At 35.3% G+C, this 60,948-nt stretch overlaps 1 pseudogene; it reads right to left on the bottom strand.

Moving 5' to 3' along the window:
• Window positions 1-1,651: 1,651 nt before the first annotated feature.
• Window positions 1,652-26,936, bottom strand: LOC109449909 (large ribosomal subunit protein bL20m; annotated as a pseudogene).
• Window positions 26,937-60,948: the final 34,012 nt, after the last annotated feature.

Genomic DNA, 60,948 nt, shown 5'->3' with positions numbered 1-60,948 from the left:
AGCTGTTACATTTCCACTCTCTATTCCTTATGATGTACTCTACTTCCTGTGAATATATATATGTACATGTATATATGTAGATATACATATGCATGTATGTATATATGTATTATATATATATATGTATTTATATATATATATAATTATTGACATTCATTATTATTCAGCTTCAGCTTCAGGTGGACACTGCAGTGGTCAGGCACCTACACTGTCCATGAAGGTCTCCCTAATGAGACAAGTGTCCATCAGATACCCTACAAACTCTTTACAACATTACTGATTATATTCCCCAAGCTGTCTTTCGTATCCCCATGGCAATCTTGTGGCTACTGATTGTGCTTTCTAATCCCCTCACCTTCTCCCTCATCCCCACCCCCCTCCCATCTAGCAACCCTCAGTTTTCCGTCTGTGTCTCTAAGACTGTTTCTGATTAGTTTGCTCATTTATTCTATTCTTTAGATTCCACATATAAGTGAGATCATATGCTATTTGTCTTTCTCCGTTTGACTTATTTCACTTAGCATAATATTCTCTACATCCATCCATATTGTTGCAAATGGTAAGATTTCATTCTTCTTTATGGCCAAGTAATACTCCATTATATAAATGTACCACAGTTTCTTAACTCCAGGCATCACTGATTTACATTACTTTTTAATATTCCCCTTCCATCTGATCACACCTACATACACCCAAGTCCACCCCACTGCCACCATACACATAAATACCTTCCTATACACAAACACACAACAGTGTTCTTGACAGTGAGTAGGAGGTATCCAAGAAGTCCCAAGTGTAGGCCACCTACATTGGCTTCTTCTCAAAAAACCAAATTAAATCTCTTTATTAGGTACGCATATAGAGCAAAACCAATTTGCTGCTACTCATTTTGATAAATGAAATAGTTCAGTGCAAGGTCTGAAGGGCTAAAGGTAATTATATGTGGATAAAGTATAGCAATGTTGGCTACCTATGTTTCTTTGCCTCTGCCAAGATTACCATGACTCTATCAGGGACCTCTGAGGCCAGGTAATGATTGTGGGTCACAAAGACAGTTGGAGTTGGTGTCTGTGCTGGACAGCAGAGTAACAACTGCAGACTCTGTGTCTCCCAAAATTTAACTGCTAATAGCTTACTGTTGATAGTCTTACTGATAACATAAATAGCTAATTAACACATATTTTGTATACATATTATATACTGTGTTCTTATAGTAAAGTAAGCCAGAGACAAGAAAATGTTATTAAGAAAATCATAAGGAGAAAATACATTTATAGGATTTATTGGAAAAAGTGGACCCAAGCAATTCAAACCCATGTTGTTCAAGGGTCAACTGTATATATATGTCAAATGCCTGACTTTTAGTAGGCTTTCAATTAGTGATAATTGCCATTGTTATTATTTCTTTTTCTTTTTTCTTTCTTTTTTTTTTGACCACGACAGGAGCTTTATTTGCATAATCTATATTAGGTATTGCTGGAAGGGGGAAAAAAAAAAGGCCTTTTCTCTCAGACCTGTTACTGAAATGTAAATTAGCACAAGTGCAAATCAAACAACACTCTTGGCAAATGACTTTTAGCCCCTATTTTAGTTATGGTCATCAGGGGGCTGAAACCTTTTCCCAAGTCCCTCAGCTGGCGGTGTCAGTGTGCCCCTCAATGGTACTGTGCCACTCTGGAAAATATGCCTTCAGGTTCCTTCCCGTCCCCTAAGGCAGCAGCAAATCCTTCTTGTCGCCTTCTTTTGGCCCAGGCAGCCAAAGATTTAAAAGTCTTTGGTGCTCAGATGGCTAGATCGGCAAGCACTTTCCTGTTGAGCTCCACCTGACACCTAACTAGGTTGACAATGAACGCTGGGTACTTCAGGCCGTGTTCTTGGGAGGCAGCTGTCATTCGATCAATCCAGAGCGTCTTCCTGTTCCTCTTCTTCAGCCTCCGGGCTTCCGTGCATTTCACAAACGCCCTGTCACCGCTCTAACGGCCAGCCTGTAGCACCGGTCCTTCCCTCCCCGGAAGCGCCGCGCGTGCTGCAGCACCTGCTGGACCCGCCAAGAGTGGGTGAGGCGCCCCCGCAGCCAGAGCTGCGCCGTGGGGAAGCCGGTGGCGCCCGGGCCGGCGTCCCCGCTGAACGACACACGCCTGTTGTTATTTCTAATAGTGTTGCTGCTGTTGCTGTTATAGCAGGAAGCATAATATGGAAAATCACGTGTTGAATTTCATCAGTGTGGCCATTCAAAATAGATAATTCGTGAGGGGGGTAAAGAGGGTTTTTATTCCACAACACAAATTTCTTTCTGTTTTTAAAAGCATAAAGTATTACTGTGTTTTTATGTTTTTCTTTACTCCTAATGATACAGCCCGAATGGCAGAACTTTTTCTTCCCTATCGCACTGGGATGTGATGAAATGTACATTTTAATTTAACGGCACCTACTTCATGCCTAGAAAACTCAATTTTCTGTTACAGAAATCGTACAATTAATTTTGTCCTCAAATAGACAACACTTGCTCTGTGGCATATTCTGTACTGAGCTACATTTTTCACTCAGTCTCAACTTCTACAAAGCACAAGAATTTTCCTTCAAATGCTGTACAATATTTTTCATTCTGATAGATTTCACATTACTAGTAAGAAAAATTACTAATGAACATTGAACACACTGAAAATAAAGGTAGCATTAATGAGTTTTCTCTTTAATTTCTCACGTATCTGAGTTCAGGCTTGTCAAATCATAATCACATGTATTGGTTTGTGATGTAGTTTTATTAGCTTAATATATCCTGTAGCTAATACCTTGGAACATGGCAAAGAAATAAAATCAATCAGCAAGTAAGTTTTCATCATCACAGCAATATTCAATAAGAAGCTGTTCACATTTGATGAATTTAGAATCAAATAGTCAGCATTCCAGAATACTGATTTTAAAATCCAGCAATCACTCAGGCAGTTTAGAAATGTGACTTTCTGGTTAATTTAATATTTTTATGAACTATTTATGTGCATATAGATTGATTATTTAAAAACAAAATATATTCCATACCGAAACCACATTGGACATAAACAAAGCTTTCCAGTATGAGACTTGGTTTTTCTAAAGAATTTAGAGTCAATCAACATGTACCGCATTAACAGATATACACACACATACATATACATGTACATAATATACATATATATCTTCATACATGTAATTAAGTCAAATAGTTATAAATTATATCAACTAATGCATAAGAAGCATTTGACAAATGCAACACCTTTTCACAATAAAAACAATTCAACAAACTAGGAATATAAAAACCTCAGCATAATAAAAGTCGTATATGAAAAACTCATAGCTAACATTATACTCAATAGTGGAAGACTGAAAGCTTTTCCTCTAAGATAAGGAAGAGGGCAAGGATGCCCACTTTTGCCATTTCTATTTGACATAGTACTTTCAGTTCTAGCCAGAGTAATTAGGCAAGGAAAAGAAAAAAAAGCACCCAAATTGAAAAGGAAGAAATTCGCAAATGACATGATCTTATACTTAGAAAACCTGAACAACTTTATAAAAAATAAAAAGTTAGATCTAAGCAATGGACTTAGCAAAGTTTCAAAAAACAAAATCAACATACAAAAATGAGTTGTTTCTATACACTAACAATGAACAATTTGAGAAGGGAATTAAGAAAACAATTTCATTTGTAATATCATCAAAAATAACAAAATACTTAGGAATAAACTTAACCAAGGATGTGAAAGACTTGTACACTAAAAACTAGAAAACATTGCTGAAAGAAAAAACACACAATTAAATGGAAATACATCTCATGTTTATGGATCAAAATCCCAACTGCTTTTTTTTTTTTCCAGAAAAAGAAAAATGCATCTGAAAATTCATATAGACCAACAGAATAGAATAGACAGCCCAGAAATAAACCCTCACAATATATGGTCAAGTGATTTTCTACAGGGTTCCAAGACCATTTAATGGGGAAGAGGCAGACTATTCAGCAAACAGTGTTGTGAAAACTAGACATTCACATGCAAAAAAATGAAATAGGACACTTACTTGTACTGTATAGAAAATTAACTCGAAATGGATCAAAGACCTAAATATAAGAGTTACTACTATAAAACTTTCAGAAGAAAATATAGAAGAAAAGTTGATGGCATTGGATTTGGCAATGATTTTTTTGGATGTAACACTAAAAACACACAGAACAAGGAGAACAAAAATAGGTCTCTTGAACTTCATCAAAGTTAAAAACTTTTGTGCAACAAAGAACATTATCAACAGAATGAAAAGGCAACTCACAGAATGGGAGAAAATATTTGCAAATCATATATCTGACAAGGGATTAATATCCAGAAGATATAAAGTACTCATACAACTCAACAACAACAATTACCTAAGAGAAAAAGATGGGCAAAGAACTTGAATAGCTATTTCCAAAGAAGATCTACAAATGGCCAAAAAGCACATGAAAGATGCTCAACATCACTAATCAGCAGAGAAAAGCAAATCATACCACAGTGAGTTGTAACTTCACACCCATTAGAATGGCAATTATAAAACCAAAACAAAAGAAAAATCCCAGGAAATAACAACTGTGTCAAGATTGTGGAGACATTGGAATCTTTGTGCATTGCTGACAGGAATATAAAACATTGCCAGCAGTTGTGAAGAACAGTATGGTGGTTCTTCAAAAAATTAAACATTTAATTATCATATGATTGAAAAAGAAACTCTGCCTGACCAAACTTTAATTAGGCTTCCCAGAGCCCTATTCTGACTAGGCCTTGCCCTGGACCCTGTCTTCAGTTGGTTTAGTCTGGTTATAGAAAGAATCCTGACAAGTCAGTTCAGAGGAAATCCCTCACCCATGATATCTGTTCAAGTTCCTAATCCCTAACGCTTGATATTAGGATGGTGCAAAAGTAATTGCAGTTTTTGCAATTTTTAACCTTTTAAACCACAATTATTTTTGCATCAACCTAGTTGATCACCTAGTTCTGCCTTCAGCAAGAATCCTGTTAAATCATTTTAGAGTGAATTCCTTTGCCCTTGATGGTTCCTTTTGGTAATTTTCCATCCACTGACCCCTAATCAGCTAATCTGCCGATTAGCTATAAATAAATTCCTAAATTTCTTTGCCCAGTCTCTCTCCCTTATTGTGGTAGTCTTGATATCTATCAAAATAGTCTTGAATAAACTCTTCCTTATTGGTGAGAATTGTCAGAATATTCTTTCTTTAACATGATCCAGAAATTATATACCCAAAATAATCAAAAGTGGGAATTCAAACGATATTTGAACACTTATGTTCATAGCAGCATTATTCACTATAACCAAAAGGTGGAAGCCACCCAAGTGACCATTGATGGATAGATGGATAAACAAAATATGATATAAAAAACTATACTAAAATTGTAATACTCAATATATACCAATAGCAAACGATGAATACAAGTCATGTGTATACATTTTTTGGCACCACATAAATATATATATATATATATATATATATATATATATATATATATATTCACAATGGAATCTTATTTAATCTTAAAAGGAAAGGAAATTCTGACATATGCTATAACATGAATGAACCTTGAGGACATTGTGCTAAGTGAAATAAGTCAGTCACAAAAGGACAAATACTGTATGATTCCACTTATATGAGGTACCCATAGTAGTCAAATTCATAGAGACACAAGCAGAATGGCAATTTCCAGGGACTGAGGGCAGGTGAAAGAATGGAAAATTACTGTTTAGTACTTAATACCACTGAACTGTATACTTAAAAATGGTTAAAATGCTAAATATTATGATATATATATATTTTTTGCCACAATAAAAAATGTATGACTGAAATTCTCAAGTGAAAAATTATAATTCTTAACATGTGGGCTTCTTTTTCAGTTCATAGTATCATAATATGGTTCCAACTTATTTAGTATGTGTTCCTCATTTATACTGATGCCATGGTATAAATTTAAAAAATGAATGTGTGGTCAAAATTCACTTCCAAGCATTGCCTCATCTTTTTTTTTTTTTTTTTTTAAAGTTTACTTCTTTATTCATGTATTACTTCTAAACATTTCAGAATTGAGTAAGCTGGGATTCCTTTTTTGCCCTCTATTTTAATGCTGCAATTGTTTGAATATTTGAAATTTTCTTAAATAAATATAAAAGCCACTCTTTCTTTATAAAATAATTTTAAAGAATACTTGACTCCCAAGAGTAATTACTGTAACTGTATTAATAGGTCTGGATTTGACAAGGAGAACAAAAATAGGAAATTACAGTGAATCCATTTAGAGGGCTGGAAACAAGCTCAAAAAGGTATCTTATCGTCTGTTCTAAGAAGGACCCATCCATTCCAGGAAGATGGCCCTTTATTATTTTATTCACTTTTCTAAGACTCTCAGTAGAAATAGTCTATTCTATTTCTTAATAATACTATTCCTGGTTCAAATTGCCCATGTTTAACAATATGCTCTTTATTAAATTCATTCTCTCTTCCTTTTCCTACTAAGGAAATAATACTGTCCCTATAGTGCATGTTTCTCTAAAAGAAATGTACTCGAATCTGTTTAGGGGAATTGTGCAATTTTAAAGAGGAAGCCATGTTTATTCAATCTGTGATTCCCCCTAGGATATTAATGTTTTGAAGTAAGCAGGGCCAAACTTTCTCTGAAAGAGAACCATTATCAATATGTGAAGAATGAAGGGGGAGGTGAAGAACTTAAATCCTGTTCCTTGATGGCTTTGCACACATTTAGCTATTTGTAAAACTAAGTGTGCAAATGGAAATTTTTCAAAAACATTTACTCTTGTGGTTTAAAAACTAAAGAGTGGTTGGCTAAAGAGTCTAAACCCTAGATTATTATTATTTTTTTTTTTATGAAACTGGTCTTAAAAAGTAAAGACCCTCTTTAATCCACCTCCCTGAGGAAAAACTCTGAACTGAGAATAAAAGGCTGCAAAGGGTGGAGTTGCCAATGGTGATGTAATGTGTTGAGATTTTATTAGGATTTTAATCATTTTTGTTAGTGTTCTGGTTGCAAATAAGAATGCCTGTAAGCGGTCGACCTCTAAACCCTATTTTTCCAATAAGCCCTATTGGTGTCCCAGGGCTTTCTGGACAGAAATCCAGGTATTTCTGGAACAGACATGTTATAGCAGAAACATCTATTACCTAACATTTTTTGAGGATTATTCAAATCTTTGTACAAATGTTCTCATTTAATCCCTAATATGAGTTTTTTGAGTTCAGTATAATTATGTCCATTTTTAAGGACATTTTACTGTGGTTCAATGGTGGGTTTTTTTGCAAGAATAGTACAAAGAACTCCCATATATCTTTAAGTTACCAAAAGGTAACATTTATCACCTTAGTTTTATCATTCGCTTTCTCTCAGCTTTTACAAATAAGTTTCAGATATGACTGATCCCCTTTACCTCTGAATATTTCAGAGTAGATTTCTTAAAAGCAAACATAGTCTCTTACATAATGACAGTATAATTAAAGTCAGGAAATCAACATTGATACAGTAATACTATCTCATTCAAATCGCCCAATAATGTTATTTCTAGCATAAGAAAAATAAATTACGTTTAGTTGTCATGTTGCTATACACTCCTTGTTGCAGTTTTCCTTTGTCTCACAGAATTGTTGCAGTTTTCCTTTGTCTCACAATTTTCACACTTTAGACAAATATAGGCTAACTCTTTGTTCAAATGTCCTTAGATATGAATTTGTCTGATGTTTCCTCACAATTATGTTCAGATTATGATATTTTGCCAGAAATTTCCAATGATAGTTTATGTTTCTATCAAAGTTACACAGCTAATTAACATGTCTGTAACTAACAAAGTTATACAAAGTTACACAAACCAGTATTTGAACATGAGTGAGAATCCAAAGCCTCTGTTCTCAACCTCCATTCATAACATCATGGATAATTATGAAATTTTTCATACAGTAGCTTTAACAAAGCTTCAGGATTTCTATAAATATCACTGAAGATTTGCTCTAGACTCTGTCACGTAATAGATGTAAGAGCAGGGAAGTCGAATGACATCATGATATCGACCTCTTATAGGAAGTGCATGCTCATTATCTATTATGTGGGAAATGCAATTCAAAAATTTGGATCAATAGAAAACTCTATCAAAGTCTATTTTCTTTGTCTTGGATTATCAGTTTTATGACTCCTTACTTTAATTGCTTATTTGGTGCCTGCATTGTGTCCTTGCCATAAAAATTTGTTGCACAGTATGAAAGGGGCAATTTGATTCTACAATATTTCAATTTACACTGGTCATTTTCTAGAGAACATAATATCAACATTATAATCAAACTCCCCTGCATCCGAGAAATTAAACTCCTAAAAGCTTTGCATAAAGGTAGTGATTTCCATGCAATATCCTGCTCTTCTAATTATTTCAAAATTCAAAAATTAGCAAAGTGATTGAAAAAAATAGTTGTATCAGTCAATATTAATAAGCAAACCTCAATATTTTCAAAACTCTACACATCTTGGGCTAATTTTTCAAATGTCACTATTACAATGTAAATTGAAACTTAAAGCAACCATCAATCGATATAAATTATCACTGATGTATTGTTCATGAATATATTTCAATGCAAAAATAAGTTCTACAAATAGAAACTTAAATTTATCCTGGATACCCTTTATTTTAAAATTTCAGTCTGTATAATTTTTCAAAATCATAATTGACTTGATTTTGACTGATTAAAGTAAAAAGTCCCTGAAATAAGCGTAGCTTTTCAGTATAAATTGGTATTGCACATAAATGAATAAATATATATATTTGACTTAAATATGATTTAAATATGTCTAAATCTATTACTGTACTAGTATAAGAATTGTACCATATTTCAGATATCACCACCATTCATTTTCAATACCAAAGTCCTGAAAAATACATGGCCCATGGAGAAGAACTATGGACTATTTTATTTAATACAATGGTTTCAAAGATGTGAGGTTAGCTCATTAGTAGGTCATGATCAGTGAAACTATTGTTTTAGTGTGCGTGCGTGTATGTGTGTGTGAAGACATATCAAAGTGTGTGTCTCTTTTGTGTGCTGTGTGGAAAGGGAAAATAACTTTTTTAACTGTGACACCGTCAAAGAAAGTTTGAAAGCCACTGGTTTACTCAGTATTTTGTCCAAACTTATTCTTCACTGTTTTTTCCTACATGTAACAAATGCAATGTATTTTATTTTTCATTAACTTTCTTTTTTCCTGCCCATACTACCAGCTGCTTCTAGGGCCCTTTCCACAGTCTCTACCCGCCCTCCGCCAGGTATACACGTAGGAATATTCACCTAGGAATAGCACCTCCCCTTCACCCCAGCTTTCTCGTAAAATTAAAGCAGTTTCGGCCAGTATGACAAGGTGTTCTTTATTTCAGCTATTAGAGTTCTTCCTTCCATTAGTAATGATCCTAAGTTCTTTTCTATCTGTTGAAATTTGCCTGAACAAAAGGTAAATTTGTCTAATTCGCTGTCATTATATATTGAGTTCCTAACCCATAGTATATGAATTCTATAAGTATTTGTTAAATAAATAAACGGCTACTACAGACCTGCTAACAAGAGTGATTGGTCCTATCTTCTGTTACAAAATGGCCTTCCTAAAATATCCCTCTCACACAAATTGTTTAATCTGATTCTCAAGTGACTAAACGTATCCTCCACTGAGATGGTACAATTTAGGGGTAAAGGAGGTAGAGGGAATCTCTTCCTGATTGAGATTACAACAGGGTTGGCTGCAAATGAAATCCAGCTAGCAAAAATATTTTGGTTGTTTCACACATTTTAATCAGTGTCCTATATTTAGGCATTGGAAATTCCCACATAAAAACTCAGCTTGTCTTGAAAGATCCTAAGATCTGGCAACACCAGACTCATAGTTAGATGGAGCTGGGGTGGCAGATTCATTTGTGGGTGGGTTGTGTGTGTAAATCTGTTCTTGGTTGTCTCCCTTCATAGTCTGTGAGTTCCCCAGAATCCTCGTATCATGTTTTTGTTTTCGTTTTCGTTTTAGATATATATAGAATGAGTGCATAAATTATACATAGAATGAGTATAGATATATATAGAATGAGTGCATAAATTGTACATAGAATGGGTATAGATATATATAGAATGTGTGCATAAATTATCAATGGGCCACAGTGCTTAAGGTCATTTTTGAAGACGGCTTCAATAACCATAAGGTTCAGTTCTCTGTTCTCTCCCTCCCTGCATCTAGAGTTTGTTCCACAGAAATCTCATCTAAGCTCATGTTTCAGATAGCATCTCTATCATAAAGCTAAATTTTCAAGGCTGGCCTGTCTCCTGGATTCTAATCAGAAATCTCTAAGTGTCCCTCAACAACTCAGACTGTGTCAAGAGCTTACTCTGTTATCTAGCCAAAACATACTTTCCGACTGACTGCCCAATATTTTTAATGCCACCATTATCCTCCCATGCACATAATCTTGAAGCCTCAGCAATTTTAGATTCCTCTTCCTCCCTCACCAGCCACATTCAGTGAGTTATTAAATCTAGCTTATTCATTCTTCAAAATATTAAATGTCTCTATTTTTCTCTTTTCCTGCCTCTATTCAAGGCCAAGTTTTATCATCATGATAAACACTTAATTGCTCTCTTTGCCTCAAGCCTTTCAGTATAGATTTATTTATAATACTAACAAATATTTATCAAATGTTCACCGCTATCTTAGGAGTTAGGGAGCACAGCAATGAACAGAAGCGACAGAGTCCCTCTTCTCATGAAATTTGTAGCCAGTGAGGAACACAGCAAACACAGATATAATCGTATAATGTCAGATAGTAATAAATTATAGGGGGAAAAAACAGAGTAAGATAATAGGGAATGATGAATTAGAGGTACAACTTTTTTTTTAAATAATTGTAATTCTTTTAACATTTAAATTCATATGCAATTAAAGGGAATTTATTGCTTATAGTTTCTTAGATTAAACTTCCTAAAACATTTCACATTATGCCATTTCTCTGTTCAAACACATTCAACAATTATTCATCTATAAAACAAGTGAAATATAATCCAAAGTAGTTAGCTCAGGGTTGCTTAATCTGGCCCCAGCTATTTTTTCTAGCCTTTAGTCTGTGAACACAAAACTCTAGACATTTTATTAACTTTCTGGCCTTATGTTTTTCTACTGTATTGGCTGATTGCCATTCTACATCTTTCTGAAGCACCCCTGTCCTTCAGATCCCATTGCAAAAGCCCCTCTCATTTCTCCCTGCTCTAGGTCATCCAGTATGACACAATCTACCACCTTGTAATTAACCTTGTGGTAATATTTTATCTTCCCAGGTGGATAGCACACTTTTGAAAGACAACTGTCTTATGTTACTTTGCACTCTTTTTAGTACCTTACAAAGTAGTTGGCATGCAAACGTGTTTGTTGAATAAGAGTTGACCAACTAATTACCTCTATTGACCCCAGTCAGTCTCTGTGGCTCCATCTGGGCACATGCCCACATCATCTGCTCTTTTCTCTTGGTGATATTAAGTCTATACCTGAGACAGAATCATCACTTGAATTGTCCCCTTGAATAAGTCTTTCATTGCCCACCTTGAAAGCAGTATGTCACTATAATCCAAATAGATCTGATACCATTTTATGTCTAGGATGAAATGTTTTATTCGGATGTTAACTTTCCACACTTGCCACAAGGGCGCGCAGCAATTCTTTTCCAGGAAACAGAATGACTCCACACTTTCATTCTTCTACATTTGCCACCCCAATATTTTGCTCTCCCCCATACTTGTTCCCATTAATTTTTCTACTTTCGTTTTTTCTTTTGCATGTGTTTCCCACAACTAATGGGAATTTTCTTCTTTACCTTAAAAAGGAAATATTATTTTAATTTGTTTGATTCTATTTCTCTAGTCACGAATAGTTTAATTTCTACTCAGATTCTTAATTCCCTGTTTTAAGGAGGTGGGCATCTAAAATAGCACCAGTACTTTGGGAAAATACTTTTTATTGGAAACAACAATGCAAGGGGAAACCAGAAATTATCTTTCAATCAATATTTGACATGGACAGCAGGTAACATATAGTTTTGTTCCTCAGTTTACCTAAAGTATTGAGAGAAGATAAGTATTTAATACTTACTAAATGTGAAAAGTTTTTAACTAAAACTGAGTATGCCAATATTGTACACACACGTGTGTGTGTATATATACATATATGAAATATATGAACTATATCTATTTCATAAAAATATATATGAAATAGAGCTTCTATTTTATATATATATATATATATATATATATATATATATATATATATATATTCCTGCTTAGCTCTAATATTCAGGAATATTAGGAATATTCTGGATCAAAATCTTTTAGCTAAGGACATTAAATCACAGAGGGGTTAAATGATAAACTGATCTAGTTCAACAGCTCAGTCAGGTTCAATGCTCTTTCTGTGAAGTTCTATTGTATCTCTTGCGATCATAATGTAAAACCTGGCCTATAGTATAAAAATAGAGCTAAAATAGTTTTTTCACAAGTTGGACAATATTACACTAGGATCATTATAAAAATGTTGTTTTGGGTTCTGAATACTATGAAACACCTTATGCCCACACATAATACTAAATGTTACCTTGCCATTGTTAAAGTTATTCAGGTAGATTTATCTGTGCTGATTTGGAGGCTCAGATTAAGTGAGAAAACAAGTTACATAATAATAACAACAGAAACAAGAACAATAATACTTTGTAGCATCATTTCTATTTATGTAAAGAAAACTATATATGTAAATGCATGGATAAATTCTGTAAGTGTATACAGTCAAAATTGTTAACCATGATACATTGGGAAGAGAGGGAGAAAGGAGCAGGTAAAATGCTTTCTAAGGATGCTTTCACTTTACTTTGCATATATTTCCATAATATGTGAGTTTTTACAGCAAACATGCATAACTTCTGAATTTATGAACATTTAAAAGGCAAAAATTTCAATTATAAAAGGAATCACCACCTTAACTATGGGAAGAAAAAGTCATTTTTATGAAGAGCCATTGAACTTAATGATAAAAAGAAAAAAAAAAACAAGAACAAAGAAATCCATTATTTTCCCACTGAAAATATAGTTAGTCAGTGATTAACCAGCATAATAATAAGAACTCAAAATTCATTCCTACTGGTGTGTCTGTATTGAATTATGGCTAACAAAGAATGGACTTGTTTTGCAGGAGTGATTAAAAATTCTCATGAGCTACTTCCTAATACTTCAACTACATTAAATCCACTCTTCACTACAGTGAATATCTTGAAGAGATAAAGATATTTAAGTTTTATTATTACTCAGTGTTCAGACTCAGAAGTTTTCTCCCCTCCACTAATAGTTCACCCATGGGAATGGTCAAGCCTGGGGAAGCTATTTCTAGGCAGCCCTCTATATCTAGACTTCTTACTAGAGTCTCCATATGTTACACTAAACCCCTTGTCAGCTTTGCTTATTAAAATGTAATTATATTAATACATTTCTTTTACTTAAATTGAGTGCCATAGTTTCTCCTTGCCTAAAATTAGAACATAGGAAAATAATTCTGAACCCTTTATAGGTTTCTTGTCTTTTCTATGACTTTGATATCTTTTATTAAAGGGGAACATTTATTCACTCCCCTCCTCAACTCCTCACATTTCCATAAAGGAAATGGTAGTCAGTCTCAACTCTCTGACTTAAAGCAATATGAGACAAACACTTCTCATCCCTCTTTCTGCCTGGCCAATTCTCCCTTGCATGAAGGAGTAGCTTATCTCATTGGTGAATTTGGTGAGAATCTGGCCTTCATCAGCGCCAGGTTTCTCCATTGGATGAAATGATTGCTGTTGAAGTCCTTGTTCATGAATGGCCCCATCCTGTGTCCAACTGTTCTTTTTCTCCTGGAGTGGTTTATCCTCAAGCGAAACGTGTTTTCCTCCTCCAGGTTTTCTGTGTCCATTTGGTAGCTGCCTATAGGGAGTGTCTGCCAATCCCTAGTTTCTCCAACTTAGATAGGAGAGATCAAATCCCAGTGAAAGGAAGCCCTGTGATGTACTTAAATCCAGTATTTTCAGAATGATCCTGATTCTGGACTTTGATCCTCATTTATCTCCTTGGGTTGCTTTAAAATTGTTTATGACCCATAGGGGAAGATGTGCATGTAACTGGCATTCTTTTTTGAACTCTGGAACTTTTTTGAAACTCTTTTGAACTCTTTTTTAATGTCTCCCAAATACATCCAAGTGTCTAATATTTATCCTCTCTTAGGCATCTTAAAGTGACTTTAAAATTGATACATCCAAATAGCTCGTAATTGCTTCTGTTGGGTAAAAATCAATAAGCAAAATGTTGGTCGTCTACCTTAGTAAATGACATTGCCTTCTCTCTAGTTCTACAAGCCAGAAACCAGAAGTCTTTCCAGACTTCTCTTCTCTCTCATTTCACATATACAATTGACCACACTTCTCTCCATTTCCACCACCATCATCTTGTTCTAAAAGACCTTCATTTGCCATTGCTGCATAGCTGGTCTACCCACAGTTCACAGGACTCTGTTCAATGAGCTCACCAGGGTCTCTCCAGAAGGTACCTTTTCCAGGCCATTGATGGCATTCTATTCTCTTTCAATAAAGACAAAACTCCTAGCATAGCCTATAACAGGGGTCAGCAAACTTTTCCTCTAAGAAGATAGATAATAAATATTTTAGGATCTGTGGGCCATACAATCTCTGTTGCAACTTTTCGAACTGTTATTGTAATGAAAAAGCAGCCATGGACAGTATGTAAACATATTATGCTGGGTTCCAATAAAAGTTCATATGTAAACACAAGTGATGGCTGGGTTTGGCCCATGGACCTCTGTCCTATAGTATTCTACATATCGTAACCTTATTTGCTGCTCGATTCTCTTGGGATATCCCCACTGCCACTGTCATTCCAATGACTCGTACTTCATACTTTTTATACTTATCATATTTTTTCCCACCATAGAGCATTCACAAATGTCCTTCTCTATGCCTGGCATATTTTTCTATAAACTTTTCACCTGGTTAGTTATTACTCATTCTTTAGACCTTGGCTCAAACCCACTCATGGAAGCCATCTCTGGCCTCCCCACCTTTGTATAGTCTCTCATAGACTCGTAGACCCTTCCTCCAGAGCACCTGTCACCAGTCAAGTGACAATTCTTGTCCTGCAATTATCAAGTAATGCTAGTTCCCTCCACTTCTTCACCAAACTATGGTAATATCTACTTTTGCTTATCATTACATCCCCAGGACCCGGAGCCCAGCACATTGTTGGCACTCAGTAAATTTTTTTGACTGACTGACTAAATTAATGAATGCCTAGGTGAAATATTCCCATTCCCACCACCACCAGCCTCCAACATCATATTGTGACCTGTGCCTATTTTCTCAAGTCCTCCCTTCATAAATTGTTTCTAACAATATTTCTTTCTCCCTTTTCCCATATCAATCTCTCTTCTTCTGTGTACTTGCTGCTAACTTACATCTTTGTCCTTTGCACATGCCTGTCTTTTCTGGTGGGTGTTCTTCTAGCCTTCCTTTGGTCTCCAAATGCTTATGTCACAGATTTTTTAAATATGTCCAGCCAAAAACCTCCTGGAACACACTAGTAGTGGAAGACAGTTGCTTTTATTGACTTGTTACAATGAGCAAGACCATGCACTCTGGGAAACCACAAGGGCATGTCAGTAGAAGGAGGTGAAAAAGGACTTAGAAGATTTGAACATATGTTTGGTAATTTGGGGAGAATTCAAGGAAGCAGAGCTTTTGCTTTGGATTGGTGGCTGCTATTAGGATATGAGGATAATTCCTTGATTGGGCATCTTAATAAATCTTTTCTAGGAGGTAGGGAGGAATGGGGTATAGCTAACCTTGTAGTTGGTCAAAAGACAGTGGTTACTCATTGTAGTCAGAATAGGGTAATCGTTGGTTTTTTTGGTTTTGTTTTTATCATTTGGACAATGTTCTTATTTCTGTCTGTTGAGACATGATTACAGAAGATTCTTGTTTTGGCCTTGATCTCACAAATTTACGGGGCCTTGTCTGGTTTTGACATTCTTTGAAATTATTTATGCTCAACAGAGAATACCACAGCTTACCTCTGAGTGGCAGGTCAGCTCCTCACAGTACCAGGGGCTTATGCAGTGCCAGGTAGCTCCTGGATTTCAGAAGCTGCTGTTCTTTTTTTCACAGTGAGTCTTCCCAGGAAAGAGTAGGTGCACATGAAGGGTGCCCCACACACAAAGGCTCTCTGTACCCAGTTCTATGCCTGGTAGTCTGTATCTGAGCAGACTGACCTTGGCCAGCATGTAATAGAATTTCAAGAGTGAATACTTTTGTTTATCTTTTTTTCATTTTGTCCTAGTTGAAAAGTCACATTAACTTATGAAATTAGATAAATAAAATTCCTCACTTATTGAAAAATGCATGGCATCCCTTGGCCTGCGCTCACTATCATAATCACAGATAAGAAGAAATTGAAAGCACAACATCCCTCAATAATGTCTCCCAAATATATCTTAAAAAAGAAAAAAATCTCTTGAGTAATTTTGCCAAAATCACCTATACGCTATCAACTGAGAAGACAAACAACTGGATTTTGGAAAAGAGCCAATCCACTAGCATTAATTATTGGCTGTAGGTATCACCTCTGGGCATGACATGCAAAAGGATTTAGAAGAAGGAGCCAAGTGTAAGGTGCAGCATGAGGACTGTAATAAGCACAGGTCTGTGTCCTGTATGTAGTCTGAGGTTTTGTGGTAATATTAGATGGTTCCATGATACAAGAGTTGAATAAGCTTGTATTGGCAAATAGGAGCATAAAACACCTGGTTCACCCAAATCCCTTTGGCTGAAGCACAGGTTATGGAGCTTTCTGGAAGTCTTTGTTCCATACATATTTCTGGGAGAAGAATTTTGATTCTATCTGAGGCTATGCAAAGGCAGTGATTGGTCACCAGGTCAAAGCTGGCCAGAAGCAAAATGCTAAGCCATTGATTGGACACACAACTTCTTGCTTGGGGCAACTGGTGTCAAATTTGAAATAACTTTGGAAATTTCAAGTGCCACACACATATAATAAATTTGTATTAATATCATTATTGTTTATAATTGAATTATATAAAATAACCTAGAGGTGTGTAAATATTAGCATGTGTGTAATTATCTGGAAGAGAGAACATTGGAAATATCCTGAGGATACTCAGAAATAAAAAGATTTCAAATGAGACCTCAGAAATATATAGAAATATATGGGATCCTGAGCCTTTATTAAACTTTTTAATCATTTTACCTCACCATAGCACGTTTCATATCCCAGTCCCCCAAATATTTACCACCTTTCTTGAGTTCTTTTACTTTCTTTCTGTTTACAGAGATGCTGACCTTGAATTTCACAGAGAAAATAGAATCATCAGGGAGGACTACTTGATTCACCTATAACAAAGAGATCTGTAGCTGGTAACATTTGACCTCACTGGGTGAGGAATCCCTGTATGCATTCCTCTGTGCTTCTGCTTCTACTTCATGTTTCTACTGTGTCACAGACTCTTCATCTTCTTGGGGGACTTCTTCCATGAATTCTCTCTCTCTCTCTCTCTCTCTCTCTCTCTCTCTCTCTCTCTCTCTCACACACACACACACACACACACACACACGAACCCTCAACATTCCCCCATCTCTACTAGCTCTTTTATTTCAACATGCAACACGATCAAGTCTCTCCTATTAAAAAGAAACGCTTTTCAGGACCTATATTTCTTCCTAGCTGTTCTCTATTTAGGAAGTGAGAAGTAGCGATATCTTGTCTCTCTAGCTGATAATTTTCTTGAAAGAGTTACCTAAAGTCACTGCTCCTCCCGTCTAAGTGCTCCTTTACTTGTCATCCCTCGAGAGGTTTTCATCTCTTCCCACTCTACCTAGGAAACTGTATCACCCAGATTGCTGGCATGTTAAGATCTCAACCCAAGTCTGGGTTACAAGTCGCATAGCAAATTATTTCAAAACTCAGCAGCTTAGAACAACAATAATTGATTATCTCTTTTGGTTTCTGTTTGTCAGGAAGTTAGTTGGTCAGGGCACTACTGGGACAGCTGGTCTCTGTTCCTCAATGTCTGGAATACTCTATTGCTGGGAGCAGAAATCATCTGAAGTCTTGTTTATGCAGCTATCTAGAGGTTGATGGTGGCTAAGACTGAGACTTTAGCTGGGGTTCTCAACTGGAATACTTATATGTGGCCTCTCCATGTGATCTGGGTTTATTCACAAGATAATGGCTGGGTTCCAAAGGGAAGCATCCTGAGAGAGAGAGCCAAGTGGAAATTTTTTATAGCCTAGCCTTGGAAGTCACATGGTATCACTTCTGCCATATCCCATTGGTTGGACAGTCACAAGTCCCCTCTTAGGTTCACTTCTATCACCCTGTTTCCTATGCATCATGTCTTATACACCAGGACATGGGAAAACTTGGTGATATCAAATTTTTGGAAAGCCCAGTATATTTTTTTCATAGAAGTATTGTAAGACCCTTTGGAAAAGATTAGAATCAAATCTTAAATTAACTTGATGTTAATTACTAGCCTGTGTCTATCATAAATACAGTTCCAAACCTATTCATGGTTTTTTTCCAGTTAGTGTTCGAGTAACAAGTTATATATGCTTACCACCGATACATGAATAGATCTTTCTTTATATGTACTTCTAGATTAATACTTAATACTAATACTTAATACTTCATCTGAAACCTGGTAAACTCATTTATGTTAACTCTGTATACCTTAATAATGATAGATCTCTATTATATCCCTTTTCAAGTTGTACTTTTGCCCCATGTGGACTTACTAATTATGTTCATCTATTTACAGTTTGAAAGCCTTAAATATATTGAACACTTTAGTACTTCTTCTCTGGACCTTTCCATTTTCTTTTGGTTTAGAATCCCTAAAACTGCATTAAATATTCCAAGAATTTTTAAATTAGTAATACTGACTTTGGTTGCTTATTTTTCTTTAAAACTAAACATATGTTGTCTGATGCTTCTTTCTTCAAATAATTATAAGATACTAATTTTAAAACAAAGTTTAATATTCAACATTTTGATGAATAAGTGGTTTGTTACCTTAGAGAAGAATGGAAGTGGAAGTAAAATTCCACAAAAACAGCATGATTAAAAGAATGACCATTCTGAAATAGGGAAACTACCCATTAGATCAAATTTGAAATTGTGAGATAGTAAATCTAATGACCAAGTTACACAGTTTATTGGTGCTTTGATGTTTGAGATGGATGTGAGTTCGAATATAGAAAAATCATGTTGCCACATTCAAGCACAATACATGAACCAGAGAATGAAAGTAGTTTTAAAGGGAACGGAAGTCTGGAACAAGAGAGAATAAAATGAAGAGACATAAATCATGGCAAAAGGTTCTACATAATTTAAACAATTAAAATGAAGCAATAGTGAAAATTTATTGATTTTTGGAATAGTGGTAGGAGATGATCCATTGTCCAATAATATCTGTTTTTCTCTCATCCTCTCCCTACTCTTGGTTCCAAACACAGTTGAACTTACAGCAGAAAATATCACTACTTATTTGCTCAGAAGCTAGAACAATATCTTAAACCTCCCTGGTGAGCCATAAACATTTGTGGAATGGATGAGTGAGTACTGGGGGGCTGAAAGGCTGTGCAGATGTGATAGAAGCACATGAAAGTTACTTTGTGTTCCTAACTGGCCAGAATTTGCTCCATCAAGGCCTAGTTCACTGTTTAAAATAGACAGCTAGATTCTGGACATCCACTATTATCTATATCTACAAGATAAGGAGCATTAGTGAATATGTGACTTATTATGCTAGTTTTATTTTATTTCAGAAATCAAAAGTCTTTGAGTTTAGGGGGGAAGGGCAATTTTAACTCAGTGCCTACACAGATCAGTAAAGAAGGCAACACACTACAGTGGAAACAGCCCATAGCTAGAAATCAGGAATCCTAGGTTCTCAGCTGTGCCTGCCACAAAATATTCAGTGTAAATACCATTAAGTTATTGAGCTCAATAATACTTTGGTTTCTTAAGTGATATAATGGTTTCCAAAGTAAAAGCACAGAAGAAAAAACAAGTGTACTGGAATAAAGATAAATTATTCTCTCAAATCTAGCAAGCCAATTGATTAACAAAATATCTGACTCCAAATTAAAAAGGGTTAAAAGATATTAGAGCATGTTTTCTAGATATGTCAGTTTTTCTGACAATAGAACATATTGTAGTGTTTAATTATGGAGAATTTCTTTGTTAATTAAGATTTTACAGGCATAAAATTATGTCACAACAACATAATCATAAACTCAGATTTCCTCTAAAAAAGAGTAAGTCTAAAGACAGAAGAACACTGTGGGGCAGCTTTACAGACCATGAATGAGGCCAATGTTTGAGCTCTGTTTTTTCTTGGCAAAACAGAACTTTCTACCTCAAAGAAATAGAACTGACAAAAGCTTATTCTTAAAAAAGGATCACATGATTTCCTTAAACATCAAATGTCTCTTATGAAACATTTTGGATAGTAAAGTATAAACTAATCAAACACCGTAATATTGGATTTCCCTTTTGAAAATAATACAAGACCAGAAAAAGGAAGACCTGAGGTCAACAGTTGTTGTTTTTTAAAGGAGCATTGCAGATTTGTATTTTCTATCCTATCCTATCCTATCCTATCCTATCCTATCCTATCCTATCCTATCCTATCCTATCCTATCCTATCCTATCCTATCCTATCCTATCCCCTTGAAGAACATTTCTGCTTATGGTCTAACAGGAAATTAGCTTGATTAGACTCAAACTGAGAATTCTGTCTTGCCTGTGTTAGGCAGCAGCTCAGATCTCACTCACTGGCCACCCTGGTTGCTCTGGTCTTTCTCCCCTTGTCCCTCTAAGAAAGCATGCTTTCTCTTGGAGTATTAGCTGGCCAGTGCCTGCCCCTCTTCTCCATGCTGCAAACGAGGCTTCATAAAAAAATGGGAACTCACCCATGTCAATTGCACACTTCCCATGTTAATTCCCCTCCAAAACCTGCCTGGTTCTGTCCATTTTCTAAAGCCCTCTGGTAGTCTTTCTTTTTTTCTTTTTTTCTTTTTTTTGTATTTTGTCCACAGTCTACAGCTGTTATCTGTAGGAAGCTTGGTTTGTCAAAGGTTGATCCTCCTTACTGGAAGCAGAACTCCACTTTCGTTAGCTTGTTTTGTATGTGGAAGGGAAAGGGGGTAGAAAGGGATGTGAGAGGGCTTGCGAATTTTTGTTGGCCTGTCTCAGGTCAGCTTACTTGTATGAGAGAATTCTTTAACATTGCTGGAGTCCACAGTTATATGGCACATAACTTCCCTTTTCAGCTCCAGAGTACATTTATATATTATTATAACTAATATATTTTGTCTGAGTTCTACCATTTTATAATATATTATGTTTACTGTTTACACATACATGATCTGTTTCCTTTGGTCATTTTTGACAGTTCTTTAGATATTTTGGAACATTTATATTTTCTAGTCTTCAGGTCTCAATTCAAATGTCACCTCCTCAGAAAGGACTTGTTTAACCTAGCTGAGATTTTCGATATCAATACTCTCAATCTTTTTATTCCTTTCAAGTTTTTTCTTACCATGATCAGTACTTGAAGTTATCTTATTGATTTATTAGTTTAGTAATTTACTGGTTCTTTTCCATTAGAGTATAAGTTCCTTTCTAACAAGATTCTTTCTCTCTTTCTCTCCTTTTTCATGGTATAATCAGAGCCCATAACAATAAACATTCAGTAATATTAAGTACATAGGTACTTACTAAACATTATGCCTGAGTATTATTTTTTTCCCACTTTAATTTGTCCTCTTCCTACTAGGGTATCACTCATTTAAGGCCCTCAGTAAGTTTGTTACCACTGAATTGAAATTATGAAGAACTGTAACCTTATATAAAATGTAAAATACAAATAATGATGATGACCATGATGATGATGATAGCTAATACTTGTGGAACATTTCCTGTATGCCAGACACTGCTCTAAGCCCTACACATTTAATTCATTAATCCTTACAATACGATTATGATAGGTACCATTGATATTTTCCCATTTTATAAATGAGAAACCTGAGTCACAGAGTGGTGAAGTAACTTTCCCAAAGCCACTGAGTTAACAAAGACTTGTTGACGTTAAATTAGAAGTTATAAAGGCTACAACTATATTTAAGATGGGAAATATGTATAAAATAATGTCATATTAAAAGTAGATTAGTACTAACTTAACATTTTGGTTTTTACTACTATTATATTTTATGTATAATTCTTAACTTCTTTATTACATTTAAGCTCTTTGGAAAGCAGGCATTTTTAAAGTCCTCATAGTGCATAGAAGTGCTAAATTAATAATAACAAAAATAGTAACTTGTATTTACATAGCACTTACTATGTGCCACGAATTGTTCATAGTGATTTAAATATATTAACTCATTTAATTGTTACAGCAGTAGCTGCTATTATTATTCCTACTTTATATATGAGAAGTTAAAGCTCAAAGAAATTCAGTAATTTTCCAGAGTTCATAAAGTTTGTAAAGAGCAAAGCCAGAATATGTACCACCCTATCTGGTCCAGAGTCAGTACTTTTAACCATTATGCTCTGCTACTCACTGAGTACTTATGAGAAATTAAACAATCTCTAAAATATATATATCATATAATTATATATATATACATATCATATAATTACACATTACATATCATATAGTGATATGTAATATCACTATATATATATATATATATTTCATTATAAGATAATATGATTTGAGGTATATTTCTTCATGTGCTTATCTACCCAAGTTCCATATTTACACTCTTGGATAAACCAAATCAGAACACAGTTTAGGTATTAGTGAAGCATACTGGATGAATTAAGACATACATTTGCAAGAATACAATCTCAGAGCCTATAATTTCTCTTAAGGTAACACTAATCATTAACTAAGGTCATATTTTAAACAATTTTTGAGAATTACAGCCATGTTTTGCACTTATTCAATACTGCTATTTAAATGTTCTCCTGTAGCTGCAACGTACACTGGGTATTAGTAAAAATACCCATGAATTTAGAAGCGTTCATATGTTTAAAGCATAGTTGCCAAAATAAACTTCCCAAACCAGGGATGACTGTTTTATCAAAAGAGTTAATGGTTTCTCTTCAGGCATATTATTATTTAAACAAATATAAATTTCTTTTATTTCCTTCAGAGTATTAATTTCATTCTTTTAAAAGAAAACAAGAGATGATTAAGTGCAAATTGCAAGACAAAACTTGGAATTTTGTCCATATGTTTGACTACCACTATATCATGAAACAAAAGCAATATTTTCCAAAGAAAGAAACAAGTGTTTAAAAAACAATAACTACAACTAACAACTACTATTGAACCAAGTATGTGCATGCTAAGAGCTGTTTTTATATCCCCTTTTTAGATGAGTCCATTCATAGTGACAGAAAAATGCACAAGAGCCACCAGAATGAATACTTCATTAGGAATTACTGAATCATCACAAACAAATCTATTAATAAGGCATTGGAATCACACGAGGACATGAATTACTACTTCTTTAAATTAAAAAAAGAGACTATATTATTTATGTTACTGAGGTGCTGTTATATATATTATAATTCCCACACAGAAATATATAGTAATCATAGAGTATAAAGAGAAGGGATATCAAAAACTACCACTATAGACAAAAAAGAATATTTTTTGTGATAAAAAGGGTTAGAAAGAGTAAAAACTGTAAAAAAATTAACCATTGAATGCTAAGAATGCAAAGGGTTTTTTTTCCCTCTTCTTAAGTGTTTCTTATGTTTCTATATTTTCTAGAATCAGTTGATATTACTTTCAAATAATTTAAAAGTGTTACAAAATTCTGCTACAAAAAATAAGGGGAATAATTTATTTATTTGAGAGGATTAGCGATTTAAAATAGTAAACATATCTCCTATATGACCTAAAAACCATGACTTGTAATTCTAAGGGTAGTAATCAGTTTAGCACTAAATAGCAATATTCAGTTCAGCACCTCAGTAACATAAATAATACACTCACAGTACCTCTATTGAAACATTTCTATAAAATTAAAAAATTATATCAAATCATGTCTCCATTGGCACAGTAAAGAGTCACCAGAGTATGATACCATTTCTATAATTTAGCTTAACAATAACAACTAACATTAACAGGTTATCACAATTTACCTAACTTATGTATGCAATGTAGACACCCATATTTATCATAACTGCCCAAATAACATAACTTATCCACATAAACAATTACAGATATCCTAATAAGAGAAGAATAATTAAAATTAGAGAGACCTGCTTTCTCAAAAACAAAAGTCCAAAAGTATTTTCCACTTTAACTAAATTTAATTAAAATTTTTTGGTAGGCCACAGAGCTTTCCTGTTAGGTCCAAATCCAATCACAAATTTCTAGGCCAACAATTAATTAACAGATTCTATCTATTATTTTTACTCAAGAGCAGCTAGAAAAGGTACATGCACTTTGGGGGAAAAAACGATCATAAATCAATGTGTAGATGTGAATATCATTACCCACGCTAGGCTTTTCATTCTTGTCAGTCTTATGTCAGAGAAGAGGACTTTCTTCTGGGTCATTAATCTCCATCGATCCTCCTGCTTAACCCCACAGAAAATCAGGTTTAAATTTCTTTGACTCATAGGTGGGGAGAACCCCAGCTAACCATTTTAAGCATTTCCTTAAAAATTCTCAGAACTTCCACTTGACCAGACTTAGTAAATAGAAAATGACAAATCTTTATCTTCACCAAACTCCATTTCAAAGTTTTCTTTTGTTTGTTTTTTGTTTTTTTGTTTTTTGGTGGGGGAGAAAAAAGCAAACAAACGAAAAAAAAAAAATTACAGGTGGAACTAATGTTTGGACGGACGGGAAAAGAGATCATCTGAGTTTAAATGGAACACTTCCAGGAACAAGAATACAGGCACGCTTTCTCATCCTCTTCCTGCTCTTCAGTCTGATATCCAGATGCAGAAGTAACTCCTACTTCCCAGTTAGTTGAGTCTAGCCACGAGCTTCTGTCCCCCAATAAGGGGATGGGCTCCCAGCCTCTTCATATTAAAGCGATCCTCTCATTTCATTGTGAGTACTTTCGTAGGATGGAACTGGATACATTTTAGCTCCTGGACTAGATCTGATTTGGGGACCAGTGAGATGAGGTATAAGGGTTTGCATTTCAAGAGAGAAAACAGCCTGAAGACAATTTTATCCTCACTGGGGACATTTTTGGGCTCTCTTACAAACTCCTCCTTAAATAGCTGATGCTGACTCACTTACTTTGGGAAAACATTTATTGTGGCCAAATTTTTATGGCACTTGATTGAGAGATCTTAGATTAGCAATGTCGCTTGGCAACACAACAGCCACCAGCCCCCCCAAGACTTCTTCATTTTGACATACCTACATTCAAATTTTAAACTTTCTGAAAAAGCACAGACGGATTTAAGATTTAGCATTTAACATTTGCAAGATAAAACAACAACCACAATTCCAATTTATTCTCCTAGACAAGAAATTCTGTTTTTGTGCTAAGCAATTCCATTTATATCTATGTGAAATATCCTTGCCATTTCCTTCAGTCTCCATCCCAGCTGTCCTCATCACTATCCACACTCAAAAATCTCTCTATGTATGCATTTTTTAATGTGCAGTAAGTAATCCAAGTAATGCCTCAGCCTAGTACCATAACATGATTGACATAAAAGAGAGAGAGGAAGGAAGGGAGGGAGGGAGGAAGGAAGGAAGGAGTTTGCATCTGATCTGACATTTAAGAAATTCCTTTACTATATGTGACAGACACTACTTTCAAAGGGACTTATCTACAGAGTAAATATCATTAAGATGCAAACACAATGTAATAAGAGTAGAGTAAATGTTTCTCCAAAATATGGCATATCAACAAATGTTTGTAAAGAATTTTAAAAAGTAAGATATTTGTCACAGTATTAGCTTACTAATACAAGTAATTTAAAACATCCAAATATGAGGGAATGATTTATAATATATTAGTATGTGTGATAGAGATATACTAACATCCTATGTAGACAATAGCATTGATGTTATAAATTACTTAATGAGAAGTAAAGATGCTAACAGATATTAGATTATAAGTATAAAAGCAGGTTTCAAACATCGCGTGTAGAATATGTCCCTAGTTTTTACAAATATAAAGAGTGTGTGTGTGTGTGTGTGTGTGTGTGTGTAATAAGGACAGTAGAGGTACCCCAATTTTTTTAAATAGTGGGATTATGGGTGATTTTTACTTTACTTTTTTTCAAAATTTTTCTCAATAAGTACATGCTGCTTTTATTATACGGAAAATAAGCCAATTTGAATTGCTTTTATACATGCTGTGCAGTAGATTAAGTTGATTATCAATTTCCTACTGTGTTGGTCACTAGCCTACTGTATATCATCTCCAATCCCACCCTCCTGTACTCTGCTTGTGGTGCTAAGGTTGCTAGTCTGCAAATAGTCTTTCTCTTTTCCAGCTGGTTTCCCCTTAGATCTTACCAATAGGGACACTTGAAGAGACTGAAAGGCAAAAACAGGGGGAAGGGCATGCTCTTTTATTTGCTTGTTTCTGTCGGTGTCATCATCCCAGCCACAGCCTCTCACTGTGTGGGAAACAGCAATTTGTTTCACCCACCAGCTGCTTTCAGCACTCCCAAAAGGAGTCTTACCACAGCCCTGTGATAGTACCAGCATAAGGTGGGCAGGTCCTTTCCCAGCTACTGCTCCCATTTACTGAGTCACCCTTAATACCATCAAGTTTGAGTGGGGATCAGAGCAAGGAAGGCTGTGCAACTAGTCCAGGCTGCAGGGCAAGCTGTTCTTCCTCTTGCAGACCCACAGCTGTAGATCCCAGGAACCTGTGTCGATTGTGAACAGGGACGCCACATGGGGTCTCCGCTGGCCCCAACAGGAGGATCACAGTCAGATCTCTAGGGTTTGGGAACAAACCTCTGTTCTCCAACATGTTCTTTTCTTCTCTTGAGAAGCAGTTCCTGGAGTCCTTTTGAGTCTCGTAGAGACTGAACTCCTGACCAAGAAACATGAAAATAACCATGCAACCTGAACTGCCCCGCATGAAGTGGGTGTCTTATGGTCCACCAAGCCGGGAGGTTGGGCAAATAATTAATTACCAAATGGATATGCTTTTAAGAGACGGATGTGAAAAGGTGGCTCCCTGCCTTCATTTACCCTTCAACGTCCTTTTATGCCTAGTCCTGCTTCATTGTCTCCTTTCTCTTCAATCAATGAAATTCCTTATGACTCAGAAAGAAAAACAAGCTGAGTGTACAGATGGTTAGATTTCAAACAAAGGAATGCATCCATAGGCAACAAAGTTCCATTGAATTGAAAGTTACAACTTTTGCCTGGCCACTTTGGGCTCCTTGTGGCATCCAACCCACATTTGAAGAAGCAGATTGCTGCATGGGCTGGGAAAATTGATGTCGATTATCAAAGGGCACTTGAGTAGCTTCTAAACAGAGAGCACAGGCAGGGAGCACACTGACTGGATTCTTGGAACACCTATTAATACTTTCATGTCCGATAATAAACATTAATAGAAAATGACAGCAACCATAACAGGGCTGGTTACTGAGGGTTCAGATCCCTCAGAAACAAGAATTCAGATAAGCCCACTAGTAAAAGAAACCCACCCAGTCAGCTGAGGTCAAATAGCACACCTACAGATGAGCATATCTTTTATATAAGATGTATTAGAATGGTGGCTGTATTACAATTTAGACTTCAGGTTTATCTCTAGGTAAAATTGTAACAGCATTGGAGAATTAATTAACATCACCCAGAGATAGATACTATGACTCTTTCTGGAGATGGACACAGCTGTTGGAACTCTGTGTCCCTTTTCAAGAGAGAGGGGAGAGAAAACGTGAATTGCATCATCTTTCTAAGCAAGAGCATAGCTTTTGCTTTATGGAAGCTCAAAAATGCATACAGGGTGGTGTACAGATGCAGAGCAGTCAAAGGGTGGACTGTACCAGTTCATTAAGCCATTTCTTCTCAACTCCGAACTCTTCATTCTATACTCAGCTGAGATTCTGAGATTTACATTTTCCTTTTGCTAGATTGTGTCCTTCTAGGTTCTGCCTATGGAGGCACTAGAGAGAGAATGGAAACAGGAGGAAGGAGAAAGGCCAGACTCCATCTTTTCTACTTGCTGTTCCTTCAGCTTCTCTCTAGCAATAGCTGTTTTTCCTAGCAGCAGCAGAAATAGTGCCCCTAACAGATAACAGTGCAAGACAAGCTGAACCCTTTCCCAGCTCTGCGGGCCCTCCTCCAGGGTTCTGATAACCCACCCCACACCTTCCTGTGTTCCCTAAGCCCTACAGACATAGCTGCTCCCCACAGTTAATTTCTCTGTTCCCTCAATGTTCCTTTTCTACTTTTTCAGTCACTCCCCATATTCACTTTTCTCTGTTAAAATAATAAGTGTGGTTTCTGATTTCCTGACTGGACTCTGCTAATGATAGTTCTCATCAGGTACTGTGCTTTAGAAACATTGCTGTACTTCTCCCAACAATCCTGTCAAGAATATAATAGAATCCAGTGTACTGGGGTTAAGGAAATGGAATTTAAGCTTTATTTTTCTTAACTTACTGGTGGTCACATAGGAAATGACTATCAAAACCTGGATTTGAACCCAAATCAGACCAACCCAAATCAGACTGACCCAAATGCCAATCAACTTATAGATGGATAAACAAAATGTGGTATGTCCATACAATGAACTATTATTCAGCAATAAAACAGAATGAAGTATTTATACACACTATGTCATGGATGAACCTTGAAATCTTTATGGGAAAGAAGTCAGACAAAAAAGACAACCTATTGTATCATTCTGTTTATATGAATTGTCCACAGTAGGCAAAACTGTAGAGACAGAAAATAGACTAGCGGCTGCCAGGGACTGGGGGGTGAGAGAAAGGGGAGGGACTGCTAACGAGTACAGGTTTTCTTTCTGGAGTGATGAAAATCTCATAATATTAGATAGTGGTGATATAGGCACAACTCTCTGAATAACCCAAAAACCACTGAACTGTATACTTTAAGGCTAGGTTTTTACGGTATGCAAATTTTATCTAAAAAAATTACATTCCAAAAATTGTAATTAAAACCAAATAATGAAACATGGAGATCAATATCTTCATTAATTTTTACTCCAGGAAAATGCATTTTATCTTTGTTAATCAGCCTAAAATCCAGAGAGGAATTTTCCTCATTTTGTGAGTAAATCACTATTCTCTCTGTGTGTGTGCATATGTGCCTTTTCCTAGAAAGGCTTTCACACAGGGAGCGCTGTTTTGATCTCTAGATCTTTGTGACCCTGGACTGAAAAAGAGAGCAAGAAGGCATTTCACAGAAGAGGAAGTATGAAGGGCTAATAATATGAAAAAGATGCTTAACTTCCCTAAGAGAATGTAAATGAATTTAACAATAGGCTATCACTCTCAGGCTGGCAAACATTGCAGTGGTGATAACTGAGAAAGAGAATTTTTATACATTACTGGTGGAATCATAAATAGTTACAGCTTTTAGGAAAGCACTGTGCCACTATATATTAAAATTAATAATCCACATATTATTTTATTCAGTAATCCCACTTCTTGTATTCTAGTCCATAAAAATAAAAGTATCAGCATATAAGGCTATAATGACAGAGATGTGTTTGATAGCTTCAGAAACAAAGTAAATGTCTGCCAATTGGGGACTAATTTAATATATTGTGGTATTTCATATAATATTACTTAGTCATTAAAAGGAATAAACTAGTCTCTATATATTTCCCTGGAAATATATTCATGATATAAAACTAAGTGACAAAAGCACTGTGCAGAGAAATATATGCAACATTCCATTTATGTAAAAAAAAGGGGCAAAATGTGTTTCATATGTGCCCTGTGTATTTGTATGTATGTGTATATGATTCTCCATGCATTGGAAAAGGTATAGGGAGACATACACCAGAGAGGTAACTTTTGGCTACATAGTTGATACATAGCAGAGGTGGGGAGGAGAGTGTAGGTTCAGAAATAATAATAGTTTGGAGAGTGGCTGGAATTGAAGATTACCTTTGCTAGATTGGAAATAAAAGTTTCCAGCTAATGAAAAGTGTAAATCCCTCATGAGTAAGGGCTGTGTGTAACTCACATAATGGACAATAGATTTCAAAACCTCTAGTCCCCCAAGCTGGGGTTTGTGGCATCGTGAAAATGGAAGTGCTGAGGTACAATATGTAGTCTCCTTCTTTTTTGGAGAGCCCGGAGTTTCTGATCTATAAAGTGGCCTGGACTAGATTAGATGCTCTCCAACCTGATGGTCAATAGACTCACCCAGAGTGAGAACCATAGCAAGCACAATGAATCAGAATGTTTAAAGCTGGGAGTTAGAATACTGTAGTTTTAAAAATCCCTCATGTCTGGAAGATTTGAGAACCACGTGGAACACTATGTTACATCTAGTCATAATTGTTTTAAATCTCTGCTGCTTTTTCTTTGTTATCACCACCATGGCCTCTGAGTGTGGAAAACAAGTAATCTTCAATGATCTGTTGCTGCTTTGGTGACTGAAGCTCATGATCAACACTTACGACATGTACTAGTCTTGCAATAGTTTCTCAAGATCTGGGGACAGGAGAGATGGCTTTTATTTCAGTGTTATGTACAGCTAAGATTGTTGAGACTTAGCAGGTGCCACTTAGATACAAGAGAAATCATGCTTGTATCAACTACTTGGCTGTCATTTCCTAATCTTAGTCGTGAAAACTATGTCTGTTCTTGAGAAGGAATGAATTGGATTTTCTGGTTATGTGTTATATTAGTCATCTGCCCCTAACTATTAATGAGATTTTTCAAAGTACAAACAAAATGTAGAAAACAAAAGGGGTGAAAAATTATATTTTGTTACAAAATTACATTCCAAAACTTATTATATGTCAAATTAAACGACTTTCATTAAAGGTCTGAAGGATTTAGCATATGTGTGGCTCAAAAAGGAAAAATGTGTCCTTTTCTTACTGCTTCACATATTATAAATACCATATAAAGATAAAAAGTCCATTATGTATTTCAGATAGGATGGTTTCTACTCTTCAATTTATTGTAGAATATTTACATATCCTTTTTGTTAATTCTCATTGAGCTGAAAATACAACGTGATCAATTAAACATGCATTGCCAGTGGTGAATCATTGGAAAACCTACCTTTTATATATTTTACACTTCTATGAGTATTTTCAATGTGTGCAAATTAGAGCTGTGCTGCATGTTAAAGAATTAATTGCTACCATTCTAAAACTATATTGCCAAGATGAATAATGTGATATGTATGAGGTCTTCATTCTATTCTTCTTTTTCATTTTTTTATTCACTAAATGTATTTAATTAAGAACCTATTATGCCCCAATTATTTTCCTAAGTACTGAAAATTCAAGGATGAACAAAATGTCGTCCTCATTTCCCTAGATTTTGGATTCAGTTGGAGCACAGGTCATAGAAACAAAGAACTATGGTAAAATGTGATAAAATAGCCACAATAAAGGCATACAAAAAGGCATTTAAAAACTTTAATCTCATTTACAACTTCCCTTTTTCCACTCCCTTTTAACATAATAAAGTACAATGATATATTTAAATGTTTTGGTGTGTTTGTATGCTTTTAGTCACCAAATAAAATGCATTTTAATGTAACTATTAATCCTGTTTTGCATTTTAAGAAAAAGTAGCTTATAAAAATGAAAAAATTTAAATGAATTGCCTAATTTCTAAATATTAGTGTTTTAAAATGGAGAAAAATGTATAGAATCATATGTATACTTGATCAAAGGATCATATATATTTAATTATATTGTATTGAATAATATAATTATAAATGCCAAATTACATTTTTTTTTTTGTATTGGAAAATCCTTTTAAAAATGCTCTATGGAATTTTCTCCTTTTTCCTCTTTCTTTCTTTCTTTCTTTCTTTCTTTCTTTCTTTCTTTCTTTCTTTCTTTCTTTCTTTCTTTCTTTCTTCTGTGTCAGAATTATACTGTTAAAGCAAATGAGGTATTAAAAATATGTTTTTAAAGAAATAATAACAATAGCAAAAAGGGAAAGAAAAGAAAGTCAGACAAACAACATTAACAAAATGCATATTTAACCAAGGCTGGGAGATCAAGCCAGCTAGCACTTGGTAAATACTCTTTGGAGACAGTAATACTCAAAGGTTGTGTTTGCTGTTGTGCTTGAAGTTTGCTTTGCGTGGGATCTAAGACACCAGATGACCAGTAATCTCACTTGCCCTTTCTTTTTTTTACTCTCTGTGGGCTCTGTATACACCTCCTCTCCCCTGCAACCTTGCCTGCCTCTGGCCATCTCACAGCTCACTTGTTCTTCTGAAGATGTCTGGGATGGTTAGGATTCAGCAGGTCACACCTTAGCCTGTCAGGACCTGGCGCCTCCTATGCCCAGAATTAGTTCATCGCTTCATTTCCCCTCCAAAGGGCCAGTGACAAGTCTGCCCTGTTAGACACAAATCTCAGTGAGCCCATGGCAGCCAGCAGTTTCCCATTGGGTTACCTGTCATATCGCCTTAGGTTTTGGCAGTATGAAACACCCACAGTTCTCAGCCTCAGCAAGGACCATGCCAAGAAGGGCGAACTATACGATAGATAACTTTACTCAAGAACTTCTAGATTTAATCTGCACAAGGTCAGCATTTATGAACTCCATATAGTTAGGCATGAATTCATGATAAATATTTTGAAGTTTTAGTTTAGTTTAATTTAACTCCCCAATTATTTATTGAGGCCATGCAAGCCGAGGGAATCTGTACATGGCAGTCAAGTTTCAAAAGTTTAACTTAACACAAATTACCAGTTTTGAGATTCACAACAACCTTGCAAGATAATTGGCTAAGTATTTCTTCCATTCCATTGCATTGGATTCATTTATTCATCTATTCATTTAACAAAAATTTTTAGGGACCTACCCTGTAACTAGCACTGATCTTGCAGTGGCTGCAAAGACTAATAAAATATTGTCCTTACTCTCTACAGACAATACCTGTCCTTATTCTACCTGTCTATGGGAGAGGCATAGAATTAGGCAGATACTACACAGAGTAAACGCAATGACAGAGACAAGTAAAGAAGAGCAAAGGAGAATACGATACCCAATAAGAGGGGATATGCAAGGGCTGGTTGCTCAAGGGAGGTCTGAGGTAAACCTCAGAAGTAAGTAAGAAGAAGTAAGTGTTTGTTAGGAAAACAAAAAAAGTGACATCTTTGCCCTTATTTTATACTTCCATAAAACACAATGAGGTTCTCAGTCATATTATTGCCTCTCTTCAGATTTAATAGGAATTAGGCAAGTCAGTTAGCAAATAACTGGAAGAAATGGGACAAAGAAAACTTATTCTGTCTGACTCATATTTAGTGCGTTTTTCATGAAGCAATATTATTTCCTTAGGAGGAGCTAATTTTGTTTTGAAGAAAACATTGACAGTGGAGAAGTGAATTATAAATTGAGATATTATTGATCTAATTATAAGCCAGGGAACAAAAATAAGTTTAAGAATTTTGTCTGAAATACTCCAATTTTCTAACTACGCCAATGCAAAATAAGCGGACAAAAATTTCCATTTATATTATAAATTAAGCTTATTATGTGGTAAACACTTTGTGATTTTTGTGAAACACACGCTACCATTCAACCTTTATTAAGTAAAAATGAAGTTCAATTTACAGTTAAAATTCCATATTGAAGAAGTTGGGTTTTCAATGGGAAGCCTCAGAACCCTTAAAAGCCAAAGAGAATATTTAAAAATAATTTTATTGAATAATTAGAAGAAGTGAAATAGGTAAAATAATATAAATTTATTCCTTTTGTAGACTTTCCTGGGGAAAAAAATAGCAGGAGGAACATTACAAAAGTTCAGTGAGAAAAATTACACAATGGAAAACCACGAGAGTAGAAAGAGCAGTTCTGCCAAGATTTGCTGTGTAGCTCTGGATACTTCACTTTACCAAGGTGAGCCCTTCTGCTTTCTTTTGTATCATGGAGATAATGGTCACAGTTGTATTCTAATTTACAAGGTTTCAGTGGATCAATTAAATCATATGTTGGAAATAATTTGAAACAAAACATTATGCATAAGGTACTAAAAAGAAGAATATATTTCTTGTTACAAATTAAATATTTTGTGTGTATCAAGAAAAAAGAATGTTTGTATTAGCAGATATTCAAGGGAAAGAAGACATCTTAGAAAACTCTGAGTCTTCTCATGGGTAGATGGTAACAACTCCTATTAAGTTACTTACAATTTATTTTGAATACTTCAGCATAGATAGTATGAGTGGATAAATTAACTGTATCTACATGCTAGAATGGATTAGTAGCATTAGACATATTCTAATTAAGATAATTAGATAGCATTTGAAAGACCCTAATCAGTACTGTATGATTTCCAATAACAATGACTTCTAATATTGCCTCTCCATCTGCAATAGAACAGATGTTTGAAATACCTTTTTCCCATTATAAAGATGATATAAGAACCTGATGAGTCAGCCCCTCTAATATCCTTCAAAGCAGTGCCTCAGTCCTGGGACTCCTGTTTTTTCCCATGGCCCATGGGCAAAATAAAGGACTCACCTAATTTCAACTAGATCCTCAAGACTGTTGAGAAACTTTGGTGCAAGGTGCTAGTCAGTCACTGAAAGATAGCTAACATTAAAGAACAGGTTGTTTCAATGCTTTTGTATCTTCTTGGTAATGAATGTGTTTATGAGGGCTTGTATCTGTGACTTGCTTTCAGTGTAACATATCACTTGGTATGTTGAAGAGGGACCTGGTGCTCAATGCTGCCTCTAACGTGGAGAGATGGGGAGAAAAGAGTGGGGATCAGAAACCAACCAAAAAGAGTCTAATAATTGTGAATGGACAAATTGGCTGAAGTTACTTCACCAAAACCCTCTTTTTAGCATTATTTGGAATACCAATCCAGAATTTTCTTATAAATGTACCAAACATCTACGATAAACTGCAGACTTGTTGAGGACATTATTAATGAGCCGTAACGTGAGTTCCCATTCTAAAGACTTCAAAGAATTTATTTCTTGAAAACATTGCTTCCTTTGAGGAACTAATATGATTCTTTCTTTTTTTTTTTTTAATAATGAGAGTCATGTAGTCATGTACTTTAGCTCCCTTTTTTTTTGGAATTGCAGAAAACTCTCAGTTAAGTTTGATATTTGATTATATGTCCTCTGATCCAAGCAGCCTTCATTTTAGTTTTTTTCCTTTATGTGGTTTGGATTTTAAAAATTTTAATAAGGTTGCTCTACAATGAATTTTTACTTTATTTTTTGCTATCTTAAATCCTTTATGTAATAAAGATTAGAACTACAAATTTATACTTATGAATAACTTTATAATATTATGGATTTCAAACAACATGACTGCAGCAGGAGAACTTGTGACACTAAAAAAGAATACCTTATCTCTACAGCTTATTTCCATAGTAAACAATTAAGAATTCAGAGAAATTAGTGAACACTAGAAGCAACAGTATGAAAGTAACATTTTTAATGAGTTGTAAATTATAGAAGAATAGAAAGTGTGCACATTTTCAATAAGGAATTTCATTAATGCACATCTACAATAAATGGTTATTTCAAACAATAAAATTCTCATTATAAGTCTTTTAAAATGTCTTTATAATATGCTGTAATAATTAGTCTTTCTAAATTTTCTAAACTTTAAAAACTTGCTAAGCAAGTGTTTCAAATCAATAAATTTTTAAATCAATAAAGTATTTTCCTATTCTCACCACTTCCACCCTTCCTATCCCTAAGCTAATGATAAATGCAGAATCAAGTGGAGGAAAAGGCTTACCAGCATTTTGAAACTTGGGCTATTCTCCTGTAGGTACTGAAATCCTTCCTTGTAGACAGTTAGGAATATGAATTCAAATGGATTAAAGCCACTGATTGGTCAGTGCTAACTTCTAAGTCTGTGAAGTAGTTAGTGGCCCAATGTGTCCATTTAACATCTATTTCCCAGTACCCAATATCTTTAGTTTTAAAATTAGGATTAATTTTTTAATCTTCATGTTGTAGTACTTATCATCTCTCTCATTAGTCTAATTTGAGTTAATTAGAAAATGTAGTTAGTCCTGAATCTATGTTATAGAAGAACAATTGAAAAGAGCGGCACAGATGCAATTATGTTGTTTTATTGTCTGGAGGAGACAGAAAGTCAGTGGGGCTTCCCTTATTAGGTTAATATCTACCTGACTTCAACATGTCCCAATGATACAAATATCAATGAGAGTCATTGCACATTCCAAATTCCATCTGTTTCCCTTGCCCTACCCTCTACAATCCAATTAATTCAAAGGTGATGGAAGAAGGGAAATGTTCTACATGTCAAAATGATAATGTCCATTATGTGATTTATAGAATGAGTAGTATGTGTGATAGTTTGGGGTGAATTCATGTTTTTACTTTTAGAATAAATTCTTTTTCTGTCACATTTTATTAAAATTCCCTTCAAATCAGTGGAGATGAAATGTGTGCCTAAATAATCTCATTTGGGGCTCACAATAATTTGATAAACTTGAGAATGAAATAAATACAAAATATTATGGTTCCATTACCTCCAATTATTTCATAATCTGGCAGTTGTGGTGTGGTTTGATATCCCACAAAGAAACTTTAGTTTTGAGTATAGGTTGTGATGCCAACTTTTGTTAAAAGGTAAGACTACATTCTTCAGAATCTATGTGGTTTAGGCGTGGTCTGAATTTCAATGAACAAACAAATATGCTATTTATAAAAGCATCAAAAGAGAGGAATAATGTTTCATATAATTAAATACACCTGCTATTTACTGTTGTCAGGGGAACTATAAGCCTCCAATTCAATGGTTAAAAATTAATAACTGTTAAGAATATAATCAATATAAGTGAGTCATTAATATTTAACAAATAGAGATTTTTTTTTAAACACATAGATACAAACAATATTCATTGTATATGTAGCAAGATCATAAAACTCACTTCTTAAGAAAAGTCTAGTTGAAAATCACTATGAGCCATTAGAACATGAATAAATGTAAAACAAATGAAAAACAGATTTTAAGGTACCAAGATCAGGTGGTAAGAAACAAAATAAATGTCAGCTACTTAAGAAATCTACATTGAATAAAAAACTACTAATACTCCTCCAAAAGGGATATTAAGGAATTATCTTAAAGATATACCCCTAGAGCCTTCTAGATTCATAAAAGCATCAGCTAAGTTGTTTTCTTCTTATGTTTAAATAAAACATATAGCATAAAAACAATGTTTATTATTAACTAAAAATTGATTTTAATTGACTATAGTGTAAAGTTTCGCAAAAGCGCTCTAATTTTCAGGAATATTTTCAAAGAAGAACTTTTTTTATTAAGCTTACTTAGATAAGTTGTACAGAACTTATCAATAATTACAACAGATAAATTAGATTTGAGTTGGGGGAGGCACTACATTGCCATTAAGTTTTGGTCTTTTTTTAACAAAACATGATTAAATAATTTTTTATTAGAAATCAAAATTCTGATTGAGTTTTAGAAACGAAGAATATGGTTGAATTGTTTCCTTGTATTATAATCTGTTGTTATTCTATAAATGTTACATTCATTTTAAATTGCAATGCCTATGTCTGTGGGACTGCCTCAAGACTTATGAGTTATAATTTTATTCATAAGAGAGAAATGTGGCAATTCTGTGTTCTATACCATTCCAAAAAGGAAATTCAATTCCATTTTCTTGGCTGTAAAATGAGAACAATACCTGCTTTATTTATCTCTTAGTATTACTATGAGAATACTGATAAAATATATGTGAAAGTTGGGAAACTAATAAAACTTTTGGCAAATGTAAGGTGATACCAGAATTCTTCCTGCATATCACTTAGGAGAATCAATGTACTGTTACTTAAATGATTTGAGAAGGAAACAATTTTCTGAGAATACGTTTTATAATACTGCAATATTGCATTTTAATGCAAACACGCAGAGTTAGCAAGTCTGTATGCTATCTTTATACCACTTAGAAAGGAGCCCTAGACTCCGGACAAATACAGGCTCATACCAGGACCATGGTTTAATGAGTGAAGTTCAGGTTGGGTCTTTTATTTAGGAGCCTTTGTGTTGTCAACAAACATTATAACTGTACAGTATGACCGAGCAAATATCCTTTAAAAACTCAGGTTTAAACAAACAAACAAAAAAAGCAACACCTAATATACTAATATGGGTGGTGAACACTTACTAACAACTGAAATGGTCTCACAAGTAAGGAGAATCTTATGCTTTATGTGTTTAGATTAGTTGTGGCTATACAAAATGGATATGCTCAAAAATACATGTAGTAATAACTGGCCACGGACTTCATAAACTGCAAAGATTGTTGAGTTTTAGTTTCTATTTACAATGTAGATCAGTGCTATTCTACTGAAAATATAATGCAAGCTATGTGTGTAATTTAAATTTTTCTAGTAGCCACATAAAAATATTAAAACAGGTGAATTTTTGAATTTCAATAATGTAAAAAGGTTAGGTGACATCATAAAAATGGCGGCATGAGGTGAGCCTCTTGAAATCTCCCCTGGAATTTACAACAAATTGAACAACTATAACTCCACACAGGACTTGCTGTGCAGCAGACAGGCAACAGGAAGAGGCTCACTATTGAAATCACCTAAAGGTGGGAAATTGCGCAACTAGGGGAGGAGGGAAGGAAGAAGTGAACAGATGGGGTAGTGTGGGTGCAGGATGCAGACCTAGCTCAGTGCTCCAAGCTCGCTGCATCCCGGAGCTACCGCAGCTGCGGGAGAGGGCAGAACTCAGACTGCTAGGACTCCCTTTATGGCCCACATGTCTATGCTCATGGCAGAGACCTCGGAGCATAGACTGAGGGAAGAAGGCTGAAAACAGTGGTTTAAGCCTTCACTGCCGAGCAGAGAATGGAAGGCTTAGGCACTGAGCCTACCACCCCCTTCTTACCCTCCCAGAGCTCACCCCGTGCCCCACCTGCCCAGTGCTAGAAGCAGAACAGTAGCAGTGTTAGATCAAAAGAACTGAATATTTGCAGTTCTGAGAACTGTGGTTCGCAAACATGGACTCACAGCCCAACTAGTTCTGTTAAAGGGGAGGGAGCCATGGAAGTAGGACTGGCTGTGGTGGTGGTCACCGCCATTGCTCTGGGCCACATTTCACAACCCACCCTGTCTCTGTCCCCACTTATCTGGATGGATCCCTACAGGAATAAACAGAGCTGCTGAAACACATGGGCTCTGAGTCTGGTGCAGGAAGAGCTTTGGAACTTCAGAAGCTCTCCACATCCCACCACAGAGTCAGAGCCATATGACCCAGGTGAACTATTCACAGAGGAGAAGCCCACCTTCCAGGGAATCCCCCCATTGTGTGAGAAGCCATTATGGAAATGGTGCAGAGAAAACATATCACTACAGTGTGAGAGAGAATAAAAGTCTGCAGTCGCAGAGAAAATAAAACATTCTACCAACACCTACTGGAAAACAAAAGAAAGACCTCTTTCTATCAACCTGTTGCAGAACACATTCCTGTAGATGTCTAGGAAGAGAAATAATAAATCATAATTGCCAAGGCAACAAGACAGCTCAGAAAGAAAATGAAAAGTCTCCAGAAAATGAACTTAAAATATGGAAATATGTGACTTAAATGACAAAGCATTCAAGATTGCAGTTCTTAAAAAACTCAACGAGATGCAAGAAAATGCAGACAGGCAGTTTAATGAACTCAGAAACACAATCAAAGAACAAAATGAACATTTTACCAAAGAGATTGAAATTTTAAAAAAGAACCAACTAGAATTTCTGGAGATTAAGAACTCAATAAAAGAAATGAAGAATGAAATAGCTGGCTTAGGTAGTAGAGTTGACCAGATGAAGGAAAAAATCAGTGACATTGAAGATAGAAATCTGAAAGTGACATGGATGGAAGAAGAAAGAGACTTGAGACTTAAAAGAAATGAAAGAACTCTACAAGAACTTTCTGACTCCATCAGAAAGAGCAATATAAGAATAATGGACATACCAGAAGGAGAAGAAAGAGAAAAGGTAACAGAAAGTATATTCAAACAAATAGTCGATGAGAACTTCCCAAACTTGTGGAAAGAACTGGATCCTCAAATCCAACAAGCAAATAGAACACCTAATTACCTCAACCCCAACAGGCCTTCTCCAAGGCACATTATATTGAAACTGTCAAAAATCAACGACAAAGAAAGAATCCTCAAGGCAGCCAGGGAAAAGAATACGATAACCTACAATGGAAAGTCCATTAGAATATCATCAGATTTTTCAGCAGAAACTCTACAAGCCAGGAGGGAGTGGAACCAAATATTCAAACTATTGAAAGAGAGAAATTATGAACCAAGAATATTATATCCAGTAAAGATATCCTTTAGATATGAAGGAGGAATAAAGACCTTTCCAGACATACAGAAGCTGAGGGAATTTTCTAACACATGACCTGCACTACAAGAAATACTGAAGGAGGCTATTCGACCATCATCAATAGGGATAATTTGTGGCAACCAAAACATAAAAAGGGGGGAGAATAAAGGCCTGAACCGGAATATGGCAATGGTGAAAGTAAGCCTGCTGATGAAAATGGAATACTCTAAATATGAAACTTTATTTGCATAAACTTAATGGTAACCACTCAAAAAAAAAAAAAATCCAGAACTGAAATATATAACATAATAAAAGAAGAAACAGAGGGAAAAATCATAGAATACAACCATACAGAAATAAGAGACAACAATAAAAAGGCAAAGAAACAATGGAGACACAGACTTACCAGAAAACTAAAGTAGAATGATAGGAAATCCTCACATATCAATCATCACCCTAAATGTAAATGGACTGAACTCATCAATAAAAAGACGGAGTAGCAGATTAGATAAAAAAACTAAACCCAACCTTATGCTGCCTCCAAGAGACACATCTCAGCTACAAGGACAAGCATAGACTCAAAGTGAAAGGGTGGAAAATGACACTCCAAGCAAATGGTATCCAGAGAAAATCAGGTGTAGCCATACTGATATCAGATGAAACAGACTTCAGGATAAAAACGGTAACAAGAGACAAAGATGGACGTTTCATAATGATAAAGGGGACTATACAACAAGAAGACATAACAGTCATCAATATTTATGCCCCCAATCAGGGAGCACCGAAATATATCAAGCAACTACTAACAGAACTAAAGGGAGAAATTGACCAAAACACAATTACATTAGGGGACCTAAATACATCATTGACAGCTATGGAAATATCATCCAAACAGAAAATAAAGAAAGAAATAGTAGCCCTAAATGACACATTAGATGAAATGGACATAATTGACATTTATAGAGCACTTCATCCCAAAACATCAGACTATACATTTTTTTCTAGTGTACATGGAACATTCTCAAGGATAGACCATATATTGGGACATAAAAATAGAATCAGCAAATTTAAGAAGTTTGAAATCATACCAAGCATATTCTCTGATCACAAGGCTTTGAAATTGGATATCAACTGCAAAAAGAAAGCAGGAAAAACCACAAACACTTGGAGATTAAACAACATACTTTTAAAGAACGACTGGGTCAAAGAAGAAATAAGAGGAGAGATCAAAACATACATAGAAACAAATGAGAATAAAAATACATCCTACCAAAATTTTGGGGATGCAGCAAAAGCAGTATTCAGAGGGAAACATATCACTATAGGCCTATCTCAAAAACAAGAAAAATCCCAAATAAATAACCTCACGTTACACCTTAAAGAACTAGAAAAAGAAGAACAAATGAAACCCAAGGTCAGCAGAAGAAAAGAAATAATAAAAATCAGAGCAGAACTAAATGAAATAGAGAACAAAAAGACAATAGAAAATAGAAAAAAGCTGGTACTTTGAAAAGATTAATAAAATTGACAAACCCTTGGCTAAACTCACTAAGATAAAAAGAGAGAAGACATTAATAAACAAAATCAGAAATGAAAGAGGGGAAGTTATCACGGATGCCACAAAATACAAAGGATCATCCAAGAATACTATGAAGGACTATATGCCACCAAATTCAATAATCTAGAAGAAATGTACATGTTCTTAGAAACATATAGGCTTCTTAGGCTGAATCATGGAGAACTGGAAAATCTAAATAGACCGATCACCAGTAATGAAATTGAGTCAGTCATCCAAAACCTTCCCAAAAGCAAAAGTCCGGGACCAGATGGTTTCACTAGTGAATTCTGCCAAACCTTCAAAGAGGATCTAATACCTGTCCTATTCACACTCTTCCAAAAAACTGAAGAAGAGACAATACTCCCCAACTCATTTTATGAGGCCAACATTACCCTGATACCAAAACCTGGTAAAGATAACACAAACAAAGAAAACTACAGACCAATATCTCTGATAAATACAGATGCAAAAATTGTAAATAAAATTCTAGCAAATTGAATGCAACAATGCATTAAAAAGATTATTTATCACGACCAAGTGGGTTCATCCCCAGGGCACAAGGATGGTTTAATATATGCAAATCCATCAATGTGACACATCACATAAACAAAATAAAGGACAAAAATCATATGATTATATCAATTGATGCAGAAAAAGCATTTGACAAGATACAACATACATTTATGATTAAAACACTTAGTAAAATAGGTATAGAAGGAAAATACCTTAACATAATAAGGCCATATATGACAAACTCTCAGCTAATATCATAATTAACGGTGAAAAACTGAAGCCTTTTGCTGTACATTCAGGAACACGCCAGGGTTATCCCCTATCACCTCTGCTTTTCAACCTAGTGTTGGAAGTCCTCGCTAGAGCAATCAGGCAAGAGAAAAAAAATAAAAGGCATCCAAATTGGGAATGAAGAAGTTAAATTATCACTCTTTGCAGATGACATTATGCTATATATAGAAAACCCTAAAGACTCCACCAAAAAGCTATTAGAAACCATAAACGAGTACACAAAAGTTGCCAACTACAAAATCAATGTACAAAAGTCCATTGCATTCCTATATACTAACAATGAAATCTCAGAAAAAGAAACAAAAAGAAAAAAAAAATTCCTTTTGCGATTGCAACAAAAAGAATAAAAAACCTAGGAATAAACTTAATCAAGGATGTGAAAGACCTATATGCTGAAAACTATAAGACATTTTTGAAAGAAATTGAAGAAGATACAAAGAAATGGAAAGACATTCCATGTTCGTGGATTGGAAGAATCAACATAGTTAAAATGGCCATATTACCCAAAGCAATATACAGATTTCATGCAATCCCCAACAAAATCCCAATGGCATTTTTTTAAAAGAAATAGAACAAAAAATCATCAGATTTGTATGGAACCACAAAAGATCCCGAATAGCCAAAGCAATCCTAAGAAAAAAGAACAATACTGGAGGTATCACACTCCCTGACTTTAGCTTGTACTTCAGGGCTACAATAATCAAAACAGCATGGTACTGGCAGAAAAACAGACACGTAGACCAATGGAATAGAATTGAGAACCCAGAAATAAAACCACATAAATATGGACAGATAATTTTTGACAAACAAGCCAAAAACACACTTATAATAAAGATGAGACAGCCTGTTCAATAAATGGTGCTGGGAGAATTGGAAAGCCATGTGTAAAAGAATGAAACTGGACTGCTATCTGTCACCATGTACCAAAATTAATTCAAAATGGATGAAAGACTTGAAACAATAAACTGAGTAGAAAACAACATAGGTACTTATCATGGACCCTGGGTTCAAAGAGCGTTTTATGAATTTGACTCCAAAGGCAAGTAAAAGCTAAAATAAATTAATAGGACTATATCAAACTTAAAAGCTTCGCACAGCAAAAGAAACCATCGACAAAATAAAGATGCAACCAACTGAATGGGAAAAGTTTTTTGCAAACAGTGCCTCCGATAAGGGGCTAATATTCAAAATATACAAGGAACCCATACAACTCAACAACAAAAAAACAAACAACCCAATTGAAAAATGGGCGGAGGACCTGAAGAGACATTTCTCCAAAGAGGACATACAAATAGCCAATAGACATATGAAAAAAATGCTCAACATCACTAATCATCAGAGAAATGCAAATAAAAACCACAATGAGCTATCACCTCACCCCAGTTAGAATGGTTATCATCAACAAGACAAATAGTAACAAGTGTTGGTGAGGCTGTGGAGAAAAAGGAACTCTCATACACTGTTGGTGGGAATGCAGCTTGGTGCAGCCGCTATGGAAGGAAGTGTGGAGGTTCCTCAAAAATTTAAGAATAGAATTACCCTATGACACAGCAATCCCTCTCCTGGGTACCTACAAAAAAATCTGAAAACATTTATCCATAAAGACACGTGTGCTCCAATGTTCATTGCAGTTTTATTTATGGTGGCCAAGACATGGAAACAACCAAAATGTCCTTCGATAGATGAATGGATAAAGAAGTTGTGGTATATATACACAATGGAGTACTATTCTGCGGTAAGAAAAGATGAAATAGGACCATTTGTGACAACATGGATGGCTCTTGCGATTATAATACTAAGCGAAATAAGTCAGACAGAAAAAGTAGAGAACCATATGATTTCACTGATATGTGGTATATAAACAGAAAACAACAAAAGAACAAGACAAACAACTGAAAGGACAAAAACTCATAGACAAAGACAATAGTTTAGGGGTTACCAGAGGGTAAGGGTGGAGGGGGGAGCGGGGCTCTAGAAGAGGGTAAATGGGTCTAATATATGGTGATGGAAAGAGAACTGACTCTGGGTGGTGAACACACAATGTGAGATATAGATAATGTATTACAGAATTGTACACCTGAAATCTATGTAACTTTACTAACTATTGTTGCCCCAATAAACTTTAATTAAAAAAAATTTCAATGATGTAATTTATTTAACCCAATATATTCAAAATATTATTAACCCAACTTGTAAACAATATAAAAAACATTACTTTTTTCTATTTGATCCTTTATTTTTCATACTAAGTCTTTGAAATCCAGTGTGTATCTTACACTTAAAGCAAATCTCAGTTCAGAGGTTTTAATTTGCATCAGAAATACTTCATTTGTGTTTAGATTTCATAAAATTTATAGTTGATAAAGTTGTTCCAAGCATATTTTATATTTTTTTAACAGTAAAATTAAAAAATCAGTTCTTCAGTCACACTGGCAGGATTTCAAATGCTCGGTAGTCGTATGTGACCAGTGGCTATGGTGCTGGCCAGCACTCTTAGATTCTATAGCTACTATAACAATTGTCAAGTATGTGTTTATTAATCATCAGATGTGCTGTTGGATGTTTTAAAGGTATGGCACTTGAAAATATAATAAACTTTTATAAAATAATATTCAAATAAATGAATTATTAATCAAATCCCAAAATAGTAATACTTTTACAACATACCAAGATTTATATGAAAGATTTTGTAGAATAATGCATGTCGACTTTGTTGAAAGTGTCTTCTACTTGCTTATTAAATTACTCTGCTGTCATCTTTTTTCATAAAATGACTTTTATATCTGTAATAGCCACATTCATAATTTTCTGTTTAAAAATTACTAACTCAGATTTAACTGCCTCAATTAAAAATTTAAAAGATCTCCTCCTATGTATCTTCTAATTTGATTGAACTTTGTATATTTTTATTTTCAAAGAAGGAAGGAAAGGGAAAACTGAGTTCATTTCATTGTGAATTAGAGTGTCCTTTCAATATAGAGGAAAAATTTAGAGAAGACAAGTTTGATGTGTTTTTGTTGTTTTCTTTTAAGTTGAAACTTAGAAAATGAAATTATGAAAAAAATTCTGAATATTCACACTCAACTACTCACTTTGCTAGTCCCTGGAATGACGCAAGAATTGCAAAGATCTATCAAGTATTTAAAAAAAAAAAAAAATCCAGAGGGTAAGGAGGAAGGGGATGGTAGATGAGGGTAAAGGGGATCAAATATATGGTGATGAAATGAGGACTGACTCTGAGTGGTGAACACACAATGGGATTTATAGATGATGTAGTGTAGAATTATATACCTGAAATCTATGTAACTTCAATAACAATTGTCATCCCAATAAACTTTAAGTAAAAAAAAAAATCAATGTTTACTGCAAGTTTTATTGCATTATTATTTTTTTTAATTTTTATATTCTTCCATATGTTCTAGAGAATGTTCACTTTTTAGAGAAAAGTTTATTATCTTGATTGTGGGAAAAAATGTCAAAAACTGGTTCTAGGTTTACAAATTGTTCTCCCTCTTATTAAAAATTACAGATTGTTCATGTAATTTTCTGCAGAGAAAGCAGATGTCTTATTACATTCCTTTTCCTGAGGTCCTCTGACTACAAAAGCATTGTAATATTTATTTCAGCAATGTAATTCAGGCCTCTCTAAATATGCTGAACTATCTAGTAACTCCATGAAGAGGCAATGAATTGCAGCAACAAAGGAGTGTTCTATGCAGAGAATGATGTGTCAATAAGAAAAGCATGCAGCCTCGTCTCTTTAGAAGAAAATAGCTTTTACTAGACAAATCCCATTGCAGGAAGTTCGTTAATACATCTGACAGTTTTTACACTGGCATTTTATTGTGTGCAATGTTGCTTGTCATAAGTAACTCATCAGTTAGGGTATAGAAAAATGTTCTGTTTCACATATTTTTATTTTAATGGCAATAGTTGCGATGGGATTTGAGTTTCAGAATGTAAAAAGGGAGCTTCATCTTGATGTTCTTTCCAAGTTTATGAGCTCTCTAAATCTTTTTCATGTTTCAGTGTTTTTACTGAAAAATGTTTTTCATCAATGTATAATTCGACATTTAGCCATGTAAATATTTACTCATCTGCCTCAGAAAGAACGTTTACTTATGTTTAAATTTAAAAATATTCTAGTTAAAGCATAATATTTTTTCATACTCATTTATTATATTTATTTTCATACTCTTTGTTTAAAAAATGCATCCAAACTTGTTCTTTGCTGAACACAAAGCTATTGAGAGTTGTCACTACTCTCACAGTGTCATCTAAAGACATAACACCTTCTGCCATGCTGCATTCCTTTGTAAAGAGAAGCAGATTGGAAGATGTGTGTATTGCAGTGGTTTTCTAATCCTGTCCCCTACAAGAAGCATTAGTAATACCTGGGAACTTGGGAAACGTTAATTACTTAGGCCCATCCCAGTCTATTAAATTTGAAACTGGGCGTCAGGAATAGCAATGTGTGTTTTAACAAGTCCTCCAGGTGGTTCTGAGTTTGAGAACCACTGGTGTAGTGAAAGGCAACACAGAATTGCTCAAGTCACATAGCAGAGGGAGAACTAGCTGTAAAAGCATGTGCCCTGACTCCTAGCTCGGATCCACTTGCCCAAGACTCTACACATATGTGAACATCAGGCTCCTCTTACTCCTCTTGAAACAGAACTTCTCCAGGATTTTTAGTTAAATTTTAAAAAATAATCACAGCATGGATTTTCATATTTTAATAACAAAAGTACATGAAAATATGAGTAATGAATACTTTATTAATATTTCTTTATTAAATATTTGTTGATCTCAAAGAGCATATTGAAAAGAATGGCTTTGACGAGACTCAATTGTTTCTGTTCCTAGAGACATGCTCCTACAAATGGGAAATTCTGACTGTGTAAAATTACAGTTGACCCTTGAACAACACAGGTTTGAACTGTGCAGGTCCGCTTATATACACATGGATTGTTTTCAGTATATGTGCAGTCAGCCCTCCATATTCATGGATGCAAAGGGCCAACTGAATGCATCCTTCTATACCATTTTACATAGGGGACTTGAGTCGCTCTGGTGGGTTCCTGGAACAAATCCCCTGCTAATACTGAGGGATTACTGAAGTTTTTGAGGAGACAAACATTATGTGCAAATTTTCATTTGTGTGGCATCCTTAATCCTCATGTTGTTAAAGGGGTAGCTATACTCAACCAAATATTTGTGAAGTCTGCTTCAGTGCTTCTGTTTGAGAAGTAAAAGATCTCTCATACAACAACACTAATGTATTAAACCACATTGATGTGCTAATACCACTCTTACTTGGCATCAAAAAATTCATCCAAGGTACAGCAGTGAAATGGTGTTCAGTTCTCTTGGCACATGAAAACAGTCTAATGCTCTAGTACTGTGGCGTTTTAATAACCTATAAACTTGTGAACACATCAATGAACTAGGGGTACCATCCTAATTGTTTTACTGTTTGCAGCCAAAATTTACTCTGTATCTCTTTACTCAGAAATAGCTTCTTTCTCAATTCACTTCTGGTAACATCTATGTATTTTCCCTTTATATATTTTTAAATGTTATGTGGTAGCTTATCTACTCCTTCAAAATATTTAGGGATCTAACCAACCTTATAACTTGGGGGAAAACAATGAACCATCTTCTCTCTCAAAGTTAATATTCCACAAATGATCACAGTATGATAGTTTGGCATGAGTATGAAGTTTTCAAAGGAGACTGGCACTGGAGCCATTTTATTACAATACAGTTTTATGTATCCTATATGCTAACACATTTCTAAAGTCACAAGTTGTGGAAAGAAGACAAGTTATCAAGGGTGATTATGCTTAACAGTCTTGATTTCCCTACACCTCAGGTACCCCCCCCCCCCCCCCGTTTCCAGGGAGACTTTGTGTTAAGTACAATGAAATGATCACCACTGGGGACTTGCACTGCCAAACATAATCCAGGTAAAACACATTTGCACGATGCAGCCAAGTATATGACTTAGTACGCTTATGATGGGATTCCTTTTGGTCTGTAAATTGATAGGCACAGCCAGAGGGATTATGTAAATAATCAAGGGAATGAAATGCAATGCAGAGAGTGTAACTCTATCCCAGGCTGCAAAGCAAGAGACAGCATGTACCTGGCAGCAGGCTGGACTGAAGCGAGGTGTCTAAAAATGGAAGCAGTTACTTATTATAGTCATGTTCCTAAGGGGACGTATTCTACATAGTTATGTTAAACAATCTTCTCACACTCCCAATGCTACCATGGGAGATTCTAAATTGTTCTGGAGTTTGTTACCCACAGCTCTCTTGGAACAAATTTTAGGCTTCTGAATTTAGTGTGCACTGTATTCATAACAATTAAAAAAAATCTATTATGTTCCTAGCAAACAAATGGATTTTTTTTTGCATCACCCCCTAGGATCATAATAAGTGTTTATTTATGTAATTAATAATTATTTATTGAATATACCTACTTTAGGCCATACTAGTTTCTGGGAATATGAGGCTAGCAATACGTAGTCCTGTTATAACTGAGTGGATGTGACAGATTCATAGACACCCTCGTGCAGTATGTTCTATGGTTGGAAGGCATTAAGTGCTGTAAGGGCCCAAATAGTCTTAATGAGTCTGGGAAGGCTTCTTAGAATAAAATCCTAGTAAGTCTAAGACCTGAACTAGTAATTAACCAAGTGAAGGGAGAGAGGGAAAATAGGAAAGAAAGAAAAAAAAAGGAAAGAAAAAAGGGAAGGAAGGAAGGAAGGAAGGAAGGAAGGAAGGAAGGAAGGAAGGAAGGAAGGAAGGAAAAGCTTTATAAATAGAGCATTTTAATATTCTAATTTATAGAAAAGAGAGTGAGTTCTGTTCCGGGAAATCCAGTAATATGATGAAGTCCAGCATTTTGGGGCAGGGAAGTGAGAGGTGAGGCTGGGAAGTAAACAAGGTCTACAACACCATGAAGCAAATTTAACACTCCATGCTAAGGACCTTGAACTTTAGCATCCAGCACGCAAAGGGGAACCGTTGCCCAGGTTTCAGCAGTGAGGTGACAACCAGATTTGTTTCAGAAAGATTTGCCTGGCTCTGTGGACAAAGGATTAGAAGGGCCAAAACTGGCAAGATGCTTCAGAGTGACAGGCCCTGAGGCAGCCCTGTCTGTCTGCATTTCTTATTCCTTCCTAATAGGTAAATGCTTTGTGTGCTCATTTGCTCATTTGTTCATTTGTTCATTAACTGTGATGGGGATTTTTCTTTAACTCCCATGGAAACACAACTTAGAGAACTGTCTCATAATTATATGGCAACAAATCACTAAAGTCATGAGGTCAAATCCCTGTCTTCAAAACAAACCAATGTCTTAGAAGTCGAGAACATTTACCTAACCGTTTTTTCTCTTGTATGTTTCAATCTCTGAGAGACCTATTCCAGTATTTTATTGTCATTATAAGTTATTCCACATTATAGTGCCCAGAACATTGTAGATGCCTAATAAATAGCTGGTAAAATATGATTTGAAATAATCTCTTCTTGTATCAGGTAGTCCAGTATGAGTATAGAAAAACTATAGAATCCTTTTTCTAGCAAATTTGCTGTGCATAACTTATCTTAAACTTTCCTTAAGGCTAAAAACACTTTGATTTAGAAATCAGTCATATCAATAATATCCTATCTCCAAGCATTCAATCAGCGGTGGGAGTGGGGGAGCCCTGTAGAGGATTCCAGGGAGGGAGTCTTTTAAAGAATAACTTTTATCTTAACTATAAACTTTAGCATCAAACTAATTTAACCCTAATCATTATATAATGGCAAAGTACTCTGGACATGGCGTATCCCCATGTTATATAGGAGAAAGTTGTTCACCACTAAGATTATTCCTTATTATGATATATAACTACATTTATGAAATCATCCCTCCTCTCCACATGCCTCAGAATGCAGTATTGTTAATGTGATGCTTAATTGCAAAAATATTTGTCTTGAGATTTACTGTCCACATGTCAAACACGTAAAAATCAAGAGACTGTCTGAATCTTGGCTTTGAAATCAAGATTGCTGAAGGGAAAGTTGAAAGCTGTCTAACCTCAATTGCTTTTAGCAATACAAACTGATGACTAATGACTTTTTCTGCAACCTGGTGTGGGGAAAAGGATCTATTTGTCTATTAACATGATATTTAATAGAGAAAATTTTTGTTAGTTATTCCTTGAATACACAAAATAATTTCAGATTTGTTTGTTTGTTTGTTTGTTTTGTTTTTTAAGTAGGAAAAACTCATGTTCATGTTTAATTTGCTCTCTTTAGATATGTCATTTGAGTCAGATTGTTATCATCCATGGCAAATAAGTACCTTAATGAGCAGCTTGGCAGTGTAAAGCTAGGAAGTGCACACGGAATCATTCATGACAAAGATTGAAAGGCAGGCCCATCTAGTCCAAGAGTTGTTTCCCAGCTGGGGACACAGAGGACTTGAGAACCCAAGTGCCTTTGCCTACTTAGGATTACATTGCTTCCTAAAGGCTGGAAATGGGACCCTCGGCTCCTAACTCAAGTGGATTATCTTCACTCCATCCAACATCTCATTTTATGTGAGGATTTTCCAAATTGGAGTAATTAATAGACTGTGAACTACTGAAGAAAAAAAAAAAAGGTAACTGGCAAGAAATAGCTTTACATTTAGATCGTCTATTACAGTCATTGACCTCTATGGGGAATGTTTTAGTTTATTAGCCTGCTTTTTGTTTCTCACTGCCAGTAAGTAGCTAACATTTCACAAATACATGTAAATTTTATATATAATTTTGTGTTCCTTAGTAGGTACATATTGTAATGCAGGGTCTCAGTTCCTGCTCCTCACACAAAAACGCAGGATATCATGAGGCCAAAAAGGAACAACAACGGAGCCATAGGTGGGGGTTCATACCACTATAATCTCGATGGCAGTGGGTCGACACACAAAAAGTAGGATCACCATGATCCGCAATCCACAATCCGCTTGCTAATCACACTTGCTAGCTGCAATCCGCCATCCCTGTCTCTGCCAACCAACAACAACCAGCGCAGCCACGGCAGTTATATTAATGGCTAATGACTAACTGGTGACAGCTGATGGCCACCCAGCCACAGTGGATGGCTATCTGATTACAGCTGATGGCCATCTAATAACCGAGCCAGCACCTTTCCACGTGAGGCCGAGAGCCTGGAGACTGCTCTCTGGGACTCTGTCCCCACACACATTGTGGGGACAGAGCCAGAAGTTCAGTTTCCAGGCTCTTGCCCTCACGTGGAAAATTGCTCACTCGGATAGTAAATGGCCATCAACTGTGATTGGATGGCCATCAGCTGTGGCTAGTAGGCCGTGAACTATATAACCAGTGAGCCATTGGCCACTAATATAACTACCATGGCTACGGTAGCAGCGATGGGGTCTAGCAAAAAGATGGTGGCTGAGCTAGCAAGCGTGGATTCCAGCTAGCAAGTGGGGTTGATTGGTTGGCAGAGAAATGGACAGCAGGTGGCTGAACGTGTGGATCCTGTTTCCTGTGTCTCCAACCCAGCCACCAGCGAGACTATAGTCTATGGTTCTGTGGGTGTTCCTTTTTGGCCTCACCATATCCTGCGTTCTTATGTAGGGGGTAGGACCAGAGACCCTGGATAACATCCTGCATGATACACATACTCAAATTAACCCTTTTTTGGAAAGGTTTTGAGGATAATTCTTAAGTAGTTGTTGGTTAGCTCTCACAGATTCTTAGATTAATTGGTAATTCCTATGAAATATTAACCCAAATTGTCTATTCAGTCATTTCCTAACCTACAGAAGATATCTAAATTAGGGATAAACTATTTTTTTCTCTCAAGGCCTTTTTCTTTTAATAGACTGACTTGGTTCATAACAGTCTCAGGAAAAATAATCTATGGTTCACAGTCTCTGAAAATATAAAGTAAAAGATACTGCAATAGATTTTCTAACATCATACAGGAGCCTGGGGAAAAGCTACTATCTAAAGGTAGATCATAAGCTACACACTATGAAGTACATAGGAGTAAAGATTTGAAGAGGGTTTCTGATTCTGAATTTGGGACTCTTCCTAAGAAATCAGAATTTTAATGAGAATTATCTTCATTAAATACTTTCACTGTAAGACTAATGGACCCAATGGATCATTATACAATTGGGGAAGCTATCAGGGAACAGCACCCTACTGATATCAGACTCCTGGCATTCCTCCTCAAAAACTTGTTCTTTGACTGAGTCACACTGCTTCTCTTCTAAGAATCTACTAATAGGAAGTCTATCCCCATGACAATTATTTCTCAGGGATAATTACTTTTAGCAACTTCCATTTCTTAAGCAAATACTTGAGGTAACATGTGATGTGATATATTTTTATGTGTTATATTTAATATACTAGATGTAATCTCATATATCTTATAAGCATGATTGAAAACACTTTCTTGAAATAATATTGACCCTACTACACATGGTATACTCTAATATAGTATATTCTCCTGCATTTTATTTTTTAAAATGCTGATCTCAACCCACTAAATTGATATCATGTTTCTGTTTGACAATTAATTTGATTATTTGATTTGTCATTTGAGAAATACTATTTTAAGTCATATTAAAGATGTTTCTTTTACAAAAATTCATAAACAGAGACAATAGTTTAGTGGTTACCAGAGGGTAAGGGGGAAGAGGAGCGGCAGTTGAGAGTAAACAGGATCAAATATATGGTGATGGAAGGAGAACTGACTCTGGGTGGTCACACAATATGATATACAGATGATGTATTACAGAATTGTACACTTAAAACCTATGTAATTTTACTAATCATTGTCACCCCAATAAATTTTAATTAAAAAAAAATGTTTCTTTTAAAAAGCCACGTTAAAAATAATTTGTAATCCTTATTTTGGGCTTTATTTTACAAGTACCAAGAAGCTGTTGAACCACTTAAAGCAAGGAAATGGAGTGATCCTTTTGGTATTTTTTATTTTATTCTATTTTGTACTCAACATTTTAATTAAGGGTAAAAGACACTAATTAAACAAATGATATTTTAATTTTCTCAACTATAAATAGCCTGATGGAAATTACTATTAAATCTGATGTAAATAATTCACGTTACAGAAACAGTGACCTCAAACTACCCATGATAATAAACGTTCTCCCATTCTTTTCCAGCTTTATTAAAATATTATTGACTATAACATTGTGTAAATGTAAGATGAATTAAAGACTCTACATGATTCATAAATACATCGCCCTAAATGTATTTTAGCTATCAGTGAGTAATACTGTACAACAGCTGAAACAGGTTTACAAAATACTAAGGGATGTAAGATAAAGATCTGAGCAGTAACATAGAACAGAAGTAGGGTTATTCAAAGCACACTTTCCCCCAAACTCCAGCACACACAATAACTCCCTCTGTGAGTAGCAGGCTTTGGTGGAAGATCAAAGAACTAACACTTGAGACTATATCAAGAAATCTAGTCGTTAAAGAGCCAAAAATGTAGATCAGAATCTTCTTTCAGATTAATTCAGGATATGAAGTAGAAGAAAATGGGGGAAATGTCTTTCCAGTGAAGTGAAAAAGAAAAAAGTAAAAGAAACGAAGGCAGTAATCTATAGTTCAAAGTGGACCCCTAAAATGTGAGCACTCAAATATTACATCTATTTTGTATACCTGCCTCATCCCCTATCAAACTACTGATTATTTGTCCTGCATTCCTGAAAATTATAAAACCACTATAGAAATTTTAAAGTGTTGAGAAATAAGGAAAATCTGAAAACTGTTCAATAATCCTGGTAATTATCACTGAAGGAGGACTAGGTTTAATGGCAAACCATTCTTGGGTTCTCCCTTGGCCCAAATAATGGGTATTCAGTATTTTTATCGATAGTTTGTAAAACCTAATGAATATATAGTAAAAAAAAAAAAATATATATATATATATATATATATATATTTTTTTTTTTAACTACTCCTTTAACTTACAAAATAAAACAGTAAAACAAAATGATCTATAAGTCACTTTCTAGCCTTAAGACTTTATATATTTAAACCTTTTGGATGGATACACCCACTTGGTTAGAATATATATATACATATAAGAAAGGTTTTGTCAGTAGAGAACACACCTGACCTATGGCATTTCTGATAGATGGCACTACAAGGTAGGTCTCATGAAGTTCTGAATGCTGCCACCATCTTGGTGGATAATTTAATATGTTAAATAAAAGGCTCAAATGGCATTTGACCCTACAAATTTGTAGATAGAAACCACATCTTTGATTTTAGGAAAATGCAGTTTTCCCTGGTTTTAATCTGCTTTGTTAGGGTTCGACCTTTAATTTCTTGCACAGTTAGTCAGCATTATCTTGAGCTGATAAAGAAAATAAGCTAATAACCACGTTTGCTGTTATATAATCCATACACATAAAATCTACAGCTCTATCTTTTCCCATGGCATTCTCATAACTTGGCACCTCATTACAACCCCAAAGGTCCTTCAGTATGGTGTTTCGCAATAGTGCATACACTTTGTGCATACAGCTTAGGTCTTGTTTATATTTGGTTGTTGCGGTGGTACCTGCAAGAGTATTTTTGTGGTAGGTGTTGCTGTTTGCACAAAAACTTTAATTCAGGCTTGACTTATAGACACCAGAACCTAGTAAACATAAGTGAATTCCAGGTGAATACATTGTTTTAATGTGAATAGTACTTCTTAGAATTCTTTGACTTCTGTGACCTGGTCTTAGTGGAGATAATCAACTCTTTGCTAAGGAATCGAGGGGGTCAGTGGTGACTTTGTTCTGAGAGGACACACTGTAAAATGTTTCTGGTTGTATTTGATCATAATAGTTGAAGTCTTACTAAAATGATTGTTTTCTGTCCTCTAGTAATCATGTTGTGGATATTCATGAGATGGAAACATTAGGAAAGAGGTTAGAATTTTATTTCAAACATTATTTTATGAACATATAATACCCTAGTTTATCTAAAATGTGTAAGTCTTAAAACAACCATTCACCCATAAATAGGTGGAAATATAGAGTATTGGATGAGAGCCAGGCGATCCAAGTCCCAGAAGGAAATACTTTCAATATACTGCATTATTCAGGGCTATAATCTCTTGGATTGTTATATAATGTTTCACTCTACTATTTGGAAATGCTTCTAAACCACAGAATGTCTTCAGAATTGCAAGTAAGTTACTGTGCCAACATACTTCTGCCACCCTGTTGAGCCACACTATTAGATGAGTTCCTTTAGTACAAATTATTTTTTAAGGATCTAGATTCATTTGGTTGGAAATCATACTTTCAATAACCCTTTAACACAAAATTCTGGGATCTAATTTCATGCATGCATTCAGTCAATCAACATGTGTTTGTTTGGGCATTTGCTGTGGGCTACAGGTCAAGGTGAAGTGCCGAAAGTAAACACAATTAAGAAATGGTTCCTGTCCTCAAGCAGCTCAATGTCTAGCACAGGAAACAGACACACAATGACAATTATAAAACAATCTGATTAAGATTATAAGCAAAGTCAATGCCAAGTGCTACAGCAATAGAGGGGTTAGCAAATGACTGATGGAGCCTAGAAAGACCTTTAAAGATCAAATTGAAAACTGGGAATGGAAAGTAACATTTAAGTTGTTCAGAGAAGAGGATTAAGGCCTTCATGGTAGAGAATGCAACATTAAAAATTATAGAAATTTAAAAGAGTAAAGTATATTAAGAATACTAGGGCAATGATGATTCATATGGCAATGATATTTTAGAACCTGAAATATGTTGGGTAATATATGGAAATGACAGGAGAAATACAATCAGTCCTTAGTCTGGTGTCCCTGTTGCCAGGGTAGAGGGTTGAACTTCATCCCATGAGAAACTGGAAGCCCCTGGAAAATGAAAAGTGGTTTTTATTTTTGTTTTTTGTTTTTGGCAGGAAACTAGAGACATTATTATTATTTTATTTTAAAAAGATAATTCCGGAGGCTATTAAGTGAAATTCTAATTAATTTTTCAGGTGGCTCTGTCACTCTTGATTCCCTGCTTCTTGTGATTTGGGTGGGGCTGGCAAACAAGGGTCTCTACCTCTCCACCACAAGGTCAGGCACTTGGCACAAGTTTGCTTATCAGACTGGTTCGGGAAGAAAGTGCTTACAATGGGCCTTTGGGTGTGGGATGGGTAAATGACATGCACGCTAGGAGAGAAAAACATCATGGGGTTTTTTTCTTTCTCTTAGATTTCTGGCTAAAAACCTCATATAAGCCTGTGACTCCTTGCCACCTTTATCACCATGTGGACAGAACCTGCCTCAAGGAGGCCAATGGTGAAAAAAGTACAGTTGAGAGATGGAGCGAAAGAGACACAATCCTGATGGCATCATTTGAACACCTATATCTAGCTATCTTTGAAGGCAGTTCTCTTCTTCAATGATTGGAGTCAATAAATTCTACTTTTGTTTGTTTGTTTCGTTAGCATAGCTTGAGTTGGGTTTCTACATTTGTAATTGAAAATGTCCTCACTAATGTAGTTAGTAAAAGACAGATAAGAGTGGAAGCAGAGTGATGCACTAAGAGGAATTAAAATTATCTGGATGAGTGATGGTAAGGGTGAGAGCTAAGACAATGCAAATGAAGAAGAGCGGACATATCCAAGTGTATGAATCCTCAAAGAGAAAGATTCCGTGTCTTATTAGATGTGTGAGGGAGGATGGGGAGAGGGAGAATGAGGAGTGACAAATGTTATCTATAAAACACTCTCCACCATAACATCTAGGGAAGTGAAAAGGTCCACTCTTAACTAAAATTAATAAATGAAGAAGCAGGATATACTTTAGTTCTCTTTGGGGTTCAGTTCAAGGAAATCTGTAAGGCTTATTGCACCTTGGTGAATAGCCAAGATAAAGAAATAGGCTGTGTGTACATCTCCTCTCTGGGATTCTAGGAGTTGGGTTCCAAGCTTGGTGTAATTAGCTAACATAGCACTTGATGTTCCTTCATCTAAAAGCTGAACTCTGTCAGATGTAATGTACAGCTAAGCCGAGTGTCCACAAAAGGATGAAAATGACTCACTGTGCTCTGCTTCTATGCCTGCCACTGCTTTGAATGAGATAGAAACTTAAACCATCATCTTTGAAACTGGTCTTTGCGGATTACTCCAAGCAAAGCAGTAATTCAATCTCTAGTTCTCAGAGGTATAAGTGATAGTGGCTTCAGAGAGACGATGCCACAACTGTGCCAGAATACAGCTGGAAAAGGACCCCACTGCCTCTATTTAACAGCTCAAGGTTTATCGTCCAACATGACGGGGGGAAAAAAATAAGCCTAAGCAGAGACCTAAAATAGATGTTAGTACTTAAAAAACAAAAAAAGAAGAAGAAGAAGTCAAGTTATAGAGTATCTAGTATGAATCTGTAACCTATAAAGAACCCATTCAAATCTCCATATAAAACACCAAAACTTCAATATAAAGAGAATGAGTAGGAGACCCACTCATGAAGATACATGCACAATAAAGAAACTCAGGGAAACTTGTTTAGCTTCATGGGCTATTAAATTAATGTTTATTAAAACTAAGCCAAAGTATTATTTCATATTTAGTAACTGGAGGCAGGAAATTAAAATGTTAAAGTGAAATCATCATTTTGGAATTGAGTATGGCAATATTAAATTTATGCTATTTAAAATCATAAAATATCCTTACTCTGACTCAATATTCCTATTCCTAGGTTTATGTCCTGAAGATACTGTTCAGTAAAAGAGAAGTATGCGCATAAAATGTTCATGGTAACAGTCTCTATAATATCATATAGATTGAAAAAAATTTAACTGATCAATAATAGGGAATTCATAAACAGAAATTCTGCAAAGATGTTTATAGACATAAACATTATGGCTTTAAAACAATACAGAAATATAGAAAATAAGAGATTCAGTATAATAGTTGTACAGATACTATGTGAAGGGAAAGTATACACTTGGATGAAGACTAAGCTGACTCAAAGAAAACAGAAGCAAAGTCATGCATGTATTAAAGTTTAATTTATGACCGATATTTTTAAAAAGACAAAGGAAGAACTACTCAATAAATAGGGCTGGGTGACTCAAAGACAAACTCAATTCCAAGTCGACAAAAAAAAAATTTTAATGTGAAAGGTAAAACTGTCAAATTTTCAGAGGATCGCCAACAAGAAAGTTTTTCTAGCTTCAGGACAAGGAATAACTTCTTAAACAATACAGTAAAAGAATTCACTATAAAAAGTGGTACAATTGACCTTATGAAAACAGGAAACTTCTGTTCATCCAAGACACCCTAAAAAAGAGTAAAAATAAAAGCCACAAATTGAGAGGAGATATATGTAATACATATAACTGACAAAGGACTAGTATGGAGACTATAGCAAGAATTGAAAATTGGGTAAAAGTCATGAATATATACTTCACAGGTGAAGAAATGTAAGTAGTCACTAAACAAGTGAAAAGATTCTAACAGTCATTAATAACCAAGCAATTTTAAATTAAAACCACACTGAGATGTGTTTCATACCAGGTTGCTATATGTAGCTGCATGAATTGTACACTGCTCAACTCCATGTCCCAACATTTCTATGCACTCTGAGTGTCACACACACACACACACACACACACACACACACACGAAACTGTGGAATGCATTGGCCTTGTTTCATCACCACCAAACTGGCAACAATTCAAAAGTCTGCCATATTCACAAGGATATGAAACAATGAGAATCACATTCACTGCTTAAGGAAGTGTCAATTGGCTCCACCATTTGGAGAACATTTGGTCATTGTCTAGGGTGATTAACAGCAGGTTTAGAAGATGAATGGGAGAGTATTGAGTGGCATGAGTGCAAAAATTAGCAGATATTCAAAATAAAGCTGTTTTAAATAGCACCAGTCAGCATAAATTTCTCCACATGTACTTAGAAACCTGACAACAAAAGTGAGGAAAGCAAATCAAGACAGGGTTAAAAAAACAAAACAAACTGAAAAACCTCTCAGGATGGATGAGGTTAAAGTTCAGGAGGGCACAGGTAAAGGTGAAGTTAAAATAATTGTCCACAGTATCCATGTTAGTACATAGACTAAGACATGAGCCAGCAAACTACAACCTGTGGACCAAATCCAGCCCACTACCGTTTTTGTAAATAAAATGTTATTGAAACACAGTCACATCCATTTATTTATGTATAATTTATGGCTGCTTTTGCTCTACAACAATGAAGATTAGTTGTGACAGAGACTGTATGGCCTGCTAAGCCCAAAATATTTACACTCCCACACTTATAGAAACAGTTTGCTGACCTTTGGACCAAGATATTAGGAAAAGTGAAAAAAAAAATTAGAATGCTTGGTGAAATTAAAAATAGATATATTTATGGAACAATTAAAATATTCTTGATCACTCTTGTGGAGAGGAATTACAGAAGTCATACATGCTAAATTGAAGTTAAACTAGAAGATAACATGGTCCAGAGTGTATTCCTGTCAGTGTGTCGCCAAACTGATGTCAAGTTGTGACTTAATATAGCAGACTCTAATATCTAGTAAACATAATGGAAAATCTGTAACAGATGACCACATATTTTGCATAAATTGACAAAGTCCTACACCATGTGGATATAGATATCAGTAACCCAATTTAAAAGATCAAAAATAAATGGTGAGGGCTGACCTGGTGGCTCAGGCGGTTAGAGCTCCATGCTACTAACTCCGAAGGCTGCCGGTTTGATTCCCACGTGGGCCAGTGGGCTCTCAACCATAAGGTTGCCAGTTCAATTCCTCGACTCCTGCAAGGGATGGTGGGCTCCGCCCCCTGCAACTAAGATTGAACACGCACCTTGA

Source organism: Rhinolophus sinicus, linkage group LG04 (genome assembly GCF_036562045.2).
Source record: "Rhinolophus sinicus isolate RSC01 linkage group LG04, ASM3656204v1, whole genome shotgun sequence".
NCBI lineage: Eukaryota > Metazoa > Chordata > Mammalia > Chiroptera > Rhinolophidae > Rhinolophus > Rhinolophus sinicus.
Note: the sequence above shows the minus strand (reverse complement) of the source record. Positions and strands in the feature narration are given on the sequence as shown.